Consider the following 64,516-nt stretch of genomic DNA (forward strand, 5'->3'; position numbering starts at 1 on the left):
CACATATAAATATAAAGGTACTGTGTCCATCTACAACCAAAAAAAAAAAGGTTTGTTTTTTTTTAAATTATCACTTTGATATACATGTTTTATAGTATGAGAGAACAGAAAGAACAATGTATCCATTTTGCTACATTTTAATAGCATATTTTAAGGGAGCAACATCAAACATCAGTAACATCAAACAAAAAGGTACTGAGTACTCCACAGGGTACAGAGTGCTGCCAAGCACCTTGGAAAGTATACATGACATGGAGAAGATGAGGCCCTTCTCTTGAGAAGTTTACAGTCTGGAAATTTTGACTACTCAGAGTTTCAGTTGAGTGAACATTTTATTAAGGCAAATTCTTCATTTCCTAGAACTACTGTAGACTGAACTATTTTTGCACTTGTGAAATTAACCCAATCCAGATGAAAGAAAAGACTAAATTTGGTTGATAATTCTTTCAGGCTCATATAGTTTTATGAGTCTAGTAAACAAAACTGACCTAACAGACAACTGAAAAATTAAAGACTAGATCTCTTGAAGTGCAAGGGCTAAAACAACTGTTATTTGTTTTAAAAAGCAAACAGATGGTATGATTAGGGTTTACACTAGTTTAAAAATAGGCCAAGTATTGCATTCCCTTCATGCATTGTTCATTTAAAATAGTGAATATTAAAATACGTGGGTTCTACATGTAACCCACAAAAAAGCTCCTCACAAATCTTTATGTTCTGTGTATCAAATATGCACCTTGTGTACTATGAAAGTTTTATTTATGTCTCATCAAGTTAAAAGTAATGTAAATAGTAAAATTATAATAGGCTAATGACCTGCATATTTTTATATGAATGTCAATATATCTAAATAGGAAATAAATGGCAGTCATATCTACCTATATTAAAAAAATATATATCTTTTCAGATTTTTCATACTCATCACTTTATAAAGACAAGGTATGCAGGTTTTAAGGTTTCACAATCAGTTGTCAGAAAAACAGCAGTTGTTCCTAAAGTATCTCATTAGCATCTGACTCAATTTTTTAGATGACATGATTTAGAAGACGTAAACCCACCCCAAAATTTGTAATTATTCTGAGAGAGATGGTTTTAATGTTAACCCTAGAATCATTAATGTTAACCCTAGAAACAATAGCAATGTGATGTAGAACAACTAATCAACATGACTAAAAATGTGCTCACTTTCAGAAAAACAATCTGGTCATCTGGAAAAAAAAATCACAGCTACAATCTGGGGAACACTCCCATATAGGATATTGATCTGATCAAGGCACACTATTTCTAAGTAGAACTATCAGATGAGGGTGAATTTAGGTCAGCTCTAAGGAACAGCCTATAAGACAGACCATAACTGATCCAATTTCCTTTCAAAGCAATCTGGTACTATCCTACCCACTTCAATTCAAAAGTTTGAAGTTAATTCAAATCAAAAGACCATATTGGAGCAAAAGTGAGCAAATGTGTAAATCCTAGCACATTCTTATTGCTGTATTAAGTTTGAAGATGAGCATACCTACCACAGCAGTATTGTTCCAGGAAGCAGGGTAGGAACAGTGGTAAATTAGGAAACAGACTATTAATTGCACAATTAATAGGAAAGTAAAAACAAGTTTCAAAATCTACAATAAAACTGTATCCAAAGGAGTCATAACAATGAGGTGCTAGACTTTAGTTCTGTGGTACAGCTTTGCAATGGACTCACTGGCCTATAGGTACGGCTCACTTCCTGCCTCCTGAAGGATGAATATGCTACACAGAGCTATGATGGTTTCTACTGAGTGGTAAAATTCACAGAAATTAGACACTACTCATGTCAGAATCATTTCTTGTGCAAAGTTTGATGTAGATGAAGATAAAGTGGTTTCTTGGTCAATAACTGCAATTTCTTTTAAAGTCAGTGGGTTTCTTGTATCTGTCACCACAATAGATTTAAAATACTTTGATGATTGATCTACTCCAATGTTACATTCTCGATAAGAGGGACTAAGAAGAAACATGAACTAGTAACCATTAGAAAAGTATGAATCCTATATGTATATCACTTACAGTTCTATTACAGTTGGCCCAGGTTTAATCTCATCCATCTCCATGAAAGCAAAACATTTGGTGCTGGTAAACCTTTTTGTAAGCTTGTAGTGTTTGAATTCAAAGAAGATAGCTGCACCTAAGGAATTAAAACAAACAACATAAGCCAGAGACCACACATTTCTTATGTGTCACCAGAAGCCTATGATTTTACAAAGTAACGTGTCAAACAGTCTGATGACACAACTGTTGATAACTCACTGTGGCTGTCACTCCAAGCTCTGGTACTAGCATGTCTGAGTGACATTTCTCCATATCATTTAATTCTACAAAGTACAACAAAATTGTATAGCAAGAATGTAAGTTATGTGCACAGGTAGAATCATAAACTACCAAAGAATATAAAATATTAAATACCACAAGAAAAACAGAAGTTACTTAAGTATCAGCAGTACCTATAAAAATGGTTTCAATAAGCACCTATATTAGATAGAATAGAAATTTAAGAGTTCCTTTAAAAAAAATTCTACCTTATATCATTTCTCTCCCTCCTGAAACAACCACGCCCAGATTGTCCTTTCCATATTCTTACAAACTAACTGCCAGTTATAGTATCTTTTTACCCAATGCATCTTATTGAAAGAAAAAAAATAATTTAACTGTTAGAAAGTAATCATTAGGTTCCTAAAAGGACTTAAGGTAATTATTAGGGAACCTGCTTCCTTAACTCTGTATTATGAGAAAAACTTCCCTATCAAATAATATTTAACCACATTATTACACAACTAGATAATGCAACTGCTAATTCTCATATTTTAAAAAAATTGATTTGACTTTAAGTCAATATTCATAACTATGTGACATAAGATCTTGTGTTAAGTACACTATGAACACAAACCCAGATAAGTACTGTGTCCTTAAGAAGTCAGTAACTGATAATTACAAACCTTTGGTTAATTTTTCAATATGCTTCTGGAGCTCAATGTCCACATTAAAATGAACATATGTATCTTCTTTTCTTGAAGCCACAGGAGTATCTTGCACAGGAGTTAAATCTATGCCATTCAGATCTGGAGAAAAGTTTCTGCTTATGAGCATTCACATATACAGACGGAAAATATAGAAACTGCAAAGGTTACAGTTCCTAAAGAGGCATGGAAAGAGCTGAGAGGAGATTCTCAGGTTAAGAGATTCCTATTTGGTGTGAGCAAGTATGTGACAGTTGTTGAAGTTCATGGGGTATGTGGAGAGAAATGAATATAGACTGGATAGGAGACCTCATGAAGGGGACAAGGAAGCCTTTACATGGCCAAGTGGACAAAACTTGATCTTCATAGTAAAGTGGTAAAAAGAACAAACATGTTTTTCTTAGGGAATAGCCCACTATATTTTTCTATGCAAAAAAAAAATCTGGAGTATTTAATTTGCCACATGGAGCTCTGCCACCAATTTCTAACTTTGATCAAGTATGACTTATTTAGAAAAGCCTTTAAACCTAACCTTATCATAATTTCCCTGTTAAGAACCAAAAATGGATGAGAACAGCCAACAAAAAACCTTTTGTTAATGAATAATTTTTCATATATATAAATTCTGGTTATACTGTTTACAACATACCCTGAATTTACAACAACCAGATGGTACGTTATATATAGTTTTAATTTTCTGGTTTTTAAAATCTCAGTTTAGTCAAATGCAACATGGACTCATTTAATAACTCCTCAGTGTTTATGTGTTATTCATTTATGTGTCTCAAAAAGCTCAAAAACAATTTAGTACATTTAATAATTAAAAAATATTTACATAAAAATATTTCAGTTTAACATATGCAAAGGTAATTTAACATTTACAACATCATTAAATATTTTTGTGTTTTAAGTATACTTTCTGAATGAGTATGCAGTTTTACAAATGGCCTATGAAACAATGTAAATATTTTCCAGTATACTATATATTTGATAACTGGTAACATCGGAATTTAAAAGTGTACCAGTATTAGTGCTGTGGATTCTGTTCTTTAAATAAATGTTTTTCTTTGTGGTCAATTGATAAAAGTTCCTCCATTTAATTTCAGCACCAATCTGTTCCTTTGGTGCAAAACTATAGATTAAAATAAGCCGTTTGTACTAACTATAGTTATTTCTGTAAAATGGTATAATTTATTCCTTAATCACATCATCATCCCACGGGATTGCTTTCAGGGCATGGATGTTATGGACGCACCCTACTTCCCTGTCCCCTGATTTTCATCTGCCTCTGTAGGACTCACCTAAGTAGATACCTCAGTAGCACAGGAAGAAGAAGGGGTTGAAGCAGGAGAGATGGGAAAAGAGGACATGGGGCTTTGTGGAGAGAAATGAATATAGACTGGGTAGGAGAAGGTGAGGGGTGCTATTGTTAATCTACATCCTGAAGGCTGTAGCTGCTTTTAAGGACAATGTGTATGTTTAGTCTGCACGTTAGATGGAATCTGAAGAGCAAAAATCTATACAAACTCAAAAGCAAAAGTGAGTGTATAAGTAGGAAATATTTTTTTAAGTCTTTCGAACTATGTTCTGTTATGATCTCTTCTAGGATTTTGCCTCATTATAGAATGCATTAAAGTAAGTTGTCACATATACAAGATCATCCCCTGTCAAAAACTTTGTCCCATATGAGAAAAAACATAATGCAATTTGCCAGTTATTTACCCTTTACACTAACTGTAATATAGGGATCGATGCACTGTCCAGCGTCTTTCAGACCAATTTTCTCAATCCTGATAGTGAGTAATGTCATTCCCGGTTCTGATGGCAACCTTGGTAATAAAGTACCTGGCAACAGAGAAACCTCAATAAAAGTTAGCTCCACCAATAATGCAGAGTAAATACTTTGACAAACAGAAGATATAGCCTACCTCTTAGGAACTAGCTAGGCATTATGTATTTTTATTTCCAAAATTCATGAACATCTGATGTTATACTTTTTTAGAAAAATATTTAAATTTACACATAATATATCTGCATTTCCCACCCATACAATCACCTTTAAGCAGAAATAATAATTTCTATAATAATAGTATATAGTATGTATAATAAAAGTATGTTAAAAACATCACTTGAGGAAGCCCAATGATACATAATAGTATAATATGCTCACATAATATTTATATTCAATATGTACTTCTATATTATATTCAGCATCTTAATATGAAGTGGTAGAACAAAGACAAGAAAAGCTTTTAAAATACTTGTTATTCTGTTCTATAGTCTGAGACATTTAATTAACAGTTGATCAATACATTCTTCTCTTTAGTTACTCCTAATAAAGAAAATAATTTACAATTTGATATTTATGTTTTAATTTAACTATATAGTCTAACTTCTATTCTTCATTCTATTTTGTATGATTTATTCCCTCAGAAATTAGTACTATACAGACTGACATATAAAATGGCCATTTGTATAACTGAACATTTTTTCCAAAACCAACTAAAATTTTTAAAACTAAAACCCACCAGAACAACATGACAACATTCACCCACCAAGAACATATGAAGGAAGAAATCAACTGTTCAGTATGTTCCCTTTTTTGAAACTACCAATAGAGAACAGATGCAAATAAGCTGATTTTAATCAAGTATGTATACAGAACCTCAAAATACACTTAACAAAAGATTTTGGTTGATGTTTTTCAAGTTTCTATTCAACAATGTGTTATGCTACTTTTAATGATGAGTTATTTGAAATACATGAAGTAATCAACACACTACATTTGAAAATACACATTTGATTGATGGCAAATGTGGCTTGAGGAAATTTTGGGAGGTGATGGGAATATTCTGAACTTGTATAGTGATGGCAGATGCAAAACTCTATAGAGGTGTCAAAAATCGATGAATTTTATACTTACAGAAGGGAAATGTTATGAAATGCAAATTGTACCTCAACAGTGCTGTTAAAAATGTATTACTTTCTAATTTAAACAAATATGAAGACAATACAGACAAATGCAATAATAGGAAGGCCTGGAGGCTGCATTCCACTGTTGCATTAACAAACCTAAATGGGCTCAGGCTGATATCATTAAATATATACATAATACCTTTTATGCATGTTCTTTGATTGACAAGTGAAGGTACTTTTAGAAGAGGGGCTTGTACCTGGACATCTGGGATGAACTTCAGAAAGTTAAGAAACACTTCTGAAATTTTATGAAAAATGTGAATATGTATACATTTATATTTATATATATACATACATATTCATATGTATGTATATCATATATGAATTTTTCTGCAGAAAAGTTCATTCTATTATGTAGTACATGGCTGTATAAATATGCTACAGTTTATGTACACATTCTTGTGTTGATAGACATTTGAATTACTTCAAGTGTTTGGATATAGTTAACAGGCTATTATAAATACTCTTCTAACATCTTCTAGTGCCCATAAGCACCCATTTCTGAAACAGGGGAATCACTAAGTCACCTGGCATGTTACCTCCATACCTACTATGTAATGACAATCCATTTCCCAAGGTGGTTGTGCCAACTTTTATTCCTAGCCCAAGTTCAGTAGTGTTCCCATTGCTCCACATCCTCACTAGGTACTGTTTTCTCAGATTCTTCATGTTAGCCAATTTTGGTATAAAGAGATCAATCATTTTAATTTGCATTCCTCTGAAGATTAATAAGGTTGACCACCTTTTAGAATAAATCAAATGTATGATTTCCTCTTTTCTGAAGTGTGTTCAATTATTTTGCTCGATTTTCTATTGAGATGTCTATCTTATTGAGCTGTAGGAGGTCTCTATTATTTTGCTGGACAAATGTTTTACAAATAGCTTCTTAGTAGTTTTCCTTTATAAAGACTTTTTGTTGAAGTAGAGCATATACATTTTAAAATGCACAAATTGTTAGTACAGTTTGCTGAACTTCCACAAAGTGAATACACCTGTATAACTAGTATCAGATCTAGGAAAGATATGATCAGCCTCCTGGGAGTGTCCTTCCCCCCACCCTATCCAATTCACTCTTCCAAAAGATATTATTATATTACTGCTAGTAATATTCAAATTTCTTAATATCTTCCTTTACAATGAGTGCTTTTTATGTCATATTTAAGAAAACTTACCCCACTCCAAAATCATAAAGGTATTATCTTGAAAGCATAGTTTTGCCATTCACACTTAATTCTATATGTCACATAGAATTATTGACTACGGTGTATAGTAGGAGCTTTAATTTTATTCAATTTCACATAAATACTCAATTGTCTCAGCACTACTCATTAAAAAGACTGACATTTTCCACCACTGATCTGCAGTCCCACCTCAATCATAAATCATGTGGCAATCACTTTCTGAGTTTTCTATTCTGTCTTACCGGACTGTTTATCCTCTTACCACTAATACAGTATCTTAATTCTATAGGTGTATAAAAGGTCCAGGAACTGCAATAAAAATTCAGATGAGTTTCAGAAAGAGTCTATCTTTATAAACTGCTTCTTCTAATTTATGAACTAGTATATATCTTTACATTTTAAAAATCATAACAATTATTTAATAGAATTTTATTTGACCTAAAAGCCTTCAGAAAAAAAGACCTACAGATCCAGGGAAAACTCCTGTTTTTTTGTTTATGTTCCATGAAGAATGTATGGCCATGTAGAAATGACTGGAAAAGGGGGTGTGAGCTAATGGTAAAAGGCTGCCAGGGTCCCAGCAAGCCCTGTCTGGTCAGATTCTTCTTGGCCTCTCTGTATAGCTTTGTTTCCTTCTGGACCTAAGGCAGGTCCTGTCTGGAATGAGGGTTTGTAAGGGAGGGGTAAGGGAGGGTAGGGGGACAGTAAGGGAATAGCAGGGAGGGAAGGAAAGAGAAAGAGAAAGAGAGAAAGAGCGCTTTCTAGGTTTTATGACTGGCTTTGGGAGAGAAGGGTGAATGGAAAGGAGGGCAGGAGGAGAGCAGAGGCTTTGCTGCTGAGGTTGCTTTTGGGATTCCAATCTCCTTCAGTTAGAAGTTCTCAGCAGGCAAAAACCTCACCCTTTGGGCTATCATATTCTGATCTGACCCTAACCACCTTCCCCCTCTCTCTCTCCCTCCTCCTCCCTTTCTCCTTTTAAGAAGGGAATGTGTAGATCTTTCCATCTTCTAAGATCTTCTTTGATTTCTCTCTTTAGGGTTCTGTAGTTTTCATTGTATAGATCTTTGACTTCTTTCATTGATTCTCAAGTATCATTTTTTTGAGGTTATTGTGAATGGAGTAGTTTTCCTCATTTCCTTCTCAGAGGCTTTGTCACTGATATACAGAAATGCCTTTGATTTATGGGTATTGATTTATATCCTGCTCCTTTGCTGAATTCATTTACTATTTCTGGAAAGATCGACCTTGCTCTTGGATAGGCAGAATTAATATTATCAAAATGACCATACTACCAAAAGTGCTATATAGATTTAATGCAATTCCAATCAAAATTTCAATGGCATTCCTCATAGAAATAGAAAAAGCAATCATGAAATTCATCTGGAAAAATAAGAGACCAAGAATAGCTAAAGAAATCCTTAGCAGGAAGAGTGAAGCAGGGAGTATTGCTATATGAGACCTTAAACTATACTACACAGAAATAGTAACAAAAACAGCATGGTTTCAGCACTAAAACAGACTGGTAGGACAATGGTACAGAATAGAGGACACAGAGACTAACCCACAAAATTACAATCATCTTATTTTAGACAAAGGTGCCAAAAACATGCACTGGAGAAAAGATAGCATTTTCAACAAATGGTGCTGGGAAAACTGGAAATCCATATGCAACAAAATGAAATTAAACTCATAACTCTCACCATGCACAAAAACTTAACTCAAAATGGATCAAGGACCTAGGAATTAAGCCAGAGACTCTTCGTCTAATAGAAGAAAAAAGTAGGCCCTAAACTTCATCATGTGGGTTAGACCACAACTTCCTTAATAAGACCCCTATGGCACAAGAATTAAAACCAGGAATCAATAAATGGGATGGATTCAAACTAAAAAGTTTTTTTGTCAACAAAAGAAAACAATCCGTGAGGTGAACAGAGAGCCTACATCCTGGGAGAAAATTTTTACCCCTCACACATCAGATAGAGCACTAATCTCTAGGGTATAGAAAGAACTCAAAAGCTAAGCACTGAAAAAACAAGTAACCCAATCAAAAAATGGGCCAAGGACTTGAACAAACACTTCTCAGAAGAGGATATACAATCAATCAACAAATATATGAAAAAATTTTCAACATCTCTAGCAATCAGAGAAATGCAAATCAAAACTAAGATACAACTCCAGTCAGAATGGCAGCTATTATGAAGACAAACAACAATAAGTATTGGAGAGGATGTGGGGAAAAAGGCACACTCATACATTGCTGGTGGGACTGCAAATTGGTGCAGCCAATCTGGAAAGCAGTATGGAGATTCTTTGAAAATCTGGGAATGGAACCACCATTTGACCAAGCTATTCCTCTCCTTGGACTATACCCAAAGGACTTAAAAACAACATACTACAGGGACACAGCCACATCAATGTTTATAGCAGCACAATTCACAATAGCTAAACTGTGGAGCCAACCTACATGCCCTTAAGTGGATGAATGGATTTTAAAAAATGTGGCATATATACACTATGAACATTTTTAAAAGAGAATAAAATCATGGCATTTGCAGGTAAATGGATGGCATTGGAGAAGATAATGCTAAGTGAAGTTAGTCAATCCCCCAAAAACAAATGCCAAATGTTTTCTCTGATATAAGGAGGCTGACTCATAATAGGGTAGGGAGGAGGAGCATGGGATGAATAGATGGATTCTAGATAGGGAAGAGGGGAGTGAGGGAAAGAAAGGAGGCAGGGGATTAGCCTCCTAATGAATGTGATGGACATCATTATCCAAAGAACATGTCTGAAGACACAAATTGGGTGTCAACCTACTTTATATAGAGAGATACGAAAAATTGTGGTATATATGTGTAATAAGAATTGTAATGCAAAAAAAAACCAAGTACATGAATAACGTGAATTGGCGTGAACATACTTTATACAAAGATAAAAAAAATTGTGCTCTATATGTGTAATAAGAATTGTCCATTGTCGTGTATTAAAAAAAATAAAATCAATAAAAGAAAAAGAAGGGAATGGGGAGTGGGTAGGGAAAAACTGTGGAATGAACCCGAACTAACTTTCCAATGCACATATGTGAATATACAATAATGAAACTCATCATTTTGAATATCTATAAGATACTAATTTTAAAAAATGTAAATAAATAGATCAGTAAAGTGGATGAAAGGGAACAGTGGGAGGGAGGATGAGGAGGGTGAAGGGACTGAATTGGAGCAAATTATATTCCATGCATTTATAATTAGTCCAAATGAATCTAATGTCAAGAATAACTATTATGAATAAATGAAAAAAAGAATAATGACTTCACTGTTTTTATAAAATGCATTCTCATAAACAATTCAATTGAGAGAAATGAAAAAAAGTAAAAGAGAATGTATAATTCAACATCTCACAAACCATAACAATTATTAAGTCACTCTTCCATCTTTTTCTCTAATTTCAAGATGGCTCCAGTTTCATTTTCTTTTGATATTCTTTTATTTTTTCAACAAAGGTTTATTTTCTACATAAAATTCTTATATTTCTTTTGTTGAATTTATAATAAGGTCCTTGATATTATTTAATACTACTATAAATATTATAATAGTTCATTTTCTAAGCAACTATTACTTGTTTGAGATAGAATTGATTTGTCTGTACAGATTTTATATCCAGGAACTGCATTATCTTATTAGTGAGTTATGAATAGGTTTTTGCATATATTCTCTATATATTCATAAATATGCAAATAAAGAACATCCCCCCTTTTATATTTCATTTTCTTGTCCTAGTGCAGTAGCTTCCAAAACAATGCTGATGAAAAGAAGTAATAGATAATCTTGTTTTGTTCAAATTCATCATTAAATGATTTTGGGCTGTAAATGTCATGTAGCCATGTTTTATCAAGTTAAGGATGTTTTTCTGTTCTTTGCCAAGAATTGTTTAAAATCAAGGCTGTATTTCAAATTTAACTGAAAACTTTTTCTGCATTGTTGACAACTTTATGAAATCTTTCCCCTTAATCTGCGAATGTGAACTACCTTGATAAATTCTGCTAACAATAATTTGAAAAATCACTCATTAGTTCAGGGAGATTTTCTGAATTATTTTCCACAGCATCCTATGTTTATTCAGTCACTCTTCATTTGGCAGTTACATTATTTCTAACTTTTATCATTATAAAAAACACCTAAACAGAGAATCTTGTGTATATGCATATGTTTTCCCCTCTTTTTCCTGTATTTTGGGGGTGCATCTTCAGAATAAATTCTCAGGAATGGGATTGCTAAGGAAAAAATATGTACTTATATGTTGTTAGAGAATGCTCAATTCCCCTCCAAAGGAACTGCACCATTTTTCTATTCCCACCAGTGATTAATAAGTATCTATTTCCCCTAAGACTCTCCAACAGTAGCTTTAATTTATGTTTTTATTAAAAATAAAGTTGAGTATCTTTTTATATGTTTAACGGGTATTTTTAAAATGTGTGTGTGTGTGTGTGTGTGTGTGTGTGTGTGTGCATGCTCACATGCTTGCTCATATTGTCTGTTCCTCTCATGTATTCTGCTTTGGTTATTACAATTAACATTTTTCTTTATACATTAAGAATGTTGGGTTGGGATGTAGCTCAGTGGCAAAGTGTCTGCCTTGCATTTGCAAAATCCTGGAATCGAACCCCAGTTCTAAAAAAGACAAAAGAGAACCCACCCCACCCCACCCCCAAAACCCCCAAGAATGTTACCTCTTTTATGTATTACCTCTTTACTACCTGTTTTGACATTCAAAAGATGATTGCTTTACAACTTTCAAAGTCTTTTTGATGTTAAGATTATTTTTTGCCAAGTTGATATTAAACTTGTTGTTACTTTGGGGTGAGTCAATTTTATAAGCTGTCATTATCTAGATCTTTCAGTTGAAATGGTAGGGCTGATGCTATATTCCTTACCAACAATCTTTTTGCCTGAGACTACACAGTAAGGTTTAATGTAATTATTATGCTTCAGATAATTTAATATGGAGGCAGTGATTTCAAGTCTGAATTTCTTGTTTAATTCAAGGTAGAATGTCAAACATTGTGTTCCATAATTAAGGAAGCTGACTGTAATTAAGATCATAGATTACATAGAAAGGTGCCTATTTAAGGTGTTTCAGAATGCTCTATGATGTGCTCTCTCTACATGGTCAACTCTTACATACTCAGTGAGTCCTAAATCTGGCCAGATTTATTGAACTCCCTCAGCCCTTCTTTTTTGCCAACCTACGACATTGGTGCACATCTCTAATCATAATCATGTGCTTTTGGCTCTGTCTTGCTGACTACACAATAAGCATCCTGAAAGGTGTGGGAACTGTTCCTTTTGTGGTATGCACAAGGAATAAACAGATCTTTGTTGAAGAAATATTTTATTGAATGAATAACTGAATTTCCAGTTCTAGAGGTTATCATGCTCTAGTAAACAAATGGCTAGAGAATCTATATCAATGAGTGAAGAAATAATAAACATAAAAGAAGATCAAATACTAGAATAATACCATACCATCTATAGCTCCCAGGTAGATGAAAAAGGGTGCATGTTTTTGCATCAAAGATAGAACCATGATAGTTGTAAATTGAGCCAATGCATTAAAAGGAAGATTTCTAAGTGAAGAATTAACATATCCAATTACATAGTGTAATATGAGAACAAGTCAACTACATTCATAAAATTCGAAGACTAACAAGGATAAGAAAGAAATCACTACACACAATCCAGTGTAAACTGTGCTATTCCAGCTAGATCATCTGCTCTCAGATCTAGAGCAAAGATCAGAAGAAATGTTCTTCCAAATGGAACTGCTATGTAAATAAGAAATAGCTAACACTTGTGAGTATTTGTGTTGTGCTACATACTATCCTACTCCTCTCATCTAATTCTCACAACAATAGTTTAGTTCTATTTTTCAGAGGTGAAAAGTGAGGCATAGAAAAACAAATTATCCATAATCACACAGCAGTTTGGCTACAGAGTCCATGCTTTTAACCATCATGTCTCATTTTAATATTTTTATTTTAATTGTCCCTAAAGCCTTAAAAGGAACTGCAGGAGAACCTCCCCATCTCAAGCTTCTGCAAAGTTCCTTTTGCCATGTAAACATAACAGTCACAGGTTCCCAGGATTAGAATATAGACATTTTTTTGAGGCCACTATTTGTGCCTCATACTTTTAAATATGGAAAACTCTAAATGGCTACAGCTGTCCAAACCAAGTTTTCAATAACATCCCAGGGATGTTATTGAGCTGTCACTAAGAACTCCCAAGTAAGGGATTGATTAAAAAATAGTAACATTTGAACTTTGTACACTGAGCAGTGCACATTCACAGGAATGGACAGAGACTGAGTAGCCCAGATAGCAATATGATAGGTCTTTAACACTCATATAGCAGTGAGCAGCAGGACTGTGTTCATTTGGTTAATTCCACTTTCAGTTTTTACTGCAAGACAAAGGAAGCCATTGGTAGCTGGTGAGCCCCAAGTTGTACTGAACACAGAAAGCACGTCTTTTTCTGACTTATCTGCCCCCAACCACCTCTTATGCACCAACCAGAGTAAGCATGCTCTCACTGGTGTCAAAAAGAGTTGGAAGGAATTACTGAATTCAGTGTGATTTTCTGTGAGAGGAAGATTCTAAGCCTAAACCTAAAGACAACTCTGATAAAATAATGACAATGAATTGGAAGGTTTGGAACCATTTTACCACACTACTGTAATAGGGGATACCAAAAAGTCCATCTTGTTGATGGAAACTGTTTATTAACAGGTGGTACTTGGGTAAAAACTTAAGTTGCTCTATTTCATTGTGCTTCATCTGTGGAAAACAATTTATGAAGGTAGCTATGGATCCCCCAAATGGCTGTTTGTTAAACATAGACAATTTTGCTTAAGAATGTTTTAAAAACTGTGTAAAAACATCTGACCTAGCCAAGAATGTTACAGCCACTGCCACTGTGGAGAGGAAAGGGAATTGTGCAAGTAAGGCCTCTGCCTCTGCTGGGCACCCAACAGCACTGACACAGACCCAGCAATGAAACACCACTGTACCTGCAACAGGTACAGAAAAACAATGGGAGAACATCTGAAGCCCCTCACCCCCCCGCCCATAACTTCTTTGTTCCAAGAGGGTGCTGAGAAAAATGAAGGTCTAAGTATCAAGTAGGATGGCCTCACATTCAATAGTCTCTGTGTAGCCATAGAGATCATGGAGAATCAGACAATAAAAGGACCACCAACCCGAGGATGAGTCTGGAGTGACATGGATATGAAGGTCAGTGGGATCCTTAAGGCCCTGTCCTCACATGCAGAAGAGGAAGTCATTCTTTTCTTTCAACTTTTTATTTTTGCTTTTTAAAAATTTCTATTGTTTATATCTCATATCATACCATAAGGACAATTTCTAGTCCAAAATTGGAAATGGCATGACAGTCTTTGTTCCAAAATAGTACATTATTGTCTAGGTAAGAACATTAAAAGAGGAAAATTACCAAAGATTATATTTTTTTAAAACACTGATTTGAATTTGCTTTTTACATGATATTGTACAAATGTTTGTCACAGGCATTTACTTCAATAAGAGGTGAGTCAGTCTTCATTTTGCCTTGGTGCTTGGTGAATTAAATGTCATGAATAAGGAGTATAAAATTTGTTGTCCATACTTTTAGGACAGAGATGGACCTGATATCTAAAATGTAAACTAAGCATTATCATATGTGTGTGATTATATATTTATGTCTTCTTTGTTTTAGATTTATCATACTTGCAATTAAATTCAGATGTTTGATACTACCAATTCAAAGTCTGTCACACACATTTTTTAAGTGCACATTTCTTTGTAATTTTAAAATCCAATAAAAAGGATATATATAAAATAATATTTTCTATTATTTTGGGATAATTTTAACATAATTTAAAATAATGGTATTGTCAAATCATTATTTGGTCATAACATTTTGTAAATGGCACAAAACATGAAATGGGTCTTAAAAATCTAGCAAGAGAAAAATTTTGCAATTTGTACTGCACATCTGCAATTTGTACACACATACAAATTGTGTGAAAATATGAAAACACATGCACAATTTCTTTTGGTTGGTAACTGATTAGTAGTTGAGGAACTGCTCCAACCTTTCAAGATAAAGAGTAAAATCATAAGAAGTTTATTCACTTTGAAATTATATTAAAAGTTTGATAAAAATCTTAGGGGTCATTAGCATTCAAACAATAATATTTCTAGGTCTGTCAAAAATTATACTTTATTAAAGTTGTTTGTATGTAGGTTATATGAGTATATTCTTGTTTTCATTTTCTTTATTGACTGGTACTAGAAATATGTATTTTTCTGTGTTCAGAAATATGTGATTTGGATAATGGCTGAATTCTTAAGTGTCACCATCATATCTGGAAAAAAATAATAAATACTCTCACAAAACCTAAGATGAATCAGTGGGTATATGCTTCATACACAGATGCCATTTAGCATGCAAGGAAGAGTTACTACAGGTGTTGGGTTAAAATTTGAGTGGCCAGAGGACTTTCAAGAAAAAGCAGGCCTGGGGCTGGGGATGTGGCTCAAGCGGTAGCGTGCTCGCCTGGCATGCCTGCGGCGCGGGTTCGATCCTCAGCACCACATACAAACAAAGATGTTGTGTCCGCCAATAACTGAAAAATAAATATTAAAATTCTCTCTCTCTCCTCTCTCACTCTCTCTTTTAAAAAAAAGAAAGAAAAAGCAGGCCAGATGTTGCTTAGAGCCTTGATGAAGAGCCTACTCAATAGACATTTCCTATGAACCAATTTCTGCAAAGCTCTGGAGAAAACCTTTTGACTTCAAGTGACAAGATTCGTGGATTAAAAAACAAAACAAACAAAACAAAACAAACTGAGCCAGACATAGTGCTGCATGCCTGTAATCCCAACAACTTGGCAAGTTAAGGCAAGAGAGGCCAGCGTGGGCAACTTAGCAAAACCCTGTTTCAAAATAAAAAAATAAATCAAAGAGCTGGGGATGTAGCTAGGTGGTAGAGCATCCCTGACTTCAATCCCCAGTACTACAAACAAACATGTAGAAACAAATTATAAAAAAGAAATCTTTCAAAACTGCTTGAGAGTAATAGAATATTAACAAGCCTTAAAACTATTGAAAAACAGCTAGGAGAACTACCAGATAACATTGAATGGTATTTTCCTTTCCTTTCAATATAAGTACATGACTGGATGAGGGACTCTGGCTCTGACTGTTTGGCTCAGTATGAGAATTTGAGACTTTGAGAGAAAGGATGTGCTCGGAGAGCCAGAGTCTATCTGCACACTTTGGTGGTATTTACTGTTTAACCCTAAATATATTCTGAAATTCTGTGAAATAAGGATGCCCTAATATTCATGGAACAGCAATGAATATTTTGTTGCAGTTTTCAACTTCCTATATGCATGGGTAAGAAAAAAACTGCACTTTAGCTGAAAATGAAATACATATTTGCTTAACTCTCAAGTTCAACTCAGAATTGAATATTTATGCAGGAAAGAAACAAGTACAGGTTTGATATTAAAGAAGTTAAATTCACTCTTCATTTTGAGTTTCAAAAAAACATTTTTTGTACATATCTAAGACTATATAAAAGATGAATAACCAATACAAATTTAGAATAATGTTGAGATTGCTAGGCTTATGTTTAGGTCACTCAGAAACGTTTTTTTAAATTTTGTCTAAAATTGTGACATGGCTATTTGTGCATGTGGTACTAGGAAATGAATGTAGGGCTTCACACATGTGAGGCAAGCACCCTACCACTGAGCTACATCCCTAGTTCTTTCTATTTTGAGACAAAGTTGCCCCCACTGGCCTCAAACTTGCAATCCTCCTGCCTCAATTTCTCAAGTAGCTAGGATTATAAGCATATAATCCTGGCCAGCTATTTTTTTTTAAATTTGTATTACTTTGGTTTATCATTTAGAAGCTTTAATATTCAACATGATAAATAAATTTTCAGGTAATAAATAATAGGTTATAAATTTTTATCCTCTATTTAAATGAAATCTACTGAGATTACCTTAAGAAAATTAAACTACTATTTGGACTTAAGCCAGTTAGTGTTTAAAGCAGTACAAAAAAGTTACTGTCTTATGAGAATTGAAGGCTTTGAAAATGATAATAATGTCAAAGAAAGGTTCAACAATTTTTTATTCTTTTCAAGAAAGGTTGGATAAAAATCCATTTTTGATTTTAAATGGGAATAAACTACTCTTGATCATACCATATTCATATATTATACTTTATCTCATTAGCTTAACAGTAGTAGTGTTTACCATGTGTGTTTGTCAAAACTTATAAAGCTGTACATTAAAAAAGATGCCTTTTATATATGTAAGGGACACCTTAATAAATCTTTTTTTAAAAAGATCACAATAAGTTAGATGCTATAGCACAAGCCTGGAATCCAGGTGACTTGGGAGGCTGAGGCAGGAGGATCCCAAGTTTAAGACTAATCTCAGCAACTAAGTGAGGCCCTAAGCAACTAAGTGAAATCCTGTCTCAAAATAAAAAATAAAAAGGGCTGAGAATGTGGCTCACTGGTAAAGTACCCCTGTGTTAAATCCTCAGTACCAAAAAAAAAAGTACAACAAACTTACAATTATATAAATTACATAAAATAAAGGTAATAAAAATGTTATAATTCTTAGAAGCACCCTGCCATGATAATGTAGACACAACAGCCTTATCACGAATGAAATCTTGGATGTCCACAGTATAACAATTTTTTTCCCATTCTACAATTAAGTTAAAGGTCAAATTGTCCTTCAATGACATTTTCAATTTTATAATGACACAGGCCCTGGAAAATATGATCAAAAATCAAATATAGCCAATTGAACTATATGTACTCTTTCTTACTTTGAGGAAAATAATTCATGGAATAGAAAGGTTTAGTTAGCTTTCTGTATCTCTGAAATAAAATACCAAAATGCTATATCAGAATAAAAAATCTAATTACTTTGGGCTTAATCTTTCATAGCAAATAGACTTAATTTACAGAGTTTCTTTTCAACTCAGCAACCTGAACCCCATAAAGACCTGTCCATTTCATGACTTACATCATCTGCTTTAAGGATCTTGTTTGCTACAGAAGTATAACTAGTGAACAAATAACCAAACCCAGAAATTTATAGAACTGGAATCTATTTCAATTACAGCATGTGGTTTGAAAAGGAAATAAAAAATGCAGAAAAATTTTAGCAAATTTATTTACCACATCATCTCAGCAATCTTGAATTTCCTACAAATATAACAAGTAAAATATAGCTCTTTATTCATAAAGACAAGCAGATTGGAAATAATTACCTTGTACCAAAGAAACACTAACAATAACATTTTATAGTGATTGTAATTTTTCTAATAATCCTATGGTGTAGGACTGTTAGCATCATTTATAGGTGATAATGAAAATACAGTATCCACCACTACCCCAGCAAATGAAAAGTATAATGCCAAATGATTTGTATGTGGTGCCTAATTTTCATTGTAACCCTATGAATTAGACATTGTCAACATCTCCTTTTATAAAGAATTAAGTACAGTCACTTAACTACTGATTGGCAGATGTTAGACTCAAAAGCGCAGGTATGTTATTGGTCTAAGCCTATACTGTTTATATTTCAAACGTCTTCTACCAAAGAGTATTTAAATTACTGATATATGACTTTAATTATGAAGTTTTCTGGATGATATGTATATTATATTTAATTATACCATAAAGCATAGAGTCTTTTAAAAAAATGCATCACAATAGTACAGTGCTATTTCTACACTTCCAAAAATGAACTAATTCATCAGAAGTAAAAACTGTGCACTGTATAAGAACAGAAGAAAGTATAGAAGTAGAAGAGGCAAATAATTTACTCAGGGTGCTTGACTAGGGTATTTTACAACCTTGTCAAGATCTTCCAAAAATAAAAAGGACTTGCTATGTATTCTTTATTTCCCTGTTAAGGGCAACTGTTTAGTATCTATTCCTCCAGGTCCAGGTTTCACAATCATATATGATTATTTAAAGAACAGCTAGATATATAAAGAAAAGAATTAACATAGCAAACAGTTACTCTAGAAAGCCTACTTACAATGTTGGTCTATGGCTAGCATCTGGGAACCTGGATTTCAGCAGGATTCCCATCATGCCCTGTTAAGAAGATCACTGTGCCTAAACCGTCCATGCAAACAATATGGTTTGTGCTGAAAACTTGCTTTCTTCCTGGAGTCTGTAGTTTTGGTTCACGCTAACCCCAATAAGTGTCTTGTGCACTGAATCTCTACAGTGCTTCCCCAATAGACAATATTTTTTCATTTCACAGGTGTGAGAGAATGTTGAGAGAATCAAATACATATTTGACTCTGCTGGGAGAGGACTCTTAGAAGTTTGGTTTCCTCTGGAATTTGTTTGTGTGCCTTTACCCTTTGCTGATTTTGTTCTTGTGTTTTCTTGTTGTAATGACTCAGAATACAACTGTGAGTACAGCTATATGCTGAGTCCTGTATACCTAGCCAATCACTAAACATGGGATGTTTTGAGGATCCCTGACACAAATAGTAAGATACTTTCACAATAAACCGATAGCTACCGCTAACAGAATGGCCATGATAATTTGCTTAAGATTGGCAAACCTGGAGATGTTTTACCCGCCACTAACAAGTACAAAAGTAAGTTCCAAACACCTGACCTTGAATTATATAATGTACATTTTTTTGTACCCACCAGGCACTCTAGCTGGAAAAGAATTAGGAGACCCTGCTCCAGCACCACCTTCTTCTTCATCTTCTTCAAATTCCAAATGCTCTTCCTCACCAGGGGCTAAAATTCTCCTATATAAAAAAGGACAGAAAAATTAGTGAGCTACTCCACTTAATACACCAGCTAACCCTCATAGCCACTAACTTCCCAGATAAGATGCTGATTATTAGGTTGATGTTGATATAAATGTCAATGTCAATCATCTCATTGCTACCAGTCATATCACCAATACCAAATTTGATAGGGAAAAAAATACATAAATATTTGAAAAACAGGCATAAAATAGATAATAAAATCAGAAGACAAAATATGGATGCTTATTTATTTACCTTAATGGGCTAGGCTGAACATCAAATGGAAATTCTTTATTATATTTGAGAATATTTTTTAGGACTAGAATAAAGACATAGACAAACATTAGTCTTATATCTTAGTCTTACATGTTATGTAAGTCTTATATATTAGTTAGTCTTATATGTTATATCTTAAATTGATACTTTTAATCTATTTTATAGTGTATTAAGCACACATTAATATATGTATTTTAAATTCCGAGCTTCACTATCATTTTAAGACTCTGCAATTGACTACTGAGTGTCTTAGCAAAATAAAAATGTCCATAGTGGACTGCAGGTACCAGTATTTTCAGAGTACTGTAAGATCTCCAAGGAAAGTCTCAGAGCCCTCATAGAAAATGAACCATAAAATAGTTCTCCAATGTACAAGGTCCTAGGTGATATGGGGTACCAGTGAAAGAGAATACCTCTTCTCCTGAAGTATTTTAATTAAAAGATTGATACTGAAGATGATTAATTAAAGAGAAATAGATAATCACATCTTATTCTTTATCCTAAATAGATTTCCCTCAATACTTATCACACTGGTAAGGTTTGTAGCAGCAAGGTTATAATTCCAATATTCCTTTTATGATGAAATTTATTGTATATGTGTGCACACATATATACATGCATATATATATATGTGTGTTTGTATATATATATATATATATATATATATATATATATATATATTTACACGTGTGTACACACACACACACACAGCAGACTTTCTCCTCAGGGAAGTCATCAAACAACATAATGCTATCACCTCTTGTGTTCTGGTTGATTACTTTCTGGCATGTAAGCCTACAGACAGATGTTCTACAATTCTATCTGTATCTGGAAAAGTATTTTATGAAATTTATTGTTTCATTTCCCAATTTATGGGTTCCTAGTGACTACCTGCAATTATTTCAAGGTGAATATTTAGCATTATTAATTGGGCAACCCATGGTTTTTACTCTAATTACTCAGACTTTAATTTTGGAGTCTTGCAGATTTCAGTTAAAAGGAGTATGGCATATTGGGTTCCTAAATAAGGAAATTCAAAAAGAACAGGTTGTAATTACATAACTTATTCCAATAGGAGTCAATCATACAGTGAGAAAGAAGTTGGAAACTTGTACCCAGATTCTCATTACTCACTCTTATTCTCTCTCCCTTTAGCTCTTCTTCATCCTTTATCTCTTTCTTCTTCTCAACAAATGCATACCGAGTACTCACAATGTTCCAATCACTGTTTTAGGTGCTAAAGATACACAGTAATCAAGAAATCATATTTGGACCTTAGACCTTACTAAGGAAAAGTAGACAATAAATATGCCAACAAATAAACAAGATAATGTAAGATGTGATTAGTGGTATGAAGGATACAAGCAGGATGCTGTGTAAAAGCAGAGAGAACCTGGTAGAGTAGCTAAGGTAGACAGGGTGCCTTTCAAAACTAAACTGTAAGAAGACATTTGAGCCAAGACCTGAGATGAGAGGAATCATCCATAAGTGGCTCTAGCATAAGGCTTCCCAGGTATTAAAGAACAGGCTGGAGCAACAACAAAGGTTCCAAGTAGAAAACAGTTTGCCTTATTCAAGGCACAGAAAGGACTGTGGGAACTTAAGTCTGACAAGCAAAGGGGAAGCAGCAGGAGATCAAAGTAGAAGGTTTAAACCACAACCTAGCCCTACAATTACAACAATAACTTGAACATTTACATAAATACTCTAATCTCCCCAGTTCTTAAATGAGAATGCTACTTCCTTTACAGGCTATTGAGAGAATTACAGCCTAAATAAATGTATACAAAATGGCAAGGGAAAATCTAAAATGGACATTCCCTCTCTCCATGACCTTTTTGATCTAGTTGACTAGAATCCTAATATTTCTTATCTCACTAAGAAGTACTGTTTATTTTTAATACAAGAACATCTTTTCTATACTTCTGCATGATCATTATTACTAAACTATTAAATCAACTCAATATTAATAAGTAATATTAATAAATATTGATCACTTACACAACAATGGAATAGATACCAAGAATGGGGAGCAGGTAACAAAAAGATCATGTCTCACTCATACCAGAAACAAACACACAGAAATGATCATATTGTAATAAGAGTTTAATGAAATGAGCAAAAAAATCAACCATTAAAAATGTATATAACAATAATTTTTAAAAGCTGATCCTGTTATGGTGGCATGTGTCTGTAATCCCAGGTACCAAAAGCCTGAGTCAGGAGGACTAGAAGTTCATCTGCCTAAGCAACGTAGGGAGACCCTGTCTCAAATTAAAAATAAAACAATAAAAGGGCTGGGGTTGTAGTTCAGTGGTAGAGTGCTTGCCTTGCACATGTGGCAATGGGTTCAATCCTTAGCACTACATGAAATGAATAAATAAAATAAAGGTATTGTGTCCATCTACAACTAAAAATGTTTTAAAAAATAAAAATAAAAAGGACTGGAAATATAGCTCAGTGGTAGAGCACCCCTGGGTTCAATCCCCAGTACGTCAAAAACAAACAAAAAAGTTGAAAAATATCTTGGTTATTAAGAATATCTTGGCTGAGTGTGGTAGTGCACACCTGTAATCCCAGAGGCTTAGGAGGATTAAGAATTCAAAGCCAGCTTCAGCAAAAGTGAGGCATAAGCAACTCAGTGAGACCCTGTCTCTAAATAAAATACAAAATAGGGCTGGGGATGTGGCTCAGTGGTTATCTTGCATTTGTATTGTAACAGAATAATTAAATAGTATTTTCATTTCTTTGGTATCAAAGCTCTGAAGAGGAAGTATTTGCTTTAGAATAATAGCTTTGTTATATTATTTTTACAAGTTAAAGTACTATGAAACATTTAATTTATGTGAATAGCTTTAGAACAAATTTAAATAGCTTTAAAACAAATTCTGTTTTACTTTCTATAACTGTATTATAGGTTTACATTTTCAACAACTATGGAATAACAGATTCTATTGTTCTTTTAAAATAGCTTAAACTTTACATAGAGTTTTCTTTCTACCAATACTAGCAATGATGTCTTAGGAGGAATTGAAGAGGAGCTTGAATTTTACAAAAGACATTATCATAAGTATGAAGCATGTCATGGGTTGGAGATTCATTGGCTGATTTGGTAGGACTTACACACTTTGGATCACTACATGGCAGACATCTGATGCTACTCCACCATGGAAAATTCAGCACTCCCAGCTATTCTCTTGGAGCACAGACCTACCAACCTCCTGAAGCTAACCCTCAAAAGATGACACACAGGCAAATATCAAAATGCATTTTGCTTTTGGTGACTGACGTGTTTCATTTTTGTGGTAGGAAAATGGGCAGCTGCCTCAATTTTGAAAGGTTATTTTTTAAATTATAGGAAAAGATTCTTTCAAAACATTCAAATCTATTTAACTCAACACAATCTTGCCAAGTTCATACTACACTTAAAGCATTCAATAGGCTCTGGGGTGGGGGAAGAGTTCATTCAAATCTCTTTGAGGACTAAAACAAATACAAGTGAAAATAACACATGTGAGAATCTGACAATGGATAGTTAAAATGATTCTATACAGGAGAGGAGGCAGAGTTTAATTATGCCTCTATAGAGAAAGCAGAGAAAGCTTTCAGGGAGAGGTGGGATTTCTGTGAAGCCTTGAAGGGTGGCTTAACAGAAGGGAATTTTGCAGGGTGGTGGTGGGGAGATATGCTTGAGTAAGCAGCAGTACATTACTGCAATTAATATAAGAAAAAAATGTCTCAGACTTTCACAATCATAGTTTTAGTATTTTCAGCAGAATTTAAAAGATTTCAAAATGTTCAAGTAAAGAATACATCAGCCTAATAAACCAGCCAAGAGCTAGTGATGTAGCTCAGTGGTAGAGGATTTGCCTTATATGGGAAATGCCCTGGGTTCGATCCCCAGCACCACACACACGCATTAAATTTAAAAAAAAAAAAAACTTTTTTTAAAAGAAAGGAAACCAGTTAAGTTCAACATATTAAAAGTTAGAATTCACTATTTTCCTTAGAAGAGGCTTAACGTTTTAAAAAGAAAGCTTGAATAAGTATACTTAATCTGAAATATTACTAAATACCAATTTGTAGAAAATATTTAATTCCAACTCAATAATTAACTCACAACAAGTGCCCTGCTTGGATAAATTCCAAATTACAGAGTCTACCCTACTGAAATACAGAATACTCACTTATGTTTCTTTGAGAAGCAACAGCAAATTAAAATCATCTAAAAAGATAACTATCAAGAAGGGAAAAGTACAAATGAAAAACATTATATAAAGTATAATAAAGTGAATCTCCAAAATGCTCTTTCCATTTCTATTCCAAATCTTTTTTAAAAAGCCAAAAAAGTAATAGATTTTAACCTGATCTTCGACTAATACATGGGTCAATAATTTCTTAGGAATTTGAACTGGAGAGCTGTACTTAGGAATGATGTAGTACAGCACCACTACAGGTATTACTAACAGCATAGTGAAAGAACCAATCCAGGTGACCCTAAAACTCATTGCTGGGACTTACAAGCTAGTGTTGGTGTTGTCCTTAGCAGAATGTTACTGAGAGGATTCGAGTGCTTAGCATATAGATGCTATTCTAAAAAAAAAAAAAAGGCAATTAATGAAAGATCTTGTGAGGCAATAGAAGTACTTGAGTATGCTCAGAGGAAGAGAAGAGATAATAAATATATGAAATAAACATCCACAGTCTTTACGGCCACTCTGTGTATCTATAAGATTCTTAAATTTTGTTTGGAAACAAACAACTAATAGGAAATAGTGACTGAATAAGAAGCCAAAATCCTAATAATTTTTATCATAAAAAACTGAGGGCTGGTGACATAGTTTATGGTAAAGCACTTGTCTAACATGCCCAAAGCCCTTAGTTCAATCCCCTGCATCATCTCTCTCTCTCTCTCTCTCTCTCTCTCTCTCTCTCTCTCACACACACACACACACACACACACACTCACACACAAACATAATTTTCAGTAGAACCACCATATAAACAACTGTTGTGATCTTTTATTTAAAGCCATCAATGTGTTTTTCTCAAAATAATCTTATATGTAGTCAGTCATAAAAGATCATATATCATATGAGTCCATTTAAATAAAATGTCTACAATAGGACAATTTATAGACAGAAATCAAACTAATGGTTTTCTAGGGCTGGGAATTGGAAGGGATTTTAGGGGGATGGCAAGAAGTGAATGACTGCTCATGGGAATAGGGTTTCTTCTTGTGGTGATGAAAATGTCCTAAAATTGATTGTGGTGATGTCTGCATAACTCTTCCAATTTACTAAAAAAATTGAATGATACATTAAATTGGTGAATTGTGCTTTATATAAATTATATCTCAATCTTATACAAAGTATTTATTAATGCTTTTGAGAAATAAAGTTTTAGGTACAAAAAAACCCCAAAATTTGTGAGAAATATTACATTGATTAGTATCCTTATATACATTGGATATAGGCATAAGAACTATTTCTGAATATAAGTTGTGTCTCTTATAACATCTCCAACTCTTATGATCTAGGGCTGGAGATGTAGCTCAGTGGTGAAATACTTGCCTAGCATGTGTGAGGTCATGGGTTTGATCCCCAGAACCACAAATAAAACAAAACTTTATGATCTGGATTACATAAAGAAACCAAAACTATTAAAATGACAGAATTCTTGCCATATTCAGAAGAATGGTGTTCTGAAGAAATGAAATATGATCATCTAAAACTGTGGAAAAACCACCAGAATCACAACAAATCTGCTATGCATTCCTTTGTTGTTGTCTGTTGTTGTTGTTAACTTCTCTTTTCCAACCCAAACAACAGAAAATCAGATCCCCTTCAGTATACTCTGAGAATCCTTTTTCTATCCTGGATCTGCAATACAATCACATTTCAGCTATCTCAATAATATATGTCTTTGTTAGAATTGCTATAATGAATTAGATATTGGCAGTTTGTGGAATTTATTGGAACATTCTATTTAGTTTTTTTTTGGCAGGGGGTACTGGGATTAAACTCAGGGGCACTTGACCACTGAGCCACATCCCCAGCCCTATTTTGTATTTTATTTAGAGACAGGGTCTCACTAAGTTGCTTAGTGCCTTGCTTTGCTAGGGTTGGCTTTGAATTTGATATCCTTCTGCCTCAGCCTCCCGAGTGGCTGTGATTACAGGCATGCACCACTGTGCAAGGCTCTCTTTAGTTCTTAAATTAATATTTTATCTCTTACTCAAAGCATGTTTACATTAAAAAAATTGCACTAGTGTGAACTGAGATACACTGACAAATGTTCTGAGATTTAGGCCCTGCTCACTTACTGGAGATTGAAGTGAAACAGGACAAACAAATCATTTCATTTCTTTCCTCAATAGAGAATGTGATCACAAGTCTGAGACTCCTTTCTGTTTGAAAATGCTTTGATTTTATGATTCCCTACTTAAAAATCTTACTTAGTTGGATAAATAAAATCTACTATTCCCTAGTCACATAAATGCACTGAGATGTGCAATCTTATCTCAATAAAAAAAGAGTACAGGAGCTGGGTTATAGTTCAGTTGGCAGAGCATTTGCCTTGCATGTGTGAGGTACTGGATTCGATCCTCAACACCACATAAAAACAAATAAATAAAATAAAGGTATTGTATCTATCTACAACTAAAAAAGTTTTTTTAAAAAGGCTACATTAACTTACATTCATTCAGTTATTCACACTGTGCCTTTGCCCATACTGCAGACAGTTCTAAGAGAGCAATCATTTGAAATAGCAGAAAGGCTTTATTTGGGAATATCCTAACCAACAAGATAACTGAAGGAATTGTTTACTTTTTAAAATTTTGAAGAAGGGAAAAAAATGGAGACAACAAAAAAAACACTTTGTAATGCATTCCCAACATTCAGACTGTAGTTTTCAATAACATGTAATGTGAATGGGCATTAATGACTGTAACCTTATATTCTCTACTGGACTCTACTGAAAATGTTTATCAAAATAATTATAATCTTATTAAAGCCATTAAGACAAATTAAAGGTTAATTTGGATATTTAGATGAAGTACAACATATATATTCTATAATAAAGATTAAATCCAAATGGTAATTAAAAATACAAATATTGTAGGAATTTTAAAAGCACCAAAAAATAAGAGAAATAAATCCAATCACTTTCTGTGCTAAACAATCTTAATATTCACAACAGATAAAACTCTCTTCCTAAAGGAATATCACTAAAAAATATAAAACAAACCTTACTTGGTTCTAGCTTCTTCAGGTCCTCCAGTTTAAATTCTTCCTGGGACTGTGTGGACTAAATTTAAAATATGCATATTATATCTTTTCATTACAAAGATTTCACTGCACCCTATGTCTTTTAAATGGCAAGAATAAAATATTTAAAATAAATATATTTCTTGTTTTAAAGGTAGAAAATGAAAAGTTCCAAACTGATTTTTGGAATATTCAAGCTAATAGAAACAGAAAAAATTAGAATCATATCTTTTATTTCTACCGTTTACAAAGTATGAACTAAATCATTTAAGTGTGAGTTCAACTGATCAATTCCAATTGTTATAAAACCCTTCTGAGATAATATTGCTTTGGGCATGAATGTCTAATATCTTATCAGAACAATTTAGAATAATTCATTTAAAAAAATCCATTTATCTGTAAAGCTGCACTTCGCAATTCCAAGCATGTTGCAATTTTGCCTATGATTTTCTGTAGGAAAAAAAATGCTATAAATCCCAAGATAATTTTAACTGTCAGTTACTAAAATCAAGAATTTTTATTTATAAGAGATCTATAGGGACTGGGATTTTAGCTCAGTGGTTGAACACTTGCCTCACATGTGTGAGGCACTGGGCTCGATCCTCAGTACCACATTAAAAAAAATAAATAAAACAAAGATATAGTGTCCATCTACAATTTAAAAATTTACAAAAGAGATCTATACTTCTTTAAATAAATTATTATTCCTTTTCTAGCACCTTGCAGATTTTAGAGAAGAGAATCAGAAGACAAAGGGCTGAGAAGTGGGAGAGAGATGAGTATATATTCTCTTCTAAACTAATATGCCACAACCAATTCTAAATCAAGTTTGGTTTGGTGATAGGTCTAGATATGATTTAATTATATATAATTTAATTATATATTATTTTAATTATATATAATTTAATTATATATAATTTAATTAGATATGGTCTGCAGTTACACCTGGCAGCCAGAAATGCCTCCTGGGCAGGTATTATAAATAATATGTTCCTCAGAAATCAGGCTTCCAGGAAAGGAGGAGGTACAGACCACTTCACAGGTAGAGGTCACTGGAGTTTTAGGAAGGAAAGACCTTTTAAAGTCACTTAAGAGTTCTCTAATCTCTCATTTCTTATATAAGGAAAACCAGGCCCAGAGCCAAAGCCAGGATGCAAGACGTAAGTCTTCTGACTCTAGGTCTCAGCTCTCTCCCCTAGGTCCTGCAGCCTCCTGGATCTTTTGGAGTACAAGATCTGGGGGTCTTTATAACCAAAGACAAGCTGGACAGCTATAAATTAAAGAATCAATAGCATTATCAACAACAACTCTAGTCTCAGAATAATAAAGAAAATGAAGAAAATGTTAATTTTTTCCTCATCACTTAACAAGGTTCATTTTTTGATATTAACCTGTTTGTTTTGTAATTTTAAAATGTTTTAGGAGGTCAAAAGACTTTAATCTCAGGCCATGTGGCTCACAGGTTCTACTCCTGAGCAACAAATGCTGGAGAAATCTAACTAATTGAAGGCAAATAGGTGACTAAAATATGGGATCATTAAAACTTTTTTACATTTTTTATTGTCTTCATATTCATAACATACTTCATTAACTATTAATTTATGTACCTGGATATCTAAGATTCTATTCATCAAGATTTAGATATTTTAAGTCTTAATTCAATGATGCCAGCTGATCACTTCCTAATCAGTTCCTAGATAGATTTCACAAATCTTACAGAAGTGGGATAGTGTATAGTCTTTGTTCCTTTCCTTAAGCATATCAGCTATTTCCTTTGTGATAATTATTTTCCAGGACTAACATCCTAAGTCTCTTAAATCTATTGTGGATATTAGCACTTACTAAGGAAAAATGAAAAACACCCTTTCAAATTGTAGTAACATAATTTTTTTAAGTAGATTTTAAATATTTTAAAAATACAAATATATTTGGGCAAGAAATATGGCTAACCCTCTGGGGGCTTTTTCTCCCCAAACTCCTGTAACTAAGAATCAATAAACACAGGCCTATGGATTAAAAACTTGCTTAAGTTTAATTAAAAAGTTATGCAAAAAATTACTCCCATTTCCCCTTGTGCAAAAAAAGAAAAGTATTAATAAGACTGAATTAGGTCACCAGGGTTTTCACACTGCCTTTTCTTAAGAGATGAGGAAAAGGGGCATAGTAGAGGATAGGAAAGGTAGCAGAATACAACAGTTACTAATAGGGCATTATGTAAAATTGTGGCTGTGTAACCAATGTGATTCTGCAATCTGTATTTGGGGTAAAAATGGGAGTTCATAACCCACTTGAATCTAACGTATGAAATATGAAATGTCAAGAGCTTTGTAATGTTTTGAACAACCAATAATAGATAAATAAATAAATAAAAATAAAATAAAATTTATTCAAAAAAAAGAGATGAAGAAAAGACTAACACATATTTTTTACTATCTACAAGATTAAAAATTGACTTAACACTACTTACTCTGAGCCAGGAGAAAATGGGTGTTGTTTCCTCCCATTTCTTCTCTTCTTTTAGAATAAGTTACTTTAAAGTATCCCCTTTTACATAATCTCTATCAAGGAATCAACTTGACATACAAAAATTTTAATTCAAGGAAGAAAGAACAGTAGTGAAACATTTTGCAATCTTATATGTTTATTTAGCTGACAGGTCTGTATGCCAAGTTTTTGCCTTGACCTAATTTTTTTTCCATTTGTTTTTTGGTATGGGGGGTTTTGTGTGTGTTTTCTTTTTTGCTTTGAGAGGTGATAAATAAAGAGTTATGAAAATTCAGAGTTAAGCATTGAGGTGGAATGCACTTATTCCCAATCCTTCTGTTTTTCCAAGTGACTCGGAACAAACTCCAGTCTTTGGGTTACCCATGCTTTTCAACTAAAGTGTGGATGACTTCCGTTAGAGTTAAATAAGGCCTAAATAGTTAAGAAAAGAAATTCATTAAGTGATAAGTTATATATCTGTATAAATGTTCACTTAATGTTAGGCAAAGCATGATCAATCTGATTTTTTTTACTTAAATATAACAGTTTTTTGTTTATTTTTCTGCTTAATGGACTCAAGAGCAATTTCATTTGGAATTGAATATATCTAGATATTATTTGATGGTACCTTTTGCTCTTCTGTGAATTCAGAATTGTTGTGTTGAGCTTGGGCCTCTTTTTGTAGATGTCTTGCTAATCTGTAAGAAAACATTTTTTTTTAAGGACTGAAAGCAAACTATCTCAACTGCAACAAAGTAAAACAAATTAAATCTCTTAAAAACAATAAAGTACATAATACTTCGTTCTGTTTTTGAAGTAATTCCACATTTTCAAGGCAAATCTACATTACCCTGAGAATCAAACTTTTTACAAAAAAAAAGTTTGTACAAAATAATGATGCAATAAGATACTTTTCATACCATTTCACTGGGACACATTTCAGAATCTTAAAGCTGAAAAGAATCTCAAAAAGCACATAATTTAACTTTCTTTATTATGCACTAATTTCTTCTATAAACAACCAATAAATAGTTTTCTAGATTCTACTTTAACACTTCCAGTGAGCACCAATAAGAGTATCAACCATAGATACGTTATCATTCTATCATAATTAATTTCCCAATAAGATTTGCCCAAATCCAAATTACAGCCATGACAATAACTCCATCAAAATATGCTTTTGAAACATTTTTAATGGAAAATAAAGAAAAGCCGTCCACCAATCAAAAACAGAAAATACTGCTTGCCCAGTTATCATCATATCTAAAAATGGCAGGTAGGCCTTGAGTGAGTTTTCCAGGATGAATTTATGATGCTAATCCAAGCTCAACAGTGAATATCCAAAGCTATTTCTGAGACAGTAAAAGGCAAAAATTTACTCTTATGAAGAAAGAGGGGAAAAAAAGACCAATTTTAGACACAGTATTTGATTAGACATGTTTCTAAACAAGATATAAAAATGGCCAATAAACACATGAAAAGATATTCAGTATCATTAGACATCAGGGAAATGCATATCAGAATCATAAAATAATTACTTAGCACCCATGCAGATGGATATAATTTAAAAAAAAAGAGATGAAGAAAATAATAGGAGTAGAGAGAGTACGGAAAAAACTGGAACCCTCATGCATTGCTGATGGGAATGTAAATTGGTGCCAGCCGTTGTGGAAAAGTTTAATATAGTTAAATACAGAGGAACTGTATGCTCCATCAACTCCTAGATGGATATATCCAAAAAACTAAAAATAAATGTTCGCACAAAGCACATGTACACAAATGTTTATAGCAGCATTATTTGTAATGATCAAAAAGTCATACAACCAAATTGTCCATCAATTAATGGATGAACAAAACGTGGTACATATATTCAGTAGAATATTATTCAGTCATAAAGAGAAATGAAACTCAGATAATATGCTAGCTACAGTATGAATGAACTTCAAAAAGATTATGCTATATAAAAGAAGTCAGATGTAAATGGTCATGTTATATGATTCCATTTACATGAAATGTCCAGGAAAGGTAAATTCATAGAGAAAGAAAGCAGATGAGTGGTTGCCAGGATATGGAGAAATTTAGAATGATTGACACCAGGTATGAAGTTTCTTCTGGGAGTAGGAGAAATTTTTAGGAATTACAATAGTGATGGTTATAACACACTGTGAATACATTAAAGACCACTTCACTGTACACATTAAAATAGTGAGTTTTATGGTATATGCTAAAAAAATGCAAGAAAAAAGCTAGCAAAAGATTTTGAAAATAAGATTGCTATTTTGGTTGAGGTATAGGAGTAGGAATGGCAGCAAGTGCTAGCTAGAAAAAGGCAATTAAAAAAGAGAGTTCATCACAGTTCCAAAAAACAAGTACTAGATAAGAGTTCTACTCTATGCAATCATATCCTTAAAGATCAAGTAGTATTCTCAATGGTCTCTATCCTCTTTATGAAAAGTCTGCATCCTTTATCATTAAGCAATAAATTCTTACAAGAAATCTTAACATTTGCTAAGATAGCTCCACCATGTTACTTAGTCAAATTTTCATCCATTTACTTACTTGCTTCCAAAGCTGGAAACCACACAATATATTTTCCTAAAATGTCATTCACTTACTCACAGTCTCACAGTTTTATGAATTCTTATGCAGGAGAAGGTACAAATAAATATGGCCCATTGTCCTTTTTCTGGATTTGCTTTCTTTTTTTTTAAACTCTTGCTGACCTATGTGGACTCTTAAAGGAATTCATGGTCTATACACCCTTAGCAATGTCAACTATACATCCCTGAGTTCAGGGAAGTTATAGTGTAATAGTTTCTTTATTTGAATATTTCTACATATAATTTGCTAAGTGTGGCTATCAACCTAAGCAGGATTCTTTTTTTAATTTAAATAGTTTTGTTTTGTTATTTTTTTAGTTGTAGTTGGAACCAATACCTTTTATTTTATGTATTTATTTTATGTGGTGCTGAGGATGGAACCCAGTGCCTTGCACATGCTAGGCAAGTACTCTACCAATAAGCCAAAGCTCCAGCCCCAGCCCCTAAGCAGGATTCTTGTCAGGAAAAAAAAAAGTATAGCTTTCAACTCCTGTTTAAATACTAATAATCAGGGCTGGGGTTGTGGCTCAGTGGTAGAGTTCTCGCCTAGCATGCACAAGGCACTGGGTTCGATCCTCAGCACCACATAAATGTAAAGAACACCTACAACTCAATAGGTAAGAGATAATTCAATTTAAAAAATAGGTAAAAGATTTGAACGGACATTTCACAAACAAGATTTACAGAGGGAAAAATAAGCATATGAAAAGACATTCAACATTATTAGACATTAGAAAAATGTAAATTAAACCTATAGTTAAGTATACTGATAATAGCTACAATCAAAAAAATAATAATAAATGCTGCTATACAGAGAAACAGAAAACCCCTTCATACTGCTGGTAGAGATATAAAATGGTACACCCAATTTGGAAAATTTGACAGCTACTGTAAAAAGTTACAAACTGAACATATGACTCAGCAATTCTACTTATAGGTATTTATTCAAGAGAAATGAAGAATGTGTCCACATAAAATATTGACATGAATGTTCAATGCAGTTTTATTGATAATAACCAAAATTCAAATGTCAACCAACTAATGAGTGAATAGGCACATAAAACATGAGACAGCCATACAATGTAATACTGTAAATTCACCAATAAAAAGGAATAAAATCATAATACATGCTAACCCTAACCCTAACCCTAACCCCCAACACTAACCCAAAACCCTAAACCCTAACCCTAACCCAACCCTAACCCTAACCCCAACCCCTAACCCTAAACTCTAAACCCTACACTCACCCTAATCCTAACCCTAAACCCCAAACCCTAACCCCAACCCCAACCCTAAACCTTAACCCCCTAACCCTAACCCCCTAACCCTAACCACCCCAACCCCAACCCCAACTCTAACCCTTACCCTAACAACCCTAACCCTAACAACCCTCACTCTAACAACCCTAACCCTAACCCTAACAACCCTAACCCTAACTACCCTAACCCTAACCCTAACCCTAACCCAACCTAACCCTAACCCTAAATGCCTATTCTGTCTCTAGAAGCAGGTTTCTGCTCTCAAGGTTCTTGAGACAAGATTTACTTATATAATTAACCAGAGAAGAAAATAAGGCTATGTATAATGAAATGCTGAATTAGCTAAATGAACACAAATGAAGTAAATTCAGAGTTAGGACAGGATCCAGGCTTGAAAAAAATTGGCTATTTGCAGAGATAGAATGTGGATAAATAGGTACCTTAAGATAAACAATAAAGCTGGGCCTGGTGGTATACACCTGTAATCCCAGTAGCTTGGGAGGCTGAATCAGGAGGATCATGAGTTCAAAGTCAGCCTCAGCAAAAGCAAGGTGCTAAGCAACTCAGTGAGACCCTATCTCTAAATAAAATATAAAAAAGGATGGGGATGTGGCTTAGTGGTTGAGTGCCCCTGAGTTCAATCCCTGGTACCATCTCCCCCACAAAAAAAAAAGATAAATAAGAAAGTTTTCAAACCCTGCTCTACAGGAATCCTCAGGATCTTGTGAAGGGCAGGGCTACTATGTAAAAGTGGAGAAAGGACACTGCCCCATCTCCTACCTTGGACTTCAATCAAAAAAGCTCTACTTTTTCTTGAAGTCTGATACTGGGGCTGAGGATGTGGTTCAGTGGCAGCAAGCAAGCCCTGGGTTCATCCCCTGCACCACCAAAAATAAAATAAACAAATAAATAAATAGCGTGACAAGCTCCTTAATTTACAAATGCATTTTTTTAAAATCCATAGAGAAATGTCTCAAAGCTATGCAACTAATTAATGATACAGAACCCAGGTCTGAGGAGGGGCTTGAGGGGTCCTCTGGGCAGGGGCATTGAAGTCACACTTCTGTCCCCCTCTGGACTGCCATAGCCTTAATAACTGGCTGTTTCAAAGGGTCTTTGATGACAAGAGCCCTCTGCTACCCACACCCCCACAGGAGTCTTTCTTTTCCCTTCACCAGATTGGAAACTACAATGGTAGGTGCGATGGCTGGAGAAGGTGCTCAGAACCCAGAATAAGATTAGCTCACAGTCACTGACATCTCAGGGGCCCTGCAGACAGAGAGGGGTGGTCCTGTGCATATGTATACACGTGGTCCTGTGCATATGTATACAGGTCCTGTGTTGTTGACCGGTGACTGTTGGCCGGTGATGAGTCCTTGCTTCCCTGATGTTGAAGAATAACACCAAAGAAGCACGCCGAGGCAAGGTCAGAGTAGAAATTAGAAGTTTATTAAAGGACAGCAGAAAAGACTTCTCCCGGAGGAAGAAGGGGACCGAAGAGGTGGAATCTGTGGAAGTGCGGTTGTCTCCCCTTTTTATAGTTTTGGTGATGGAATGTAGGTTGGAGGGCCCAAGGGGTGGGACACAGGTGGGCCAAAGAAGTAATCTGATCAGGAAGGACTTCATTATCACTTCTTTGGGATGGACTCTGGCATAGGGCCTTTTTGGGACTTCATTAACATTCCATGAATTGTCCTGTGTTTTCCCTGAGTCATTCCCAGCCTCCATTTTGGATTTCACTCGATATTAGACCCAATTTACCTAACTACACTGACTACCTAACTTTAAATCTGGCTTCAGCATCACGCTATGATCCACTGAGTGACTGCAGCAGGCGGGAACACAGGCCATGCCCCTGGGGATCTAGCTGGAGGCCATGCAACCGCAGCTGCTTAATGGACCAGTGTTCTTGTCCCCATCTTCCTTCGGCTGCCCCCACTGGTCAACTGCTCTTAGTGCCTGCCTGGGACATTCTAGTCCCCATCCCCTGGCAGATGGGCTTGAAGTGGCTGTCACAGCTGAACTGATGAGCTTCTCCCCTTTTCAAGGTGATGTCCCCTCTAGGCCCTCTATCTACCTGCACCTGGGGGGACATGGGGCTCTAGTAGCTCAGAGTTTTTCAGAGACATGCTCCTCCCAGCTGTGGCCATGCAGGCCAGTGTGTGTGATGCACAATGACAGATGCAGGGGTACATGAGCTCAGGCTTCATTCCTCCCCACTACCTCGGTGTCTTTAGGAGACACGTTCTGGATCCCTCAGAAAGACAAATGTGTGGCTGCTCAAGTTCCTTATGTAAAGTGGCCATGTATTTGCACAGGACCTGTGTAAATCCTCCCATGGGCTTCAAAGCATCAGATTAGTTATAATACTCACTACGATGCATGTGCTACATAAATCGTTGTTTAGGGAAAGTCAAAAAGTCAAAAAAAGTCAAAAAAGAAAGTCAAAAGTGCATTTTGGTTTTGTTTTGTCTCTGCCAAGGATTGAGTGTGAGGAGGCAGAACCTGCCAGCAGGCGGACCAGCTGTGGCAGTGGCTATGCACAACCTGTGCTCCAGGTGGGTGAGCAGTGTTACTATGGTTCCTAGTACTTACCGGAGTCGGATGAAATAATTTGTGGAAGGAGAAGGGGCAGAGATGACTTGGTGATGGAAGGTGTTCCCAGAGGGCTGTCACAGTATTTCCAGAGCCAAGGGTACTGGGGTATTTCTTTCCAAAATGAGAAAAGTTTTCTCAAATAAAAGCTGGAGTAGATGAGAGATTTTAGAGGGCATGACCAACTTTCCTCCCTTGGTGACAGCTGCTTGGCCAGCATCCCACCTGCTGAGAAAACATGGTGCCCCGTGGGGCTGCCCCCATGCATTTGGAATGAAGGCAAAGGTGTCCTCAGTCCCACGTGGTTTAATGAAATTCAGGTGTCACTAGTTTGTTATAAATTAAAGATTAGTTTATGTTTTTCATTTGGCTCAAAAAACAAGGTGACAGCCAGTGGATTAATGTGATAGATGTTCAGGAAATCACATTAGCCCGACTCCTGTAGCCCAAGGGAGGGTGGTTAATAAGGAAATGGGTGTGAGTAGACAGGAGAGGTCTCAGCAGGCATCATCTGCTGGCTCCCTTATGCCAAGGCAGGTGTGGGGCAGGCTCGTGAAACTCAAGGAGAGCCTGGTGGCACAGGGCTGGGTCAGCAGCCCAGGCTGGGACTGGAGGGCCCAAAGAGCAGGGATCAGCAATGCACTTCCCACATTTCCCTCTCGAGGGGGCCTCAGAGCCGGGGAAGCAGGGGCTGGTGGAGAACAGGCCAGACAGGTGGCCCTGGGGTGGTTCTGCTACTATCCGGGGATGGCAGCTGGGGGGCATGGCCACAGGGCACAGTTCTGCCTGAATTAGGAGGATCTGAAAATTTGGTCTAGAGGATTCCTGAATTTTAGATTTTTAATTTTTTTTAAGTAGTAGACAGAAACAATATCTTTATTTTATTTATTTAATTTTATGTGGTGCTGAGGATCCAACCCAGTGCCTCCCATTTGCCAGGCGAGTGCTCTACCACTGAGCCTCAGCCCCAGCCCCCAACTTTAGATTTTGATAGCTAATCCTGAAAGGGTAAAGTTTCTAAACTGCAAAGCATGGGTTAATTCCTGAGGCAGTTAGGACAAGGCTCCACTGGCCATTTAGTTGAATTATGGCCTGGAGTCCTGTGCAATTCCTCACGTAGATATTCAGGGTCCAAACCAATCAGTTTAAATGTAACCCTCTCCTTAGGAAAGACCTATCACTCCAGCCAGCCCTGTTCCCGCCAATAAATGTACTAATCAAGTCTAAGAATTATTGTTTGATTTTCCCGAGGTGTAAGGTGATTTGTTAAAGGAGACTGTGATGTATGCAAAGCCCCCCCCCCCAGTCCTCCCCAAAAGGTGTACTTAAGCATTGTTCAACTCCTGCTCTGGGCTTTGGGCTGCTCTTGCTTCTTGAGTGGGCCTAGAGTCTCAGCGCGCTGAATTGGATCCTAAATTAAAAAATCCCCTTGTGTGTTTTTCATGAATCCAGTCACTTGTGGTCTCTTTCTCCGACACTCCGCCAGACCCTTACAATCCAAAACATTCCCTGGCCTAGAACCTTCCAAATGATTGACACACTTGATCAAGGAGATCTTAAATTACAGTCATCTCTTAATGGCCCCCTTACAGGACCCCCCTGTCTCCAGTCCAGTGGTGCCATCTGAGAATGGAGGTGGGTGTTGTCAGACCTTCCTGGCAGGAATCCCATAATTAAGGAGGAGAGTGCTGCCCAGGGCAAGGCAGGCTGGGGTTGCTGCCCTCAGCCTCGGGGGCAAGGTGTACCCACTGAGTGTCCCTGGCCTGCTGTGAGGTGTGGCTTCCTCCTTGGAGGAGGCTGGAGGGGGAGAAGAGCTGAGAGGAGCGATGGTCAGCCCTGAATCAAAGGGTCCTGAGCTGTTCACACACCAGGACCATAGCAGACTGCCATGGGGGCCCAGCAGGGCTGCCCAGCAGGTGCTGGGGTTGCTGCCCTTGTTGTCCTGGCCCCGCAGTAGAACCGCTGGCTCACTACAGCACATGTCTTCCCCATGAACCACCCAGCCTCACAATGCTCCCCACCCCAGGGTGACTTTGAGGCCTGCTGTGGCTCCACTCCCAGGACACCTTGTCCTTGAGGTTTCTCTGGACCTGATGGCTCACTTACCCATGCTGGATCCTGTGCAGGAGTTAATAGAGCAGGCCTGGGGCTGCCACCCTCAGAAAGAGGCTTCCATGACACGTGGGACTTGGTTCTCTAGAGTGTGGCACCCCTTCTGTGCAGGATGGTGTAGTACACCCTACTGCTGTCACTGACAATGTGGTTCATGCTGAGCACCTGCTTCCAGAGGTGCCCGAGTGACCCACGTCCAGGACAGCCCTGGACCTTGAGCCTCTGAAGCGCAGCCTGACACGCAACTTGAACACGAGTGGTCACAGCTCCTTGCTGGAGGAACGAGGCTCATCCTGTGGGACCCTGCTGGGAGGGGACTCTGGAAAGGTCCTTCAGGTTTGCTCTGGACCTTGCTGATGTGGGCTGAGTTTTCTGTGCGTGCTTCTATGGTCACTCAGGCGGTTGGAAGCACCCAGATTCTTGCCCCTGTAGGCACAGGTGGAGGCTGCAGAGCCTCTGACAGCCCATGCCTGTCTCAGGGTGTCACTGTGGGGCCTTGGGAACAAATTGCAGGTCATCCTGAGCTGCAGCACGGCCAGCTTCTTCAAGGACCAGGCTTGTTCCACCCACGCTCTAGATCCCTTGTTAGCAAGGGAACAGGCACCCAAATCTCTGGCCCCAGGGGACTCAAGGACACAGGTGGCAAGGACACAGAGTCTGCTTGAGCCCTGCCTCTAGGGTAGAGCAACATAAATTTCCTGCTGCTGACATTCACTTGCTCAGGTGAGTATGACAGAGAACAGGCAGGGGAGAAGAGGCAGAGACCAGGACCAGTGCAGAGCTGCCTAGTGATGACAGCAGGCCACCCTCACATCCTGACCCCGGAGCAGAACAGCTGGCTCATTACATCGTATGTTGTTCCTTTGGAAGGAATGATTTTCATGTTTTATAAAATACACTGTAGGGCTGGGCACCTCGGACCACAGTTTCCCACAGACTTTGGAGAACACCCACAGCAAGAGCTAAAGCCTTTGGCCTATGGCCCTAGTGACCCCAGGTGTCCTGCAGATTCAGTCAGGATGCCTTGGTGGCTGCCACAGTCTGGCTGGGCACAAATCACGAGCCACTCAAGAAGGAACAAACTTTATTTCTGTTCTCCCTCAAATGCCACCCACATGGCCTTCTCCCGGGACACACCACATACCAACTGGAAATCCCTCCTCCGGCACTTCTCCAACCAATGAGAACTCCCCAGGAATCCCCACGAGAACTCCCAAGTAGCCAGCACCTGAGGCGGACAGCAGGGGTCTAATATACAATTGTATACACAGCTTAACATAACCATCCCTGGCTTCACCTCTCAACCACTCCATTCTGGCAAAAATGCCATGCGTCATTCCAACTCAGCTATGGCTCTCAGCAGGTGGCCCTGGGCTCCTTGGTACGCAGCCATCTGCAGTTTCATACATTTAATTTAGTTGACTTGTTTTCTTGACTTAAATATTTACTCATGGTTTGTCCCATGAAAGGATGCATTTGATGTGCTAATTATACTTCCCCCTCAACCTACAATTAGAAAATGGCGAGCAATTAAAAAGGAGGCTTGGAAGCGAATACAACAAGGTGTTCTCAGTTGTAGAAACTCCTCGGCGAGGGCCATAAGCACATTCACCCTGCTGTTACTTAAGTTCTGATTTCATGTTCACAAGAAAACGATGTGAATTGAGAAGCAAAGCACATGCCCACACCTCCCCAGGAATTCTCTCTGCTCTCCAGCGCACTCGCACACTGGAGTAGCAATGACTGGCCTGCCTCCCTGTTCTTCTCCATCTCCACGGAAGCCAAGCAGTGTTCTGGGGCTGCATTCCCAAGCTCCCTGAGGGCTCTGATGGTCCCCAGCATGTTCACCTGCCTGATTGCAGCTGAGTGGCTCCCCGCCTGCTGCCTGCCCCCCAGAGCCCCAGTTTCCTCATCTGTCAGAGGGAAGGGAGGCCTGCACGGGCCCTGGGCTCCTTTCCCAGGACAGCAAAACAAAGGGAGGCAAACAGGCTTGTCAGACCTTGAAGCGCGGTGAAAGTTGGGGTGTTCTGAGACCTACTGATTCCCCTGTCCCAGTTCTTCCAGGACTGTGCAGCGATGGTCCATCAGTTGCCATGGCAACCAACTCCAGGGAGCAGAGGAAATCTCCACCTTCTCCTGTACTACTGGCCCTGAAGTTGAACAGACATCGAGCCTCGCCCATGAGTGGACCCTGCTCGTGCTAAATGACTAGGTCATCACTGTGGTCAGAAAGGCTCATACTGTGCTCATACCTAGCACAGCCACATGATGACCAGTGACCAACACCATCTGGAGATGTAAGATGCTGCCCTCAGCCACACACATGCTGCCCTTGTTCAGAGGGCGGCTTAGGTGTTTTTCCAAAGGACTCAGCAATGGGAGCAGCTCATCCTGCAGGTGCCTGAGGCCTCAGAAAAGAAAAATCAGCCCAATGAAACCAAATCAGGATTCAAGTCCAAATGATGGACCCATCATCATTCAGCAGGAAGCCAGTACCTCTGCACCCTTCCCTCTTTCCCAGCTCCTGACCCTCACTGGTCTGTTTTCTTTCCCTCTGGATTCACATATGCTAGACATTTCACACAGGCAGAGTCAGAAATAGGGGCTCACAAGGCAGTGCTGGTCACCATGGACTAAACCTTCCCAAGATCCCTCAGCCAAAGAATGGCTAAGGAAAGGGTAGTCGTCCACATTCCGGGGTGTCCTCCAGCCCTGGAAAGGAAGGAAATTCAGACCCGTGCTATGGAATGGGCAAACCTGGGAACACCCAGCTAGCTTAAGAAGCCAGATCCGAAGGGTAGATATTTCCATGATTTTTTTCACAGTTAGTTTTCTACAGAACATTCTATTAATTGAAAAAAAAATCAAAAAAGTTAAAAAGTAGGTGTCTTAAAAGTCGTAATAATATTTTTAAATTCAAATACTTCACTTATACCCCACACAGATGTTATTATAACTGCTTTCTTGACCTCTTGAATCATCAAAATCAATTTTGTTAAAGCTTTGGTCACTGAGACATCCATGGAGCACACATGCAGAGGCATATACAGTGCCTTCGGTCTCGGGCTTCAGTACGATCCACAGGGAACCTCACCTTGTCCTTATTTGACATTTTGACATTTTGTCCATCATGGATTTTTTTCCTGCATTTATTATAATGACCTGGATCTTGATTGCTAGTGTCTGTGACACCCCTTCACTACTGTGTCTCAAGGAAAGCCCAAGTTTTCTTGCCAATCCCAGCATCTGCTGTTCCCCAGCTGCTGCTGATGAGATGCACTGATCATGAGGCTCAGGGAGAAGCTGCCCAGGGCTGATGCTGGGCCAGGCCTATTCAAGGTCCATTTACTCCTCACCATGGTACCTAGCAGGAAGAGCGCAGGCATATCATGTTGAAGATGCAGCAGTTTTAGTCTTAGAGAAGCAAAGTCACTTGCTAAGCGGTAGGAAAACTGGACTTTAAACACAGCCTTTAGGTTCACGCAGAATCCACCCTCCTCTACCCCACTGTCCTGCTGTCCCCACAGCTTTGAATGCAGAAGGACGGTCACCTGGTCCCAGATTGTCTGGGACATTTCTGGCTTTACCACTCAAACATTTTTATCCCAGGGAAGCCCTGAGTCCTGTAATAGGGGACTGTAGGTCACCTTGTCAACAGGGCACAGGGACAGGGGTTTGCAGACCCAATTCAAGTCCTTGTCTCTGTGGCGAAGTCCCTTCGTGATGGGGCTTTCCTGTCCTCCTGCAAGGATTCTTCCTAGGATAGTCGTCCTTTCAACCCCTGTTTGGCCCTGATGCGGATTCATAAAAGAACAAAACAGGCAGGTTAATGTAACTGGAAAAAATAATCCAGCTTAGAGGAGAGCGACGCGGGGGTAACAAGTTTAGGATTTTTAGTACGAGGCATGTTACTGCTAAATATGAAAACCGATGTCTGAGAAGGATGGGTTCTCCCCAGAGGTTCCCAGTCACAGGGGCTGGAAGGGGGAGCAGGGCGAGGAGGCGCTGGGGAGGTAGATGCTGGGCTGGAGCTCAGGCATCCTCTCCCCTGTAGCCAGAAGCCATGCACAGAGGCACGTGCAGAGGCCAGGGCCGTTTAGGAGGAAGATAGGTTTGGTGGCCTTTGAAGACACACAAGATTTACAGGGGAACAGAAAGCACTGGGAATGGAGACAAAGCCTGTAAGGCCCAAGCCCTCGAGAGGAGCAGCACGTAATGGAGAGAGTGGGGCCTGAGCCTTCTGTGAGAATGTTCTGGAAGGTCTCTTGTTCCCATGACCCAAGCCTGACAGACCATCAGATGTCCCATGTTCCCAATATCCCTGCCACTGGCTGATCCCTCCAGTGGTTGTGCTGCTGTTGCCCCTGGGTGGGCCCTTGAGTGCCCACGCTTGTGGGGTCTGATCTTCAGAGCTGGCGAGTCTCGCCCCTCCCCCTTCCTGAGGTCCAGCCCCACCTTCAGGAATCCCTCAGGAGAGCCCATTGATCTACTATGACACAACTCGTTTTGTTCTTTAAAGCCTAAGTATCAGGCTGCCCCCCCCCCCCAGCCCCATACACTCTGGTTCCTAAGCAAGACCTGCTTCAGAATTCCCTGGAAGGCTGTAAAAACAGGGATTGATGTGTTACCTGTTTACCATCCGAGTAGCACGTGCAGTGCCCTCCTCTCCTGGAGGTTGTCAATTGCACTTTGCAGCATGGGGTGGCTTTGACAAGATGGCCTTTTGTCAGGTGTGGCCACACCTGGCAGGTGGAACCTGAGATGATGGTCAATTGGTACCTTGGGGAACATTCACTATATTGAATGAAGATATTTTTCTTCTCTGTGTTTTTCTCTGGGGAAAAAAATGGATTCAGACAGCAGCTCCTCCCCTCATTGAACCTGCCGCCAGCCCCCCTGGTTGCCTGGTGGAAGGGGCTCCTTCTTGGCACCTGTTATTTGGGAGCCCCTGAGACCAGGAGCGGTAAGTGGAAGAACAGAACAGACCAAGGGAGGACTGTCAGAAAGCGACAGCCCAAGTCCCTGGCTGATGAGAGCTAAGCCTGCCTTCTTAAAAGGCAGAGAATCTGAACAAAAGAGCTCTTTACAAAAAAAATTTAAATGACTTCACAAATTTGGCAAGAAATTCCAAACTCTGTTCGAATGCCTAAGAAGCCATAGCTGCCCAAGGCCGTCCCTAATTACACTTCTGAAGTGGGCTTGAAACAATCCATTTCCATTATCTTTCTTTCTCAGTGGGTTCTGGGAGGGCCTGGGGAATCAATTGCAAAATTCAACTTCAAGTTTTCTTTGCAAGAAACCTGGTGACACGCGATTTAACTGAATTTCACTTGTTAGATACTAATGGCAGATCCGAGCAGGGGCTTGATAGACTGGGGGTTTTCTTTTTGCAGCTAACAAAAGCCAATTCCTGGGAGGTCACGAGTGTGAAGCATGGTTGGCATTCATCATTAGAGCCCTTTCAGTTAATCTTCGGTAAAACCTGGGTAAAATTACAAAGACCTAGAGTCAGCCTTGCAGTCATCATTGCTGGACACAGGAAAGGGGGAAGTGGAGTCTCCTTGGTGTCCAGGGACAAGAAGCCTCTAAGTCAATTATGAAATTGAGAATCCTGAACTTGGATTTACACAGGCAAGTCAGAGCAAGCCTGCTCCAGGCCTGGAGAATTGCCAAGGTGCGGAAGCTCCTGGAAATCACCTTGGAACCATGACCTGGTCCTAAAAGGTCAAGCTCCAAGGTGCCTCACTGGTTGGAAGTTTGTTAGCATGCTCATAATGCAAACCACTCAAGTCAGTATGGTTCAAGCTTATGGGTCTTAAGTCTTTTATTATAAATATATGTTTCATAGTAAATATATGAAATAAAAATTACTCAAGGACCAACTCTCTAAAGTCCACTGCCAAGGGCAACCAATATCATCACTTAGAAAGTATTCTACAGATTTTATCTTGATCAGTCAAAAACATTTGGTCCTTAGAGCATAAACATTTTAAATTACATAAGCATTTTGTTAATATTTATTATTAAATATGTACCACTTGACTCATTATTTCCAGCTCCATTACTATTCCAAATGATACACTGAATTATAAATTAGAAAAATCTGCCTCTTTGGTAAGATACTTAGCAGTAATCTGCAAGAAAATCACATGATACATGTTGAATGTTGCATGGACTATCAATATGAATGATCATCCCCCAGAGTTGTAAAGTGGGAAACCTGCCCAACTGGACTGTGGTCATCTGCCAGTGTGGAACCTGTGTCATGGCCCCCGGTGAAAGTCTCAGGCTTAAAGACCTGGGTGGGCTTCCCTGGGTGAAAATGTTTCTTATGGATTGCTGAAGGTCACGGCTAGATGAGAAAACCATTTCCCATGTGACTCCCTGAGGAAGGGCTCTGGAGGTCTTAGCTCGCTCCTCCATGCTTGGTACACCTCTTGCTGTCCCTCCTGTCCACCTGCAGGCATGAACCTTAGCCAGGACAGTGACTTTGAGTCCTTCTAGCAAATCATGGTGAATTGGTCTTGTGAGTCCTTCTAATAAATCCCAAGACTTGAAGGTGGTCATGAGACACACTTCATTTGGAAAATGGAATAAATATCCCCCAAGGTAAGACATTTCTCCCAGAATTATCCATTATCACACAGCCACCAGCTGAGCACACTGCAGACTTGCTTAACGTGGTGCTCTGTTGTAACACCACAGGAACCAAAGGGAACAAAGCCTGGTGGTGTTACAGCACGGTCCATCCTGACCACACAGGCAAGTGTTGAAACCAGAGGTGACAGACAGCTGCAGCTTAGGTCCTCGGTGGGCATGACGAGCTGGCCCTTACCTCCTCATTTTACAGATGAAGTGATGCAGGCGAGGGAGGAGTCCATGTCCCCATGCAGCCTGATCAGACGCAGCTGGAGGGCCCATGGTACACCAGGCTCCGAGCATCACCTGGAGATAGAAGTACCCATCACCAGGACATCCATGCTGTGTCCAATCCATCAGCAGAAGGACCCCAACCTCCCTTCCCTTGAGTGACCACTGACACCTCTTCATAGATGGGTAGCCATGTGCCTTCCTGTCATGTCCTGTAGTCCTATGGACCCAGTCACCTCTTGGGGGACCTCACTGCTGCCCTGTAGTGGCGCCCCCTTCTCCGCCAATGCATCTTAATTAAGCTTCTACAAAGACCCTCACCATAATTGTTCTTTTTTTTTTTAAGAGAGACTGAGAGAGACAGAGAGAGAATTTTTTAAATATTTATGTTTTAGTTTTCGACAGACACAACATCTTTGTTTGTATGCGGTGTTGAGGATCGAACTTGGGCCGCATCCATGCCAGGCCAGCATGATACCGCTTGAGCCACATCCCCAGCTCACCATAATTGTTCTTGTTAACAAGATGCCAGAAAAGATATCTGTAAAAGAGTTCCGTGTGTTTAGAACGATCTATTTCCTGTTTCTCTGTCTTACAAAAAGCTCAGTTTAACCATGGACTTGATGGTGTTGCTCCCGCTTTTGTGGTAAAACATGTAAAACCTCTGACTGTTCCAAAAAAAAAAAAAGAGACAAAACTTACTTTCTGAGAATTCAAAGAAAAAAAATTACTCTTATGTAGACTCTGGCAAAAATGTAGACGCATGGTCCAGAGAGTTTTAGGCAAGAGCCCCTCTGACCCGACAGCCTTGGCCATGTCCTTCCTCTCCCGACCTTGGTTTTCTCTGGCTTCCTGATCCTGCGTGATTGCACATCCACGGACCACTTTAAGAACCTGCCACCAGCCGGACACAGCGGGTATGGACATCGATGCTGGGGTAACCACCACGATGGCCTTCTCTCTCCTTCTTTTAATGTGGAAGCACGTCTTTCAGATGCCAACTCAACTTGGGAAAGAGAGCGGAAGGGAACGTCCCCTCCCACCAAGCCTCACCTGCCTCCTAAACAAATTCTCTGCAGAGCTGGCCCTGCGTAGCTCTGCGCCTGGTGAGGCCCTAGGCTTGCTGTGCAGGAAGGAGGCACACTTAACACTCATTGGTCTGTGCAAGACATTCGGCCAGTCCTCCAGCTAGGTGGTCACTGAATGAACAAGGAAGGAGACCAGGTTCCAGGCTTCCAGCTTTCTGTTCTGCTGAGATGGGAGGGTAAACTCTGGGGACAGTGCCTGAGGACAGAACCTCACCCACCACCAGGGCAGCACCAGAGGACGAGGTCTGGATCCCCGCTCTGTTGACAGCCCCAGGAAAACAAGTCCGGGAGCCTGGGCACCCTGTTTCCTGCTCAGCTCCCACCCCATGGTCTGTAGGACATGATGAGGGCTCTGGGCTCTGTTCTGGGTGGATAGAAGGTATTGGAGAGTCTGGAGCAAAGGAGTGAGGCTGTTTGTATGGCATTTAGGAAGCAGCCCTGTGGCTGCTGTAGGGAATAAAGGGGAGATGCAAAAGCAACAGCCAGGGACTGCCAAACCCAACCATGAATTTTTACAAAAGAAAGATCATATGTTAAGATACACTTAATGAATCTAAAAAAAATTGTATAATCAGTATAAGAATTTAGGGTTCTTTTGTAATTTTAGTACTTATGGCATTAGGAATTTTGAAATATAGTCTGTAGTACTTCACTTTCACAGTAATGAAAAAAAGTAAATGTTGTATATAAAATTTAGTATTTGGATGTTTAATTTTTTCTTTTGAAAGTCTGGAAATTTAACCCATAATTTCATGTATTCTAATAACCGTGTGCTTTACCACTGGATTACACCCTCACTCCAACTTAATATTTTTGTCACTTGATTTGAGATAGTTCTCACTTGAAGAAATTAGGAATTAGAACTGTGTAATCATTGAATAATCTTATATTCATTTTTTTATTAGGGATCCTGTTTGCACTTTTTATAATCATCAATTAAGAAGCAAGCACCTGGCCATCAAAAAAACGAAAGAAATTCAGAAAAACATAGATGGATGGGAAGGCAAAGATATTGGACAGTGCTGCAATGAATTTATAATGGAAGGACCATTGACAAGAACTGGTGCTAAACATGAACGACATATTTTTCTCTTTGATGGCTTAATGATCAGCTGTAAACCTAATCATGGCCAGACCCCGCTTCCAGGTTATAGTAGTGCAGAATATATATTAAAAGAAAAGTTTGTCATAAGGAAAGTACAAATCTGTGATAAGGAAGATACTTGTGAGTGCAGACATGCTTTTGAATTAGTATCCAAAGACAGCATAATATTTGCTGCTAATTCTGCAGAAGAGAAAAATAATTGGATGGCAACCATTATTTCTCTTCATTATCGTAGTACTCTAGATAGAATGCTAGATTCTGTTTTATTGAAAGAAGAAAATGATCAGCCACTGAGATTACCAAGTCCAGATGTGTATCGTTTTGTGGTAAAAGACTCTGAGGAAAACATTGTTTTTGAAGACAACTTGCAAAGTAGAAGTGGAATCCCCATTATTAAAGGAGGAACTGTGGTGAAATTAATTGAAAGGTTAACATATCATATGTATGCAGGTATGTGAAACTCATTGTGAGTACTTACCTAGGGCCTAATTCCCAAAAGCTTTTAAATGGTGTTCAAAGATAATGTATAAACCCATTTATCCATCATCCAATTTTAATAATTGTCAACTCATGTTTCATCTGTTTCATTACAGATTTAAATACCTACTCCCAGAATTATTTATAAGATCTCAGGAAAAAAAAATGAATTGCCTCCAGAATATTAAAATACTGCAGAATCAAAAGGGATAAATAGCTAATTAAATATTGTTAACTTGATTAGTTATTAAATAAGTGCTCATAAAATTTGCATATTAATGCAAATTTTAAAAATTTGAAAACAATCCTTATTTATCAAGAAAATACCACAGTTGGCAGGAAGAACCAAACTAAAAAGGAAGGGAAATATGGTATTTTGAATTAATTAAACTGAAAAATTGAACATGAAATATGTTTATGCTCTACTTTTTCAGATCCCAATTTTGTTCATACTTTTCTTACTACATATCGTTCGTTTTGTAAACCAGGAATTGCTAAGCTTACTGATTGAACGGTGAGAAAAATGTATATTTTACTTGCATTAATATTTTATGAAAAAAATTAACTGTTCTGTACCTTGCAAAGTGCCTAGTAGCTGGTACCTACTCAGGTAGGTTTTGACATAATTTATTTGGCATTACATTAGATGTATTACCATACTTTTAAAGTAGTGTTTGCTGTTTGTAACATAGTTCTTTTCGGCTATTAGCAATATTCCAAGAGGTAATCTTAAATACCCAATTTAATACAGTTTTTGAAAATATTTTTTAGTTGTAGTTGGACACAATACTATTTTTAAAATATTTTATGTATTTATTTTTACGTGGTGTTGAGGATGGAACCTAGCACCTCACATGTGCTAGGCGAGCGCTCTACTGCTGAGCCACAATCCCAGCCCCTTAAAGACCCAATTTAGAGAGGAAAAAAACAACATTATAGTAAAATTTGTTCTGTTATTTAAGGAAATTTTCCACTTTTTGATTTTAAAACAAATTTGTTATGGAAAATTTCAAACATGTGCAAGAGTAGACAGAAAATATAATGAACCCATTTATCCATTATCTAACTTCAATAATTATCAACACATGTTTTATCTGCTTCCCTACAGATTTAAATATTCTACCCCCAGGATTATTTTGAAGTAGATCTCAGAAAACATATTTCGTCTGTAAATACTTCTATGTGTATCTCTGAAAGTTAAAAATTTTTATTTTAAATAAATCATGTATTATTATTAAGCCTAAAAACAATTCCTTTATTAATATTTAAACATTTTTTGAATTGAAAAATTTTTTTTTAACTGAATGTTTTTACTTAGTGATACTTTAAATGCTTTGTAGTTTAAAAAGAAGAACCTGGCTGGATGTCATGGAATGGGTCTATAATTCTGGTACTTGGGATACTGAGGCAGAAGGATCATTTCAGACTGCCTGTGCAACATAATGAGATCCAATTTCGAAAAACAAAATGTACTAAAATACATATATACATACACAAATATGTATATGCATATGATTATACACACATGTATATGAATATGTACATATATAATCTGAACTACAAAATGATTTTTGTTTTACGTTTATAAACTTAACTAAAATTTTGTCTTGACCCCTATTTCCATTTTGTTCTATGAAATTAAACTTACAAGACTTAGTATAATATGTTCTGAAAATCTATTGTTCTATTTCTGTGTCCAAAATAAGGAAAGTATATTTGCTAGACTTACATTATAGCTATATTTCCTAACTTACATTATAGCTATATTTCCTCTGGTTAGGCAAGGTTTTTGGTTTTTTAATTTTGATTTTTTACCTTACCCACTTAGGTTATGTTCTTAATTTAAAAGTTCATCTTGGGCTTCCTTTTTGAATTTCATACTCACATATTTAAGGAAATTGATTAGTCCGCTTTCATTTTATGATATAAATATTAAGGATAGATGGTTAGATAAGTCCTTTCTTTCACATTATGGTACTGGGGATTGAATACAGGGACTCGCAGAAGCTAGCTAGAGCTCTACCACTGAGCTACATGCTCAGTCTCTTTTATTTTATTTGAGACAGTCTCACTGAATTGTTGAGTTTGACTTTGAACTTGCAGTCCTCCTGCCTCAACTCCCTAGTAGTTGAGATTACAGGCATACACTAAATCTCCCAGCTCTTTATGATCTTTAGAGAAGTTATATTCCTGTGGATTCTTTTCTTGGATCTTTTCTTGGATCTTTTCCATGAACCCTTTTTTGGTTGATTAATGCTAATCATAAAAAACTTTTTATAAAGATTTGATATAAAATCTTAGGATCATATAGCTGAAGGCAATTTTTGTACTTGTGTAGTATGGAGTATTGCAGGGAAGGCTTAACAGTAATTGCACTTTCTACAAAGTGATAGGAAAGGGGATTCTTTGGTCAATTTTTTTGTTGTTGTATTTAAAATATCTTTCATTTATTTATGAACAAATTCCTGTCCTTTTGGTTTTCTTCTTAGATTTGAAATTCCAGAGCCAGAACTTACTGAAGCAGACAAATTGGCAATAGAGAAAGGTGAGCAGCCAATCAGTGCAGACCTTAAAAGATTCCGAAAGGAATATGTCCAACCAGTACAACTTAGGTTTGACCTGAATATTACATTTCTTTTGTGCCATTTTCAGTATATAGTTAACACAAAATTCTTAGCTCTTAATTAAATATAAATATTATTGTTAATTTTATGACAGTTAAATTTCCAAATTTCTTTCACTGTGAAGCTATTTTAAATAAATATCCTGAAGAAATTTATATAAGTATACCATGTTATTTACATCAGCTCTCTCTCTGACATGTGATATATTTACAGATCAAAATAAATGTGTGTTATTATAAGTAAAACTTACATATATAAGCTTGCTTACTGTCAGCTTTCCACTTTATTTCACTTATGTCCCTTTGTAATGGTACTTGGTCCTTGTTTGTTTTTTTATAATTTTTAATATTTATGGAAGTTCTACTGCTTTTTCTACTCTTTATCTTATGTAAAGTTACCTAAGGAATCATTGCAGTAATTTCTATAATAGATTTAATTATAGAGTTGCCAGTTAGGTACTTTCTGTGCTAGATATTACCCTAAGTGCTTTATCTTTTTTTAATCTCATCCTCAAAACACAATTTTTTTTATGGTGCAACACAATGATTATTCTAACTTTGTATATGAAGAAATGGAAAGCTTAGTATGATTAAGTAATTTGAACTTGGGTCATGTAAAGGGAGTGACAGGATGGGACCATATATGACCTCTTGAGCCATTGTGTTTTTGTTTCACTAAGCATTAAAATTTGGAAGCTCCTTTAACCTTCTTATAATCCAAATGAAAACTAAAGTATTATCTACCCCTTATCATTGGATATTGAGTTATCATATTAACTATATATGATCTAAATATTTTTTCTAAATATTGTTTCCTTGATTACTGTTAACTAATAAATTATAGCTTTGAGCTGGATTTATTATTTTCCAGGATAATTACCATAAATAAATTCAATTTTAGAGGAATATTGGTGTTCCTAGCTATATGTCTTTTAGCCAAAACTTTTAACATGTCATTCTTTGTATAAGAAAATGAGATTTTTTACCCATTACATTAGCAAGAAAGAAGAATAATTTTTCTCAAGTAACTGTAATGCATTTGCACTAATCTACTCAAATGAGGCATACATTTATGAGGTCCCTATTATAGGGCAGACAGGAAATAAGATCTTAGATCTCAGTCATGTGAATTCTTTAAATGTTTATATCTAAGCATGTTCTCAGTTGTATACTTGTCGACTTATGGTGAATACAAAAATAATAGACTGTCATGATATGGTTCCATAATATTATGATTTTATTGGGGTAAAAATATACATGAAATAGTTATACATTATACTACTTTGAATAGTTCAATGGCTCACAAAAATATACTCCTATAAAACTTCAGGAATAGCTAAGATTAGACTCCAGTAGTTAGGGAAGACATCTTAGAAGAGGTAAAATCTGAGATTGTCCCGAAGGGATGTGTAGAATTTAGATATGCAGAAAGGTGATTGAAGGTATGGAGGGTACCTAGAAGTAGTATGAACAAAGGTTAAAAGACAGGATTGAGAATGGTGTGCAGAGGAAATAGGTAAGGAAATTGAACTTAGAGGAATGAAGACATTGTATTGTAAGTTGTAATAGAGGAGATTAACTATATTGGGGTAGAGTTGAAGATGGCTTTGAAATTCAAGCCAGTTTGTTAAACTTTTTCTGTGAGCATTGAAGGAATTTTAGTAAAATGTAAGCTAAAATATTTTATTTAGCAATTTATTCTGACATTTTAAAAAAGAGAAAAATTGAGAGAATTTCATAGTGAACAATGATAAACAAACCAGATCAACTGTTAACATTTTATTTTACTTACTTTTATCACATATATTTATTTTTCATTTTTCCCTCAGTTCATTAATCACCTAATCTTTTGAATGTGTTTCAAAATACACTATTTCTTAAATGCTTCAACTTATATATCAATAACATTTCAGTATTTATTATTCATTTGTTCTAAAATGTTCATAACATGAAATACACACATTTTAAGTGTACTTTGGTTAAATTTTAATGTCTTTGTAATTCAAACTCCTTTCAAGATACAGAATGATAGACCACAACCCAGAAAGTTCCCTTGTGCTCCTTCTAGTCAATTTTTGTTGCTACTGCCCAAAGGCAGTATTCTGATTTATCCTGCTATTGACTCTTTTACTTGTCTTAGAATTTTGTATAAATTGATTTTTACACTTTTTTGTTTTTGTTTTGAGGAAAAGGAGAGAGAAGTTTTATTGCTTTGCTAGCAAAAAAGAAACACAGGGGACTCCAGTCCCAGAGGCTTTGATTCTGCTGATCAGGGGGAACAAGAGTTTTTAAAGAAGCATTCAAAGGCTACATTCCTTGTTCTCTGTTCAGGAGTTGTAATTCACTTGTTAATTTAGAAGATAATAATTTCTGAGATCTTTTGGTGCCATCCCCAAGTCTGAATTACTTCATTCCTGTTGTGGGTGTGACTCTGACTAGTATGGGAAAGAAAGGTATGGATTCTATAACTTTCATGCCTGACTCAACATGCTTTTGAGGTTCATCCATGTTGCTTGAATCAATGTTTTTTAAAATTTTATTACTAAGATAGTTATTTCCTTATAAGAATACACCACAGTTCATGTATTTTTTCCCATTGAAGAATACCTGGGCATTTTTTCCAGTGTTTGATTATGAGTAAATTTGCTATGAACTTTATCTTAGAAGTCTTATTGTGAATGTGGGTGTGTGTGTGTGTGTGTATTTCTTTTTTTCCCACTTGGGTAAATAACTCAGAGTAGAATAGCTAGGACATAATGTAGATGTGTGTTTTCTTTTAAAAAGAAACTGTCAAAACTTCTTCTGAACATTCTCACCAGCAATATATGAGTATTCCATTGCTGCATATCTTCACCATTGTTTAGTGATGTTATTCTTCATACCTTAGCCATACTGTTGGGTGTATAGTGGTATCTCACTGTGGTTTTAATTTGTTCTTCCCTATTAACTAATGATGTTGAGAACATTTTACTGTCTCTTATTGGCTAGTCATTCTTCATCTTTGAAGAATAGGTTTGACTCATGTCTATCATTTGTTGAGTTATCTTTTTATTACTAAGTTGTATAAGTATATCGAGTAGGACTGGATATAGTCCTTTGTCAGAAAAAGGTTTTGTAAATATTTTCTCCCAGATTGTGGTTTGCCTGTTAGTTTTCTTAATGATACTTTGATGAGATGAAGTTTTTAAGTTTGATGAAGTCTGATTAGACTTTTTTCTTTTATCTGATCGTAATTTTAAAATTACATCAATACTATAGAAACTAGAAAGAAAATATAAGCAGAACTGTTTGAACTGATATAAGTGGAAATTAGAAGCTAACAATTTATGATCTTTGATATATTTTCTAAGCTCCTGAACTTACCAGACCATAATGACTTAATGTTGTTTTAATATAAATAGCATGATGAAGACTGGTAATTAAATGTACTTGCATAGTCTGAGAGAAATATAGTTGTCTGTGGTAGGGAAATAAAAATCTAACCTGCAAATGGCCATTTGTTGAATTAATGAAGAAAAGTAATATTATTAGGATGTCTCTGGTAGAGAGCATTTTATATTTGTATAGATAATTAAATACTTGCAAGATCAGGAGTAATCATTTTAGTGATATGCAAAACAAAATCACTCTCTTGACAAAAATATTTTTGTCTTTTAAAATGAAATAAGGTTATAGGCATATTTGTAGGTTACAGGGAAATTTGATGATAGCATTTGAATTTATTTATTTATTTATTTATTTATTTATTTATTTGGGGGGCGGTACTGGGAATTGAACAGAGGGGTGCTTTACCAATGAGCTACATACCCAGCCCTATTTATTTATTTATTTATTTATTTATTTATTTATTTATTTATTATTTTGAGACAGGGTCTCACTCAGTTGCTTAGGGCCTTGCTAAATTGCTTAGTCTAGCCTTGAAGTTCAGTCTTCTTCCTGTAGTCTCCCAAGTCACTAGGATTATAGACATGTGCAACGACACTAGGCTAGCACTTGAATTTAGAACCAAATACAATAAATCTTAGTTAATTTTCCATTTTATATGAAAAATACATTAAAAATTTACAGCTTAAAATACTTTTTCAATTTAAAAACTTAAAATAGCTTTTCTATTATAGAGCATGTATTTTCTATATATGAATAAATAAAAGACACTTTTCCTTAACATTAATTGGTGATTAAGCACAGAAACCATAATCTTTATACAAATACATATTTTAAAGTATAACTTTTATGTTTATTTTTATTTTTTTGCAGTACTGGGGATTGAACCCAGGGGCACTTTGCCACTGAGCTACATCCTCAGCCCTTTATTTTTTATTTTGAGATAGGGTCTCACTAAGTTGCCCAGTCTGGCTTTGAACTTGCAATCCTCCTGCCTCGGTCTCCCAAGTAGCTGGGATTACAGGTGTTAGCCACCACTCCTGGCTAAAGTATAATTTAAAAATAATGTACAGTTTGGAGATTGATTTTCTTCTTCTTATTGAAGCACTTAAGGTATTCATTAAAAATGGAGACTCTAAGTATTATATTGATTGTTGCATATAAAACTATCGCCATGGCATTAGAAAAATGAAAGAAGTATAATGAAGAAGTATAGAAGTAAAAACTGTATAATTGAAGATTTCACTAAAATGTGATTCTTTTATTTTACCAGGATTTAAATGTATTTCACCATTGGGTTGAACACCATTTTTATGACTTTGAAAGAGATGTGGAATTGCTTAAAAGACTGGAATCCTTCATTTCAAGTGTAAGAGGTATATTATTTAAAGTTTTGATTGGCTCTTATGTTGCATTTGAGCTTATTTTCAAAATTGTATGACTAAGAATGTGAATTGCTTTCCATTTTTAAAAAGCTGAAATAACATTTGGAATGATCTTTATAGACTCCAGTAAGCTCACATATATTTAGAACCATATAAAGTCTTAGAACCTTGTCTTCTCATATTTTTATTTGTCTGCGATGCTGAGGATCAAATCAAGGCCCTTGCACGTGCTAGGCAAGTGCTATACCATTGAGTTATACTCTTAACCCCCTTTTAAGTTTTTTTTTTAATTTATTTTTTAGGTGTAAATGAACACAACACAACGCCTTTATTTCTATGTGGTGCTGAGGATCAAACCTGGGTCCCGCCCGTGCTAGGAGAGCGCTCTACCACTGAGCCACAATCTTAGCCCCCCCTTTTAAGTTTTAAAGGAGAATATTGCTTTTTAAAATGTCAAAAGTCCTTTTTAATAAATTAAAGCTATTTAATTTTATGTCCCCTCAAGTTTGCCATTTGTTTCCATTAAATAAATAATATATATATAATTTTATGCTTTTTGTTGTTGTTGTTTTGGTACTGGGGATTAAACTCAGGGGCAGGGCACTTGACTACTGAGCCTAATTCCCAGCCCTTTGTTTATATTTTATTTAGAAACAGGGTCTCGCTGAGTTGCTTAGGGTCTTGCTAAGTTGCTGAGGCTTGACTTTGAACTCATGATCCTCCTGCCTCAGCCTCCCCAGCCACTGGGATTATAGGTGTGCATCACCACACCCAGCAATTTTATGCTTTTTTATTCTCCTTAATCTGGTACTTTAATTTTAGATGATTATCAGCTTTTTAAAATAATATTTCCTCTCTTAGAAACATATTCCAGAGGAATACATTTTTTTAAAATATTGGTTTTTTAGTTTTAGGTGGACATATATCTTTATTTTACATTTATGTGGTGCTAAGATCAAATCCAGCACCTGCGATGCTGAGGATCAAACCAAGGCCCTTGCACGTGCTACCTCTGAGCCACAACCCCAGCCCCCAGAGGAATACATTTTTGTGTCTAAAAGATAGGAATTTCCAACTTGAAGTTTCAAACATAGCCTATGTGATAAAATTCCAGGCTATAATATGTGTCATCAAACATATGTTATATTAAGAACATTTGTGTTTTATCTAACAGTATAAGATATTGGCTAAGAATCCTATTAAAGTATTCTTGGCAAGTATTCATGTAAAAACATTGATCTTGCTGGGCACAGTGGCACAAGCCTATAATTCCAGCACCTTGGGAGGTTGAGGCAGGAGGATCAAAAATCAGCCTCAGTAACTTGGCAAGTCTCCAAGTAACTTAAGAAGACCCTGTCTCAAAATAAAATATAAAAAGAGAAGAGCCGGGGATGAAGTTCAGTGGTTAAGTGCTCCTGGGTTCAGTCCCCAATACTAAAACAAACAAAAACATCAATCTCTATGTCTCTGGTTTTCAGAAAATAGGGGGGATAGAGAAACATGGCAGATGATACCACAGGGGTACAGTTGGCAAGACAGATTTGAGAATCACCACAATACAAGCAATTCCATTTCTTCAACAAATAAATTGCAAGCAAAAATGAGACATAAAGGGAGAACCTGTAGTCCTAAGGAAACTTAGGACATATGGACTAAATATAATTAATTAAATGTTATTTATGTCCTTTTAAAACAAATTAACAATAAGAAAAATATTTAAGAGATAGAAATTTGAATATTAACCAAGTATTTGAAGATTTTAAAATCTCACTTTTTGACAAAGAAATTTAGCAGCTCAATTCAAAATAGCTAAGCTATGGAACCGACCTACGTGCCCTTCAAAAGATGAATGGGTAAAGAAAATGTGGTGTATATACACAATGGAGTATTACTCAGCCATAAAGAAGAATGAAAGTATGGCATTTGCCAGTAAATGGATGGAACTGGAGATCATTATGCTAAGTGAAATAAGCCAAAAAATCAAAGGCCAAATGTTCTCTCTTATATGTGGATGCCAACACACAATAACAGGGATGGAGAATAAAAGTTCATTTGATTAGATAAAGGGGAATGAAGGAGAGGGAGTGGAGATGGGAATAGGAAACAAAGTTGAATGAATCAGACATAACTTTCTTATGTTCATATATGAATGAATACATGACCAGTGTAACTCCACCTCATGTACAACCACAAGAATGGGAAGTTATATTCCATCTAGTATGTCAAAATATATTCTGTTATGTATAACTAAAAACAAATTTTAAAAAAGAAAAAAATGATTCATTTTTTATATGTCATAATGACCTAATGATTATTTTAAAAAGACTTAAATATAGACAAAATGATATGATTTTTGAATTTGTTTAAAGAATAACTAGAGCTGGGTATAATGGTGTATGCCTATAATACCAGCAACTCAGGAGACTGAGACAGGAGAATCACAAGTTCAAGACTAGCCTTAACAATTTAGTGAGATCCTCAACAACTTAGCAAGACCCTGTCTGAAAATGAAAAACAAAAAAGGTCTGGAGATGTAGTGCAGTGAGAAAACATCCATGGGTTCAGTTCTTAGTACCAAAAAAACAAACAACAGAGTGAAGAAATGGCATGATTTGGGTTAGATGAAGCAAAAATTTGCCATGAGTTGATAATTGTTGAAGTTGAGTGAACGTTAAAAATTATATGAAGATCTACAGTTATGTCTGTCAAGTAAAAGACATTCTAATTATGTGTTTTTTCTAGGGAAAGCTATGAAGAAATGGGTAGAGTCAATTGCTAAGATCATCAAGAGGAAGAAGCAAGCTCAGGCAAATGGAATAAGCCATAATATTACCTTTGAAAGTCCACCTCCACCAATTGAATGGCATATCAGTAAACCAGGGCAGTTTGAAACATTTGATCTTATGACACTTCTCCCAATAGAAATTGCTCGTCAGCTAATACTTTTGGAATCTTATCTCTACAGGTAGGTAATTGTTATTTCTTGGTCTATTTTCAAAAACCTTGAGCATACCTCTTACCTATTTTTTAAACATTTTGCTACATATCATGACAGCTTAAAAATATCTCATCTATTTTCCTGGGTTTGGAGGGAAGCTCATAGCAGTTTTAATCACAGTATGTCCTGTACGTAAGTCTTCTAACATGTTGCTATATAGACCTAGATTAAGGATGAGCAATCCTTTACAAGAGGAATGGTAGGAAGACTAATGCACTACAATAGTAACAACTATTCAACAGTAAGCCCCTGCCACTATCATTCCATTAAAATCTTTTCTGTATCCAGGAGCCCTCATTTGAAATATAAATATGTAGAGAAGTTATCCTAATGATAAGCAGCCATGTAATGAGTGCTCATGTATAACAAAAACATTACAAATGAAATTGAAATTCTATAATTCTCCCTAATTCATTGCTCTCCTTTCCCCGCAAGAAATAACAACTACCAACCAACAATAAAAAAAAATAACAACTACCCAGAATTTGATGCTTACTCTGTTTGTCTCTCTATATATACACACACACATTTTCCTAAATAAGAAAAAGTATTGGCTTGTACATTTTAAACATACTTATTCTGCATCATGTTTTTACTTATATTCTTTTTGATATCTGTTAAAGTCCATGAATATAGTTCTAGTTCACTTATTTTAGCCATTCTATGAGTATTCCACAGTTTATTCAGTCTCTTTTTGGTGAACTGGTAGATTGTTTGGCATTTTACCTTCTGTAAATAGTGCTTCAGTGAACAGTCTTGTGAATGAGTTCTTGTAACTTTCTGTAAGAGTTTACATAGGAATGTACTTAGCAATGGAATTGTTGGGTCAGCTAGTATGTATATCTTTAGTAATGGAAGATCCTGCTGAATTGTTTTACAAAGTGATTGTATCAATTTTTACTTGCATATTGGAGTTGGAGATTATTTTATCATTTCTTACCAATTTGATATTATTAAGGTTTTGTGGCTTTGGCAATAATAAAATGGAATTTTATTGCAGTTTTTTTTTTCCTGAGAGAAAATATTTTTTCATGTTTGTCATTATCTGTTTTTAAATTAAGTGTAGCAGATCTTTAAATAATCTTGATACTAATCCTTTATAGATAGATTAGGTTGTACTGATTTTTTTAAATTTATTTCTAGGAAAGTCCAGCCTTCTGAACTTGTAGGGAGTGTGTGGACCAAAGAAGATAAAGAGATAAATTCTCCAAATTTATTAAAAATGATTCGCCATACCAGAAACCTCACCCTGTGGTTTGAAAATTAAGTTTTGTTTATTCTTTATTATTGCTTCTTAATCATCATCATAATAAGTCCTATTTAAGCTTGAATTCTGGCTCTAAAGAAGTTTCTTATTTCTTAAGTTAGGTGGAGAAACTTTTCTAAGCCATGGATTTTTTGTTGTTGTTATTAGATGCATTATGGAAGCAGAAAATTTTGAAGAACGGGTGGCAGTACTAAGTAGAATTATAGAAATTCTGCAAGTTTTTCAAGACTTGAATAATTTCAGTGGTGTACTGGAGATAGTCAGTGCAGTAAATTCAGTGTCAGTGTACAGACTAGACCATACCTTTAGGTAAGTTTTAGGCTTAAATATTTCATCCTTTTGGGGAAAGATAAAATTAATATCAAAGAGATTGCTCCTACTGCCTGTCTTTTTGGTACCAGGGATTGAACTTAGGGGCACTCAACTACTGAACAACACCCCCAGCCCTTTTTATTTTTTATTTTGAGACAGGGTCTCATTAAGTTGCTTACAGCCTCATTAAGTTGCTGAGGCTCGCCTCAAACTTCTGATTCTCCTGCCTCACCCTCCCAAGTACCTAGGATTACAACCACTCCTGGCTTGAATTTATCTTTGAATGAATCCATATTTTCCACTTAAATATAGAAATTTAAAGATATTTTAAAAATATATCAATATATACTAGTAAGTTTAGGATTTGTCAAAGAATTTAGGACCTGTACCTCTTTTTAATGTGCTTAACCTAAATATAATAAAGTTTCACATGAATTTCTTCAATGGCACTTTGATAGTCTCCCATAAATGACAAATGATATTAAATATAATCACACAAATAACTTTTTTAAAAAATTTATTTGTTCTAATCAATTATACATGACAGCAGAATGTTCTTTGATTCATTGTACACAAATGTAGCACAATTTTTCATTTCTGGTTGTACACAGAGTAGGATCACACCATTCGTGCAATCATACATGTACCTAGGGTAATGATGATCATCTCATTCTACCATCTTTTCTATTCCCATGCCCCTTCCCCTTTGGCCAATCCAAACTTCCTCCACTCAACCCATCCCCCTGTCCCCATTATGGATTAGTGTCCACTTATCAAAGTAAACAATCGACCTTTGGTTTTGGGGATTGGTTTACTTCGATTAGCATGGTATTCTCTAATTCCATGCATTTACCTGCAAATGCCATAATTTTATTCTCTTTTACTGCTGAGTAATATTCCATTGTGTATATATACCACAGTTTCTTGATCCATTCATCTATTGAAGGGCATCTAGTTTGGTTCTACAGTTTAGCTGTTGTGAATTGTGGTGCTATAAACATTGATGTGGCTTTGTCCCAATAGTATGCTGTTTTTAAGTCCTTTGGGAATAGACCGAGGAGTGGGATAGCTGTGTCAAAATGGTGATTCCATTCTAAGTTTTCTGAGAAATCTCCATACTGTTTTCCAGATTTTCTGTACCAATTGCAGTCCTACCAGCAATGTATGAATGTGCCTTTTCCTCTACATCCTCGCCAACACTAATTTTTGCATGTTTTCTTGATAACTACTCTTCTGACTAGAGTGAAATGAAATCCTAGAGTTGTTTTAATTTGCATTTCTCTGATTATTAGAGATGTTGAACGTTTTTTCATGTTTGTTGATATATTGTGTATCTTCCTCTGAGAAGTGTCACCTTTAGATATAGTCAAAAAAATAATATGGAAAGAACCCTTTCTAAAATTTTATCTTTTAAATTATAAAATAATGTGTTTAGTGTATAGAAAGATTTTATGTCTTTTAATAACAAAATTGAGATTATATTGTAAGTAGATTTTTGTAGCCTACATATTTTTCTCTTTAACACTTTTTTTTTAGTTTGTTGTCAAAAACAAGATTGTTAATGCCTACATAGTTTTCTGTCTCACACATAAACCATAATTTATTCCATCATTCTGTTGTGGAACAATTAAGTTATTTTGGATTTTATTGTTGTGACAAATAATTTATCATAAACCACCCATATGTAGATGTATTTTTAAGAATATGATTATTTCCTGGGGCTGGGGATATGGCTCAAGTGGTAGCGCAATTGCCTGGCATGCGCAGGACATTGGATTCGATCCTCAGCACCACATAAAAATAAAAAAAAAGATGTTGTGTCCACCGAAAACCAAAAAAAAAATAATATTAAAAAACTCTCTCTCTCTCTCTCTCTCTCTCTCTCTCTCTCTCTCTCTCTCTCTCTCTCTCTCAAAAAAAAGAATATGATTATTTCCTTAGAAGTTTCTAAAGATGGTACTTTTGCCAAGTGTTTTCTAGCAAAAAATATGATAAATGGTTCTGGGTATTACTGTATTGAAAACTTTAAAGACTTTATCAGCCAAAATTAAAAATTCTCTTTTTAAACTTGTGTTTTTAAAAAGTGGTGAGATGTTAGCTATTTTCAAATGCATTTATTGGCTACTAGTGATATTGGATATTTTAAAATGTATTTATTGGTCACTTTTATTTTTCTTTATGATTTATTTAATTCATGTCTTCTTTCATTTTTTGGATGTTTGCATTTTTACTTATGGACTTTTTAATATATTAAAGATATGAAGACAGTCAAACTATATCTTTTCAGTGTCTCTTTATTTTGACTGCTTTTTAATTTAAACATTTTTATACTGCCTTGATATATAGACTCATAAATCAATCCAAATTTATGGAGTCTTCCTGTGTTTTTACTATGAAAGACTTTTTCTAAGTGAAAGCTAACAAGGTAAAAACTCAACTATATTAATATTGCCTTTGGGAATATAAATTTGTAAAACCTTTGTGGAAAGCAACCCAGCAATGTATGTTAAAATTTAAAGTACACATACTCTCAGACCCAGAATATTAAATAAATAAAATCCTAAAGAAATAAAAGCACCACAGTATAAAGTTATATGTATGAAGATATAGTTATTTTAGCATTATTTTAGTAGCAGAAAACTAGAAATATTCTTCTTTCCATCAGCAGAAGAATAATTAAATACATTATCTTATACCTATAACATGGAATATTGTTCTATAGAAAAAAATGATGTCATTTTTGTACATTATCTTGCAAGAATATATGTGATATTTGTGGGGAAAAAATCATAAGGAAGTTCTGAATGACTATAGTGTGATTCCATATTAGTACAACAAAACAGAACAAACCCTAAACCTCTAAGTGGAGTTGCATGAATATTAAGAATAGTGTGGAAAAATATGTCTTTCTTCATTAATTCTTTTAGTGGGTTGTGATTGGAGGGAGAAGAAGAAAAAATATTTTTATGTTTGAATTTTTCTATTTGGGTATTCGCATTTTATTTACTTATGAACTTTATATATTAAAGAAATTAACTATCTGTTCAGATTAATTATTTCAACTCAGATATTGAAAAACTCTGAGGCACTTTATTCATTTTACAGGCTAAGCATTCATTTTAAAAACTATTGGACAACAGTATTTCTTTTTTTCTTTTTTTTTTTGAGAGAGAGAGAGAATTTTTTAATATTTATTCATTTTATTTTTTAGTTCTTGGTGGACACAACATCTTTTGTTGGTATGTGGTGCTGAGGATTGAACCCGGGCCGCACGCATGCCAGGCGAGCACTCTACTGCTTGAGCCACATCCCCAGCCTGACAGTATTTCTATAATTATATATAAGGTATAAAGAATAAAAATATCTGTGTACCTAGCATTCAGTTTAAGAGCCCCTCCATTCTTTCACTGTAATGAATCTTAGGCTTTTAATTCTCTTGCTTTTATCTAACCTATATTGTTTTATTTTGCATGTTTCTTAATTTTATAATTCTTCAATGACTCTTAGCACTGTATTCCTAAGATTGATCCATGTTGTTTATAGCTATAGTTCATTCTTTTTCATAACTATATCATAATTATAGAAATTAGTTTACCAAAATTTAATCATTTTTAATTAGTTAATAATAATTTGGAATTGTTATGAACAATATAGCTGTTAACATTCTTTATATATATCCTGATATACCCAAATATATTACTCTAAAAGTAGAATTTAGGATATAGATGTCTTCAACTTTACTAGATAATGCCAAGTTGTTCTCTCAAGTAATTGTACCAATTCACACTCCCATCAGAAATATATGAAATCCAGTTATTTTATATTTTCATCAATACTTGATATTTTCAGGCCTTTATCTTTTCCATTATTGTGGTTTTGTTTTATATTTTCCTGATTTTTAATGAGTTTGAACCTCTATTTGGTTCTTCGTTCTTCTTGTGGAAAATTTTTAACTTTAAATGGTTATATACAAATGCTCTTATATTCTGGATTCTAAAATATCATCATTTATCTTTTCCCAGATAAAAGCTCCCCTTTTCATCTTTTTTGTGGTGTGTTTTGATGAACAAGAATTCTTAATGTAGTCAAATTTACTTATTTTTTTCTTTGTTATTAATGCTTTTGTTCTCCACTTTAATTGCCCCCCCCATTATCCTAATGTTTTATCTTTCTCATTAAATCCTTACTCTAGGTGGAAATGAGTTTTGAATATGGGGTGAGGTTGGAATATTATTTCATTTTTTTAAAAAAAAATTTTAGTTGTAAATGGACCTTTATTTTATTTATTTGTATGCAGTGCTGAGAATTGAACCCACTGCCTCACATATGCTAGGCAAGTACTCTACCACTGAGCCACAACCCCTACTATTACATTTTTTT

At 36.1% G+C, this 64,516-nt stretch overlaps 1 protein-coding gene across 1 annotated transcript; it reads right to left on the reverse strand.

The window, feature by feature from the left end:
• Positions 1-2,030: 2,030 nt before the first annotated feature.
• LOC144373820 (axin interactor, dorsalization-associated protein-like) lies at positions 2,031-30,750 on the reverse strand. The gene is made up of 5 exons (XM_078036799.1): positions 30,690-30,750; positions 19,921-20,027; positions 4,719-4,841; positions 2,976-3,098; positions 2,031-2,167 (listed from the first exon to the last, which is right to left on the reverse strand). Exons 3-5 carry the CDS (start codon positions 4,804-4,806, stop codon positions 2,046-2,048), a joined length of 333 nt encoding a protein of 110 aa, XP_077892925.1. The 5' UTR covers positions 4,807-4,841; positions 19,921-20,027; positions 30,690-30,750; the 3' UTR covers positions 2,031-2,045.
• Positions 30,751-64,516: the final 33,766 nt, after the last annotated feature.

Source organism: Ictidomys tridecemlineatus, unplaced genomic scaffold, assembly GCF_052094955.1.
Source record: "Ictidomys tridecemlineatus isolate mIctTri1 unplaced genomic scaffold, mIctTri1.hap1 Scaffold_50, whole genome shotgun sequence".
Lineage (NCBI taxonomy): Eukaryota > Metazoa > Chordata > Mammalia > Rodentia > Sciuridae > Ictidomys > Ictidomys tridecemlineatus.

What these genes read in the sequence shown, in the direction of transcription:
- LOC144373820 (XM_078036799.1), bottom strand. Translation starts at nt 4,806, where the DNA reads ATGACATTACTCACTATCAGGATTGAGAAAATTGGTCTGAAAGACGCT. An exon ending in TATTACAGTTAGTGTAAAGG is followed by an intron (nt 3,099 to 4,718) that starts GTAAATAACTGG and finishes ACTTTTCTCCAG; the next exon opens with ATCTGAATGGCATAGATTTA. An exon ending in TATTGAAAAATTAACCAAAG is followed by an intron (nt 2,168 to 2,975) that starts GTTTGTAATTAT and finishes TTAATTCCTTAG; the next exon opens with GTGCAGCTATCTTCTTTGAA.